General features: G+C 41.9%; 2 protein-coding genes across 5 annotated transcripts; one reads left to right on the top strand and one right to left on the bottom strand.

The window, feature by feature from the left end:
* Window positions 1-5,452: 5,452 nt before the first annotated feature.
* Window positions 5,453-25,292, top strand: tpd52l1 (tpd52 like 1). Of its 4 annotated transcripts, none has more exons than XM_055635673.1 (8): window positions 5,453-5,604; window positions 8,943-9,043; window positions 11,510-11,658; window positions 18,514-18,615; window positions 18,880-18,912; window positions 22,789-22,827; window positions 24,047-24,107; window positions 24,642-25,292. In XM_055635673.1, the coding sequence occupies exons 1-8, from the start codon at window positions 5,547-5,549 to the stop codon at window positions 24,768-24,770; spliced, it is 672 nt and encodes a 223-aa protein (XP_055491648.1). In that variant the 5' UTR covers window positions 5,453-5,546; the 3' UTR covers window positions 24,771-25,292. The 4 variants fall into 4 exon arrangements, with proteins under 4 accessions (XP_055491648.1, XP_055491649.1, XP_055491650.1 ...); XM_055635676.1 differs by lacking the exon at window positions 5,453-5,604 and adding an exon at window positions 5,759-5,777; XM_055635674.1 differs by lacking the exon at window positions 22,789-22,827.
* Window positions 8,793-47,355, bottom strand: hddc2 (HD domain containing 2). The gene is made up of 7 exons (XM_055635677.1): window positions 47,197-47,355; window positions 43,835-43,956; window positions 30,669-30,771; window positions 29,763-29,831; window positions 26,050-26,188; window positions 25,495-25,639; window positions 8,793-9,002 (listed from the first exon to the last, which is right to left on the bottom strand). Exons 1-6 carry the CDS (start codon window positions 47,266-47,268, stop codon window positions 25,527-25,529), a joined length of 618 nt encoding a protein of 205 aa, XP_055491652.1. The 5' UTR covers window positions 47,269-47,355; the 3' UTR covers window positions 8,793-9,002; window positions 25,495-25,526.
* Window positions 47,356-59,671: the final 12,316 nt, after the last annotated feature.

The following is a 59,671-nucleotide window of genomic DNA, read 5'->3' as shown; positions in this document are numbered from 1 at the left end:
TTCATCGTTTGTGTACCATCAGCAAAGTTGGCTGCTGCAGGACACTTGGTTTCTTTGTCTGTCATAACTATAGATTGAAAGAAGCTGAGGCCCCAGCAGTGATCCTGTGGCACCCACAAGTTACCATTGACAACCTAAAAATCACCTATTTGTCCCTTTTCTCCATTTTCTATTAGTTAAACAATCCCCTTTGCGTGCCTGTGGATTTCCCCCAACCATGTGTGCTAATGGAATGCATCTGGAAATCAAAATGAACTCCATCTACTAATCTCCTTTATTCACATTGTTTGTCACAACTTCAAATAACTCTAGCAAATTTATCAAATATGACATCCCTTTCATATAAAACTATTTTGAGTGGCTTATGATGTCCAAAAACTATTTCCACCTTGCTAATGGATTCTGGCATTTTCCCAGTGAGAATTGTTAGGCTAACTAGCCTACAATTTCCTGCTTCTTATCTCCCTCCTTTCTTGAATAGTCGGGTTACATTTTGCAACCTCTCAGACCATCCAGACTCTAAGGAATTTTGGTAGATTCTAATCATTGCATATACTATCAATGCAGCCACTTCTATTAACACTTTGATATTGATCATCAGGTCTGGGAATTTTAGCCTTTACTATTTGTTTTCTCTATACAGAAGCGTTACCTTAAGTTTCTCCCTCCATTATAACTCCTTAATCATCTGTCATCATTGGGATAGTTTCAGCATATCCTACCGTGGTTTCATATCCATGGTTTCAACTGAAAATAAACCACTGGAGGCAGCATTTGTGGAGGAAAATGAACATAACGATTCAATAGTGAAGTAGAGGGGAGATAGCTGGTAGAATGAGGTGAGGGGAAGGGGCACGTGAGGAAGTGACGCGTGGATCCAGGACAGCAGATGTTGATTTATCGGTGAATCAGATGGAATAGTGTTGGGCAGGTGGAAGATGGTTGAAGATAGTCACAAATGCTGGAGGCGATAAGTGGAGAATATAAAAGATGACAGATAGTGGAATTTGATAAGAAAGTAGCTTAATGAGCATATGGAGAAGGGGATAGATGGTGGGAGATTGTGGGGAAACGTGTGTGTGTGTGTGTGTGTAGCGAGGGAGGGTACAATCCCCTCTTTTCTACCCTCTTTCCTCTTTGTACCCTCATTCTCCTCCTCCTGCGCCTTTCAAACTATATCCCTCCTTCCTGTTTTGTCTCTTGCCTTTACAACTCTAGCCTTTGTCACTTTCTCTACCCATCTGGTGATCAGCCTCACCTCACATGTATCAACCTATCTTGCCACATTTCATCCTATCCCAACCTCTCTCTTTTCCAGCTTTTTCCCTCCCTATTGCAATTAATCTGAAGGAGGGTCCATTCCCTGTACAGATGCTGCCTGACCAACTGAATACCTCCAGTACGTTCTTTCTTACTCAAGATTCATACATCAGCAGTTTCTTCTGTCTCCATCTGAGAGAAAAATCAGTGAAAATGGGACGGACAAAGGAAGGAGAATAGAAAAATAGTTATTGGAGGATGCAGGGTGAATAGAGTTGAGGTTGAACTGGGAGTCTGTATGCTTATAATACATTTGTTGTTAATGAATTTCCTGTGATGGAAATAGATAATTACAGAAAGGGAAGATTCAGGATGGACATATGAAGGTTGGAGAAATGTGGAAATTGGCAACAAAAATAACAAAAACATTGAATTCTGTTTGAGTGCAGGGAGTGGCATCCACGCAGTTGCTGAGGGAATGGGCCCAAGTGGGCTCTGTCACATCTTCGCCTCAGATGTGGATTAATAATGATACTGACATGATATTTATAGGTTACATTCCTTTGTCTCCGTGTTTCTTATCTCACTCAGCCATGGCCTCCTGCTGATTGCATGATTGCTATACCTGGTACACCTTGAATAATTCTGTGGATTTCGTACTGATAGATCTCGGGAGCAGCATTGATTCCAAACATCAGTCTTTTGTATCGGTACAATCCGCAGTGGGTGGCGAATGTTGTCACCTCTCTGGACTCAGGATGTAATTCCAATTAATGATATCCCAACTTGAGATCAATTTTATAATACACTTTACTGGTTGATAACTCTTGTAGCACCTCATCAACCGTCGGAATTGGGTGTCTTTCTCTGATTATGGCCTCATTGGCTCTCCTCATGTCAACGCACAGTCTAATGTCATCATTGGGTTTCAGCACAATCACAACTGGACTCACCCATGGTGTCGAACATTCAACTGGTTCAATAATGTCCTGATCAATCAACTCCTTGATTTTAGCTTCTACTTTTCCACAAAGTCCAAATGGCGTTCTCCGAACCGGTTGAGCTATCGGCTTGACATTTTCATCAATGGCTAACTTCACTTGCTGGCCTTTCAATTTTCCAATCCCTTGGAATACTGAATGAAATTCCTGCCTCATATGACTGCGCTGAATTGACATGCACTCCGATGTGAAGCACTCCCAGCTCTCGAGCTGTATTTCGACTCAACAGAGGTTCTCCCTTCTCCTCTATCACCATGAATTCTGCTTCAGTTTCTCCTTCTCCGACTTCTACTTTAGCCGTGAAACATCCAATGGTTTGCAATGGTTTAGTTGCGGTGTATGGCTATAACTTCCTACTACACCTCCTTGACGTGCACTTGATTTTCTGCTGTTTCAAGCATTCCCAAAGTGATCTGTCAATTATGTTGCAGTCACTACCAGAATCTACTGGCACTGTAACACCTCCGATGGTCACTGCAACTTTCTCGTGATGGCTCTCATTCAATGCAAACTGATAATTCCCTTTAACAGCATGCTCACCAGCTTCATCACTATCTTCATCACTTCCGAAATCACCTTCTACATGACATAGAAACATAGAAAATAGGTGCAGGAGTAGGCCATTCGGCCCTTCGAGCCTGCACCGCCATTCAATATGATCATGGCTGATCATCCAACTCAATATCCCATCCCTGCCTTTTCTTCATACCCCCTGATCCCTTTAGCCACAAGGGCCAAGTGATGGACATGACCCTTCTTTTTCTGCCAAGGTCTGTCTTTCTTTTCACTGGACCACCCTTTCTAGTCCCTGGCCTGACTTTTACATTTCTTTGCAAAATGAACTTTATCTCCACAATTCCTACATGTCCTACCTTTTGCTGGACAACATGCATCTTTCCCTATGTGACCCTTGTTGCCACACCTGTAACACTCGATCTCACGTTCAGGCATACTTCTTGGTCTACCGTAGGACAGCTGGTTATCTTGCCCAGTCTTGGAAGCTTTCAATTTAATGCTGTAAAATTGTCCCTCAACAGTTTCCAGTGCTGCTGCAATTGACAAAGCATCATTAAGGTTTAACTCGCCCCCTTTTTCTAGCAGCCTTCTCCTGAGCTTGTCTGACCTGCAATGCTGGATAACCTGATCCAATATCTGGTTTTCCACATCGGCAGCCACATATTTGAATTCTACAGACATCTGTCTGAGTCTCGTCACAAATTGAGCAACAGTCTCGCCCTCTTCCTGCATTGTTTTACGGAATAAATGGCGTTGAAATGCAGCATTTGGCACCACCACATAATCACTGTTCAAAGCATCACCGGCTTTCTTATAGTCTTCCTTCATTCCGGTATCATGGTGTTTTAAACATTTCTCGAACTGCTGGCCCCGCAGTGAAAAGAAGCAATGCTCTCCATTGCGCCTTCCGCCCCGGCATACTCTCATCAAGAAAGAGCCCTCTTGATGAGGTTCGAATTCCTCCAGCCAAGCATTCCACTTCACGCTGACGGTACTTGCATCACCCATCGGATCGAAGTGTGGAACTCCGTGAAGTGCTAAGAAATCAGCTCCAGCGACTGCCATTTAAAATTTTAAAAAAATTTCCAGCTCGACGCCATGGATTCAGAATCCAAAATATCTAAAATATCCAAAATGTCCTCGTCGCCAATTTCACATCTTCGCCTCAGACGAGGAATAATAATGATACTGACACGATATTTATAGGTTACATTCCTTGTTCTCTGTGTTTATTATATCACTCAGTCATGGCCTCCTGCCTAGGCTTACACAGTGCACATGCGATCTGACCTCTCGGTCAGCTGATACCAAGGTACTGATATTTGCATATCATCATCATGACTCATCGTCATGACAGGCTCGACCCGAAACATCACCTCTTCCTTTTCTCCAGGTATGCTGTCTGACCCTGAGTTACTCCAGCTTTTTGTGTCAATCGTTGGAATTGAAACAGATTGTTCCACAAGACAGTTGAAATTTGGACCCATAACTGCATTTTTTTGGGGAGAAAGTAAGTGGATTTCAGGAGGTTGTTATTTATGAGATCGTGTTCAGCTATAATAAAGTATTGCTGGAGAACAAGTTAGTTAAGGGCCTGTTCCACTTTCACGACCTAATTCACGACCTTTTTTACTCGTGGACATTTTTCATCATGCTAGAAAAAACGCCTCGAACTACTTGTTGCCACGACCTACCTACGACCTCCTACAACCTCGTGACGACCATGCTGCGAGTATGAGTCAAGGGCAAACTCGGCAGAGGTCGGGAATTAGGTTGTGAAATAGGTCGTGAAAGTGGGACAGGTCCTTTAGTCGCTGTTCCAGGAATAAGCAGAGGACTATCAGGCCGTCTTGCTGTGGAATGGGAGAGAGGGCTCAATCTGCTGATAGATAATTCCTCTGAATATGGCTCTTTATAACCGTCCCTGGGTTCTAAATATTGCACAACGCACAGAAAACAAAGGCGAGGCTTCTTTTGGATCAGCTTCAGCGATGCTGCTATTCCCCTCAGGCGCAGGTCCATCATCAGAGACCCACACACACCTGGCCACTTTCATTTCACTCCTGCCATCGAGAAGAAGGTAAACTAAGGAGCCTGAAAACCGTACCGTTCAGGTTCAGGAGCAGCTTCTTTGCTACAGCCATCAGGCCATTGCATCCTGCAACCTCCAAATAAGCTCTGATCTGCATTGTAGCTTTGGGGAATATCAATTTTGACTTTGCACCACTTTTGTTTATTTATTGTTCAGTTTTTTACATATACTAAACTTTGTTGTTGTTATGGGTTTTAATGAGTCGTATGTTGTGCTGCAGCAAGTAAGAATTTCATTGTTCCGTTTCTGGACATATGATAATAAAGTACTCTTGACCCTTGACCAATGTGTGAGTCCTGCGGCCGGTGGCGGCGCTGCTGGGCGGTCAGGTGCAAAGATCCTATAGCAGAGCTCCCGCTATAAGATCTTTGGTCAGGTGTGGGTCCTCCGGCCGGTGGCGGCGCTGCTGGGCGGTCAGGTGTGGGTCCTCCGGCCGGCGGCGGCGCTGCTGGGCGGTCAGGTGTGGGTCCTCCGGCCGGTGGCGGCGCTGCTGGGCGGTCAGGTGTGGGTCCTCCGGCCGGTGGCGGCGCTGGCGGGCGGTCAGGTGCGGGTGCTGGTGCAGGTGCGGGTCCAGCTGTTGCGGGGCTTCGGCGAGTGAGTCGAGTCGAGTGAGTCGTTGGGCGCAGAGAGCAGCGACGGGATGGAGAGGAGAGTTTGTGGAAGGGGAACGGGGGCTGATGGAGGTGACGGAGGAAGACGTGGGCAGCCGCCAGGTCCACACCGACTGCCAGCGCGGTGAGTCTCCGTGGACGGACAGACAGACAGAGGAGGGAGGGACCGCTTTGTGTCCGCGGCTCCGGGATCCCGGCGCCGCCCCCTCGGCCCAACGCCTCCCCGACCGACCGACCCGGGGGAAGAGGAGAGCGGCGACCTGGGGCCGGCGGTGGAAACAAGGGAGGAGCAGGGAGGTTGATTAGTCCCGATGTCGGGGGTTATGGGGCGAAGGCAGGAGAATGTGGTTTGGTGGGAGAGATAGACCAGCCATGATTGAATGTACATTTGAAGGGCCGAACGGCCTAATTCTACTCCTATCCCCTATGACCCGGTGTGGGGCGGAGAGGAGGAGGATGTCCGCAGGGGGACGGGAGCCGAGGAGGATGCTGGCGGCGAGGGCCAGGATACTGGAGGGAGACGGGACGGTGCGGAGAGCGGCCGAGGGAGGGGGTTGCGAGGAGGAGGAGTTGTGGTGAGGGGCAGGGAGTTAGTGGGGAGGGTGTTGGAGTAGAAGATAAGGATAAATGGTGGAAGCGAGCGGTGCAGGATGCCGGGGGAGAGAGGAGGAGAGTGAACGGGGCAGCTGGAGAGGAAAGGGTTTACTGGGACGGGGAGGTGTAGTTTGTCGGGGGAAGGGAAGTAGTTGAACTGGATGTGGTTGAAGAGGAGGAGATGGGCAGAGTTGGGTGTAGTTGTCAAACGGAATAAGGTGGGGCAGTTGGATGGAGTTTGACACCATTGATGGGACAAATTATGGATATTGTGATGTTTCCCCATGTCAAGTCGTATGTGGGTTGTGATGGAAATACTGGAAGAAGTTCGGTTGGAGTTTTAGTTTGAGAAAAGCATGGAAACGGGCTTTTCGGAACACCAAGTCCACGTCGCTCATCAATCATCTGTTTACACTAGTTCCATTTTTTTTCTACTCCTTACATATTTGTGGGTAAATGTATAGAAGCCAATTAACCTACAAGCCCACACTTCTTTAGGATGTGGGAGAAAAGACGAGCACCCAACCCCACGGGGTTTCAGAGAACACATAGAAGGCACCCGAGGTCAGGATTGAACTTGGGTCTCTGGCGCTGTGAGACAGCAGGTCTACCAGCTGCACCATTGTGCAACCCATCACCCCCTTCTCATCCCTGGTCCCTTCTCCTGGTGCCCTCCACCTCTCTCTTGAACATCCAACATCCTGCCCATCGCCATACCATTGGTTTGCCGCGGCAGAGAATCTGGTATGCGGAAGAGGTGCTTGGTATTTTATTGCCAGAAGACGGTGTTGGGTACCTCGGCGTGGATGCCTGATGAGGGGCAAGGAGACGTGGCCGGTGAAGCTGTGATGTGCCAACATCCACAACTCTCCAATTTATTGTGCTCTTGCGCAGAACTATTCTCAGACAAAGCTATGATGCAACCCAATAGTGTGTGTCTGTAGAAGTTGGTATGAGTCATTGCAGGCTTGTCGAATCTCCTTAGTCTCCTAAGGGAGTAAACTGTTTAGACCGTAGCTTCAATGTGAATGGACAGATTCTTGGTAATATTGAATGACAGATTCTTGGAAATATGTGCCCATGATCTTGAAGCTCTTGGCCAATTCCACTTCAGCACCATTGACGCTGATTGGGCAGTGTACACCACCACACTTAATGCAGTTGATAACTAACTCCTTTGTCTTGCTGACATTGAGGGAGAGGTTGTTGTCTCAACACCACGTCACCGAGCTCTTTATCTCCTTCCTGCACTCTGTCTTATCGTTATTTGAGCTATGGACCGCCTCAATGGTGTCATATGCATATTTGTAGATGGAGTTAGAACAGAATTTAGCTGCGTAGACATGAATATAAAGGTGATATAGTAGGAGGCTGAGAACACATCTTTGCTGTGGCGAATGTTGACGGTCAAATAGATTACAATTCAAAATTAACAGTTAGTCAAGAGTTGAGTCAAGAGTGTTTTATTGTCATATGTCCCAGATAGGACAATGAAATTATTATTTGCTGCAGTACAACAGAATATGTAAACATAGAATATGACATCAATAAAATGTGAGGTTAAATATCCCATTGGACAGGAAATGCACTCATGCTGTGGCCTACAGTATATTTTTACATATCAGCTTCTTGTGTGTTTGGTTAAGGGGGGTGCAGGAAATGTTTTGTATAAATCATGTTTTAACTAGGGAAATACATTCTTCAGGGTTTGAAAACTGAAAACTAGCAAATGATACAAATAACCATTAAAACATTCAATATTCCTTCTTTACCTTCCCTGTTGTGTTTATCTAACTTTGCTTTAATCACTTGATTTGGAGTCATCGGCCTGTAGTGCGTAAAACAAGCTTTCACCACCATCTTCTGCTTCCTACCTTGGAGCCATTTCAGTATCTATTTGGCTAGTTATCGCTGGATCTCATGCGATCTAACCTTCCAGAGCAGCCTACCATGTAGAACCATGCTGAATTTCATGCAGACTCCATCCGTGTCAACATCAAAGCACTGTATCAAATGTGAGACACTTTCTCTCGCTGACGAAACCATGCAGACTATCTCCAATCAACCCCTGTCTGTCCAATACACACACACACATAATTTATCTTTCAAGATCCTCTCTAGTAACATTCCTACCACAGATGTTAATGTTGCTTGAGGGATAATAATGAACCTAGAAACAAAGATAGTGCAAAGCTTTCTGGATTCTGCACCTAGAAAATATCTGGCCTTATGTTTAAAGCCAAATTTTAAAATTCTACTGCCTGGAATATTCTTTTTAATTTATTTTTTTGTCATTCCATTCCATCACCGCAGAACTTAAAAGGCTAAACGATAATTTGCCCAGTGTGGAGATTCTGGGTCAACCAAGATTCTGATTATAATCTGCAACCTGCTGGGAAAGAACATTTCCATCTGCTCTGAGCATGGTTCTGATATCTGAGCAAGCTGACAAGGGCTTTCACACCCTGGGGTGTCTGGATGCTAGCCTCCCTTCTGGCCAGCATTCAGGATTCTGTCACATATCCGACCGTATCCTGGAAATCATATGAGCAGTAATTTTTGATTTTCTTAGTTTTCTAATTTATCATTATTCAGGGTATTATTTATTAAATACTTCAAGCTTGAACATGGAATAATTTAATCATTCCATGATAAGCTTGGATCAGAGTTCAATATTCAGCCCCATTTAAAACGTATCCGATAATGAGAGACCACCTGTTAGTTTAAAAGATTATTTATTAAGTTGAAGTGCTAACATTTAAATGATTTCTGATTGATTGCAGTCCATATAATGTTGATTGAATTTTGACCCAACTGTAAAAAGAAGCTGATCGATTGGATCTCTAAGATATTCTTGTTTTCTCACAGTTCTTCTTGAAACTGAATGCTTTAGTGAGCCAGGTGCCAATATTGACCTTGGCATGCAACCTGAAATAGAAAAGGAAGAACTTCATGAGGAATTAGCCAAGGTAAGCTCATTACATTGTCAATTCCTTTGGTAAAAAAAACATTGGTATGATTGTGACATAAATCAACCTGGAGACATGAGCCACAGCAAATGCTGGGATCGTAAGTGGAAAAACAGTGCTGGAGGATCTCAGTGGGGAGGGAATGGACAGACATTTTGTATCGCAAGATCCCACACTGATCTCCAGATTCAATATTGATATTTCTTCAAATGATATTCAACGTAATGTGTTTGGTCAAAAACATTTTGCCCCTATATTAAAATTAAGCAGCACACAGAGTCCCTGGCAACCAACATGTACCATTTACGCTAATCCCTTATTCAATTTCCCTTCATTCCCATCAGCTACAGGATTCTACCAAGGGGCAATTTGCTGTGGCCATTTTACCCACTAATCCTGCACATTTTTGGCATGTGCGAGTAACCCACGTGGTTGCAGAGTGAGAGTGCAAATTCCACGCAGAAGCAATGGAAGTCAGGTCCACCAGCTGTACCACCTTGCACATTGAACCAATAGTTATTAAAATACGGCTTTGCTTGTAGGGTCATGTTTGTTAAATATTTGATTGGAATCTTGTGGAACAACTGATAAACTGAAGCTAAATACATATTTGCAACCAAAAAGGGAGGGGGAAAAGTGTTTGGAATCTAATGTAAAAGAAATAATTTTGAGATTAATATGACAGAAACTAAGACTCCAAACAATGAAAACCAACTGAATGCAGGCTGTTAAAGTATGACTAAGGTATGATAGTGTATTTTGTATATTAATATTATGATCTGATATGTTGTTCTGAAGTTAGTCTGAAAAGCTATCCGATAGCTTGTCTTTTTGTTGTGAACCATCTAATTTGCAGGCCATCAAAAATAAATGTAGCTGATTACAGCCTTTGTGGTTGTTAAAAAGGTTCAAATATTGTGAGTAAATGTGATTTAAATTATCCAAAAATTCATGCCCAGTTCAGTATTAGTGTTCCCTTTCCACAAATTCTACAAATAAATGCCTGTTAATTTTTATAATTGTCTGGCATTGAGAGTATATGCACCCAGGTGCACATGATTAGTCTTCTGAGGCCTGTTTTTGTCATTCATACTTGCGTAATTCTTCCCTGCAGATATCCCTTTTTTTTCCCAGAGGAAAATTAGTTCAACAAACTTGCTCTCCTTTCTTTTCTCTCAACTATACATTCTGAGATTCTTCTATCTGTGCAGTTCCTAATTTGCTCTCCTACATCTAGTAAAATCTTGTTTCAAGAAAACCTCTAGCATCTGTTATTCTAATCATTCCCTGAAGATCCTTCATCATCTTCCTTGCCTCGAATCCAAATTGCACAGACATTAATTGACTTGTGCATTGAGAAGATAGTTTAATTTTTTTAAATTATCCAATCAAAGTGTTAGTAAATTTGCAAACTACGTTAAAATTGGTGGTATAGTGGACAGAGAGGAAGGATATCTAAGTCTATAACAGGATCTTGATCATTTGGGAAGGCAGGCCAAGGAATGGTAAGTTAACTCTGTAACAGGTGTGAGGTAATTGCACTTTGGTATGCAAAACAGGGCAGGACTTCTTTAGTAAATGGTTTAGAAAGCATTGTAGAACACAGAGATCAGGGACTACAGGTGCATGGTTCCCTGTGGCAGGTCAGGTGGGCATGCAGATGAAGAAAGTGATGAGACAAGACTGCAGATGTTGGAATCTTGAGCCAAACACAAAGTGCAAGAGAGTAACTCAGCGGGTCAGGCAGTATCTGTGGAGGGAATGGAGAGACAACGTTTCAGGCTAGACCTTACTCAGACACATGGAATAGGAAAGAGAAAGTTGGAAAAAAATTGGTGAAAATAGGGCAAAGCTTGGCAAGTGAGAATTGGATATTGGTGACAGAAGTGATTGGCAGATGGGTGGAGATAATGACAACGGCTTTAGGTGAAAAAGAGACAAAGGATGAGGAAAAGAAGAAAAATAAAATGGAATACCAGAGGGAGGAATATGGGTGGAAGGGGATTGGGGGGAAATGGGGTATGAAAGAACAGATGGGATGGGAGATGAGTATACTTGGGGTTGGGGAGAAAGAGCGGGATGACTGGATGGTGGGAGAAATGGGTGCGCACCAGTGAGGGGTAGCGGGCAAAAGAGAGATGGGAAGGGTCAACAATTGAAATTGAAGACTATTGATGTAGTTAGGTTGTAAGCTACTCGAGTGGAATATGAGGTGCTCTTCTTCCAGTTTGTATGTGGACTCACTCTGGCAATGAAGAGGCCAAGGACAGAAAAGTCTTGTTGAAAACCTTTCTAAGACGCAAATTATGTTTTGGATTGCAAAATGATTGCATTAATTTTATCTAGTGGTCTACTTCTAAGGAAATTGTATTTAAAATGTTGAATGGGTTCGCCAAATGGAAAATAATAGTGTAAACTATTGAGATTTCTGGTTAGCATATATCAATAATTTCTCTTTCATATCAGCTAGAAGAGGAAATTTCTGCATTGCGACAAACCCTGATTGCCAAGGAGAAGCATCTTGTTGAAATAAAGCAGAAGATGGGTATTACCCCACTGAATGAAATAAAACATAACTTAAGCAAAAGTTGGCATGATATGCAGACTTCTGTGATGTAAGTTTTTGAGTAATCGAGTTTGCCATTTGGTTTACCTTAGAGTACATGTTCTACTTAAAAATGCTTAACTTTAATTTTAACAAACAAATATTTCATACTTAATGCAAAATTTATCAGTTGATATACTGATTAAATTCTGAAGGGTGTAGCTTTTTTTTTTAAAGAGATGCTATTAAAGTGCCTTGTTAACATTGCTAAGGTAAATGGTCTCCGGGTGTATAGATGAGAAGTTGGATGCTGTACTTGGGTGAGAATAGTTTGGACTTCGCAACAGTTTTATTTTTACAGATGGTTTTTCTTATAATGGTCAAAGTAGAAGTGTGTTTATAGTACTCGTGATGCTTTATACCAGAATTAGTACTGTACACTGACAAAAAGTGACAGCAAATTTTATTTTGAAGAATATTGAAGCACAGATAACAAATGTGCTCCATAAAAATACTGTAATCTATCTAGCTAAACTTACTTCATTTCAATGTGTGTTTATAAATGATGGGGGAAGAACACATCTTCATAAAAAGCACAGGTACACAAAAATGCTGGAGAAACTCAGCGGGTGCAGCAGCATCTATGGAACGAAGGAGATAGGTAACGTTTCGGGCCGAAACCCTTCTTCAGACTGATAGGGGGTGGCGGGGAGTAGGAAGGAAAAAGGGAGGAGGAGGAGCCCGAGGGCTGGGGGATGGGAGGAGACAGCTCGAGGGCTAAGGAAGGGGAGGAGACATCAAGGGCTAACAAAATTGGGAGAATTCAATGTTCATGCCCACCGGATGCAGGCTCCCCAAACGGAATATGAGGTGCTGTTCCTCCAATTTCCGGTGTTGCTCACTCTGGCAATGGAGGAGACCCAAGACAGAGAGGTCAGATTGGGAATGGGAGGGGGAGTTGAAGTGCTGAGCCACCGGGAGGTCAGGTAGGTTCTTGCGGACCGAGCGGAGGTGTTCGGCGAAACGATCGCCCAACCTCCGCTTAGTCTCACCGATGTAGATCAGCTGACATCTAGAGCAGCGGATGCAGTAGATGAGGTTGGAGGAGATACAGGTGAACCTCTGTCGCACCTGGAACGACTGCTTGGATCCTTGAATGGAGTCGAGAGGGAAGGTAAAGGGACACAGTTGCAACGGAAAGTGCCCGGGGAGGGGGTGGTACGGGCGGGAAGGGAAGAATTGACAAGGGAGTTGCGGAGGAAGCGGTCTTTGCGGAAGGCAGACATTGGGGGAGATGGGAAGATGTGGCGAGCGGTGGGGTCACGTTGGAGGTGACGAAAATGACGTAGGATTATCTGTTGTATGTGACGGCTGGTGGGGTGAAAGGTGAGGACTAGGGGGACTCTGCCCTTGTTACGAGTGTGGGGATGGGGAGAGAGAGCAGTGTTGCGGGGTATGGAAGAGACCCTGGTGCGAGCCTCGTCTATGGTGGAGGAGGGGAATCCCCGTTCCCTGAAGAATGAGGACATATCAGATGTCCTGGTGTGGATTATGGAAGAGACCCTGGTGCGATATAAAAAGCACTGTGTTTTTTAATTAATTCTCATCTCATTTATAAAATGAAACACATTGAGCCTGATTTTTGAACTATGTTTTCTTTACTATGTTTCATCCAAAATGCTGACATGGGTAATAATAGAATAAAAACAAAAGTAGTATTGCAGTTAGACAGATGGTGAAGAAAGCTTTTGACCAGTCAGGCAATTGAGTATAAAAGTTGGGACTATATTATGGTTCTACAAGACATTGGTGAGCATTCACTTGGGGTATTGTGTTCCGTTTTGGTTACCTTGCTATAGGAAAGATGGCATTAAGCTGGAAAGAGTGCAGGGAAAATAACTGAGCATGTTGCCAGGACTCAAGGACCTAAAATTATTTGTTACTATACATGAATACACTCGTATTCAAGACCCGCCACGTTTCTGGCAAGCATAGGTCATAGATTATGAAAGGCAGACTCATAGAGTGCCACAGTGTGGAAACAGACCGTTCGGCCCAACTTGCCCACACCAGCAAGATTTAATATGAACCTGAGGGGATTTTTTCCCCTTCATAGAGTGGTAGGTTTACCATCACATGCCGAGTTTTACCTCATCCCTGTCTCTTTTTTCAGGCTTCCTTGCCCCCACTAAGTCTGAAGAAGAGTCCCGACTCCCAAAGTAATCTGTCCCTCTGCAGATGCTGTGTAATCCGTTGGGATTCTCCAGAATATTTTTTTTTGCTTATAACAAATGCTGTCCTTTTTAGTCGATTCATTCACTAATTTTGCGCTACCAGGTAATATGGGGATCAATATGGATGATCTTCCTTTTCTTATTTCTTCATTTCTAATATGGTGATCATGGTTCAGGGAATGGTGCAGAGGGGAGACACTTTAGCATGCAAATAGAAAGCTTGATCAGTTGTACACCCTGTAACAACTTTCACAGATGACTCTGGACATTATAAGTTGATTTAGGGTTTCCTCGTCAAAACAGACATTTCTGACAGTTTTGCAATTTGTTGAAAGCCTGATAATGAATAATTAGCTTGCAAATATACTATTGCTACTATATACTTATCTATATATTTATTACTAAAATTCTCATCTTGTTTGTTAGTATGCGTGTGTGTCGTGAGTGTGATCCTGAAATTACGCCAAAACGGTACACAATAGCGCTACAATTTTTGGCCCACCTTACTCACCATTGTCCTGTGGTGTGCATTAGCCAAGTATCGTTCAGATTGATGGTACATTTTACAAGTTATTCACATTTTAAACTTTACAAAAAGCACTGACAAAATTCACTTCTATCTGCACTGCCCATTGGCAGCGTATGACGTCACAATGGGATCCCGATACTCATTTACATTTAAAAAATCGCGATTTTCTAAAAAACCTGTTTTAATCAAATTCTTGGGGGGGACGTCTCTTTTACCCCAAAAAAAGCGGTTTTCATTGTGGTGGGGTGGGATAGTGGAGAGGTTTCTATTTACATTTAAAAAATCACGAGGGAAAAAAATCCCTTTTAAAAAAAAACATTGTGATTTTCATTGTGGGGGGGTGGGAAGAGGAGGAAGAAAGAAGAGGGTGGGGGAGGGAGTGCTGAGATGAGGGGGAATGGAGGTGGATAGTGGTAGGAAGAGGGTCCGTGGGGTACTGGAGGAGGGGAAGGGAACGGAGAGAGGAATTAAGGGGTGAGGAGAGGAAGCAGAGGAGGGTTGGTGGAGGTGGGGAGCAGGGAGACAGAGAGTAGGGGGAAGGGAGAGGTGGGGTTTATGGAGAGAGGGAGGGAGTGACTGAGGGTAAGATAAAAGATAGGGGGGAAGGGGAGGAGAAGGGAAAGAAGAGGGAGGGTGAAGAGGAGGGGGAGGGAGTGCTGGGGATGAGGCAGGAATTGAGGATAGGGGTAGGAAGAGGGATGCGAGGCGCAGTTGGGGGAGGGTTGCTGTGACTCGTGTCACAACGAGAATCTCTGGCGTCACAGTGGGAACCCGTCACCCGCGCCTGCGCAGTTGGGGACTATGGGTGAGTGGTGGAATATTGCGTTGGGGAACCAGACCTCCTGTATGACATGGACCAATTGTCATCTTTGTTATTGTGCGTGACTGCGTGCATATCTGTGATGGGTGTGATCCGGAAATTATGCCAAAATGGTACACCTTACTCACCATTGTCCTGTGATGTGTTGTATCGAGTTTTGTTCAGATTGATGGTATATTTTACAAGTTATTCACATTTTAAACTTTACAAAAATCACTTTGCCAAAATTCACTTCCATCTGCACTGCCCTTTAGCAGCGTATGACGTCACAATGGGATCCCGACATTCATTTACATTAAAAAAATCACTATTTTCAAAAAAGCTCAGTTCTAATCAAATTCTCGGGGAGAGGTTTCATCTGCAAAAAAATTGTGTTTTTTTTATTGTGCGGGGGGGGGGGGGGGGGGGGGGGGGGGGGGGGGGGAGAGATAAGTGGGAGGTTTCCATTTACATTAAAAATCGCAGGAAAGAAACTCCTTTTAAAAATGAAACATCGCGGTTTTCATTGTGGGATGGGGGAAGGTGAGAAGTGGGGAAGCAGAGAGGGAGAGGTGTTAAGGAGGGAGGGTAGGGGAAAAGAGAGGGAGGGTGAAGTGGGAGGGGGAGGGAGTGCTGGGGATGAGGGGGAATGGAGGAGGATAGGGGTGGGGAAGGGGATGGCGAGGTAGTGGAGGAGGAGGAGGGGAAGGGGAAGAGAGGAGGGGAGGGAGGGGTGACGGGAGGAAGCAGAGGAGGGTGGGGAGAAGGAGGATAATGCAGGAGGTGAATAGGGAACTCAAGTTGGAGAGTGAGATTGATCACATTGATCTTATTTTTTTACATTATTGCCACGTCAGCGCAGTTGGGGGCAATGGGTGAGTGGTGGAATATTGCATTGGGGGACCAGGCCTCCCATGTGACAGGGATCCGACGGGTCTCACCTGGCCCTCACATCACTAAAATTGTCATCTTGTTTGTGTGTGTGTTAGTGTGATCCCGAAGCTACTCCAATAGTGCTAAAACTAAATCTCGGATTTTTGTTATATTTTTATCATGCACACTTTAAACTTTAAATAATCCACTTTTCCACTTGCCCTGCCTGTTACAATGTTAACAAATGACAGAACTCCCAGTGCAGTGGGGGAGGGGAGGAGGAGAAGGCAAGGATTGTTGTTTAATGTTATTTAAACATTGTGTTTAGTGGGGGAGTGGGGTGGAGGTGAGGGGGGGCAGTGAGGGGAGAGGGGTTATGTAAGAATGGAGGGAATGACAGGGTAGGCGAAAGGAGAGGTGAGGGAGGGGAGGAGGAGAGGGAAAAGAAGAGGGAGGGAGAGGGAGTGCTGGGGGATGAGGGGGAATGAGCCGCGCCTGCGCAGTTAGGGGCTATGGTGAGTGGTGGCATATTGCGTTGGGGGAATGGGACCCAAGGGGCTGCACTTGATCTAGTATATTGTAAGAATAACACAAACGTTAAATGAATTTTTGATACTATTTTACAGCCAGTTAAAACTAAAATGGGCATGACATGCTCAATATTCCATATAATTTTTTCTTTATGTTTGAGTCTAGCTGTCAATGTAGACTATTCTTCCCTAATGGGTTATTTGGCAAGTGACACTCTTTTCCATTTGTGCCATTTTCTAGTTTTCAACAAATGAACACAATCCTCCATGTCATTCCAAACGTTGCCCATCCACTCTAGGAAGCGTGAGCCAGATAATCTCAAGAGTTGATGGCATGAGTGCTCTTTACAAGGAAGACTTTGATAACATTCTTGGATCTTTATCTCTGTCCACTGTGGTTGTGAGACAATTCAGAATTGTTTGTCTGTTTTGGGAGTCTAGTGCGGAACATGTGATTGCTCTGGCTGTGTGTCACCTGAGTGTAATTCAGCCCTCAATGCTGGACCCATTGACATGGGAGAGGACACTCACTTTGATATGTTTATTCTGCCAGTGCATTTGGAGGGGGGGGAGGCATCATGATTGCTTTGTGGTACCTGCTAGATGTGATCTGTCTAAGAAGCAGGAAAGCTGTCCGGGATCATTGCTACTGAGTAGACCAACATCTTTTTGATGTCTTTATCTTCTCACATAGATGGTTCAGACATCCACATAGTACTGACTTTGGCCACTTTGAAGCCAATAATGAATTTCATCATTTTTGGCGGTCTTGAGGGAGAGGCAGCTCGTAAGATACGTGAAGCAGTCCACACTTTCCATGGTCTTACCATGTAGTTAATTGTTGGTGTTATGTTAGAACACAGATATAGTGAAACACCTCTGCTTGTGAATAGATGTTTTATCCAATCTTTTGTGATTTCGGTTGGTTTGCTTGGCCATGCATCTTGCCTCCTGAAATAGGCTCAATTGCTTTTTACCAAATTTCACATGTCAAAGTAATGAAAATCCCAAAACAACAATGATAAAGTAGAACGTCAGATCATAATTTATGTATGTTTCAATATAGAAACTAGAACATACTGCTTCACCAGTCCAGTTCATACATTGATTCGTTTCCCTGGCTGGTCACACTGTGGCTATTTGTTGATTCGGCACTAGCTGACATAATGCAGACTTAACATTGTTTAATATTCAATCAAACAATGTTCACCCTTAGTACAAACTTCTACTGCAGATAGAGAAGGCAGGCAGATCGAGTTTAATAACTCGCACTGCTGCTCCCTAATTATGAATGGAATTTGCTTTATGTTATTGCTTTGGGTGCTTGCTTGATCTTCTCAAGGAGATCAAAATGGATAGGGATTTTTGTTATTTCTTTGCACATTTGTTGCAAAATGTGTAGGTACACACATGCATGCATACATACTGGAGTCAGAAATCTCTTTCAAGTCATGGACTTGGAATCAGTGTCTGACTCATCTAACAAGCAGATGCACAGAAAGCATTCAAATGGGGACTGTCTTATTTCATGCCATTGTAAAAGATAAATTAGATAGAAACATAGAAATTAGGTGCAGGAGTAGGCCATTCGGCCCTTCGAGCCTGCACCGCCATTCAATATGATCATGGCTGATATTAGGTGTTGCGTTACTGTTATGTCCTGAAAACACTTGAGTGTTTCCTCAAATTCTTTGCTCTTTCCCCCCCACCTCCCTCTAACCTTGAGATGGTTTCGAATTTATTTACTTTGAAACAATATTTTGCTTTTCCCAAGCTGCAGGAGAGTATGGAACTTTACTTCGGTCCAAGTTGATTGAATGGGACAAATTAAATAGACCAACTGCTGTTTTTCTTTACATTCCAATATGTGATGCTGAAGTTATACTCTTCATTTGATTAAAATAGAAACTAATATTTCTGTAACAAGTTGTGTCATGTCTTCATTTTTTTCCCCCAAAAGATACAAAAAAACACAAGAGACTTTCAATAACACAGGACAGAAGGCATCAGCAGCTATAAATAATGTAAGCTCAACGCTTACTAAGAAACTAGGAGATATGAAGTAAGTTAAAGAGAAAATAATTTTGATTTAATTATTTCTTACGCAGCAATTTTATATATAGAACATACATTGACGTTTATTCTACACAAGCCATGTAAAAATTACCAATTGTATTATGTGGTTTCTCTATCTTTCAAATCTAAGTGTAAGAAAATGTCTGTAGTATCTGTAACTATATTTTCATGCTATAATTATTTTGAGAATATTTTTAGTGTACTGTCTGTGCTGCATAATATTTATAACTAATTAACTGTTTTGCTATAGCTTGCATTACTTCAGTCTACTGCTCCCAAGCAGGTGAGATTAAAATAGCTCAAACATTTTCATTTATCCTTTAAAATAGAATTGTAATTTAACAATTCTATTCTCATTTTGGTTAATTTATTAGTGCATGATCGACTGCAAATATTTCTGAGTGGGCATTTTCTTGATCAATAATTCTTCCTGATATTTTTTCAAGAGTATTATATATCATGTTATAACCAAGCGTGTTCTTATTAACATAAACATTAATTCCACCATTTTGCAATTCTCATTTGCTGAAGAGGCTGCCCTTCGGTACCAAGGACGACTTGCTTCCACTCTGATTATTTGGATTTTGGGGTGCAAAGTCCATGTGGGAACTGCAGACTCTTCTACAGATAGTGTGGATGGCTGGTGGTCAGTTTTGTTCTGTGTGTCCCCAATTAGTAGCTTTGAATTTTTCAAAATCACCGCAGATGCTCATTTTCCATTTTCTGCACTCTGATTATTCTAGACACTGTGCAAATCTTGCAATTTTCAAGGGGGATCTGAGAACATCCTTGCATCTTGTCCTCTGTTCATCTGGGATTATTTTCCAATGACAGTGCGCAGGATGGCGTGTCTTGTTTCAGCAGTTTAGTGTTAGACCTGCCAACAACATGGTCTGCCCAACAGAACCGACAGAGTAATTAGAGGTGGGGAAAGAATGCTGACAACGATTTGCTTACCTTTCAATTAAAGCACATTGTTGGAGGTATTTTTCCTGTGCCTTGAAATGCTTGCTATATATAATCACATTTTCAGAAGCATTTAGGAGGGGCAAGTTTTATGCCAGGTCTGAGATCTTGATCTTCAAATATATTTTTCCTCAGTTGAACAAAGAGTCTGCTGGCACTTTTAAGGTGTTGGTGCATTTCAACATCAGTTTCTATTTTTGCTGAGAAGAAGCTGCTCAGATATGAGAGGTGGACCATGTTTTCCGTGGTCTCAAGGTGAATCTTTGTGTCAAAGGGCAATGTGGTACAATAGGACAGATTTTATTTTGCATATTTTGATGAATGAGTTGACTTTGAAATTTGACTTCTAAGCATATGGAAATGCAAGCATAGTTTTTATACTGCAGCTTGAGTACTGGTCCCATCAAGCACTTTCTTGCCCAACTGTAGAAGCATCTGTGGTTCTCATTTGTGCTCATCTTTTTCTTGCCCAACACAAACCTTCTCTGTTAGATAATTAATGCAATTGTGTTAGCCTTGATTTTTGAAACTCTTATCCTGTCCATTGGGAAGCCAACGTTCAAACCTGGGGCCGGATTGCCGACTGGAAGGTACACAAAAAGCTGGAATAACTCAGCGGGTCAGGCAGTATCTCTGGAGCAAAAGAATGGGTGACATTCTTCAATTTAAACCATCATCTGCAGTTCGTTCCAATGCTATTAACAAGAATCTGTCCTTTACCCAAATAATTTAGCGTAGTAAAATATTGTTATCAATTTATTCTTTCAAGGAAATAACTTGCATTTTACTCCTATTTTGTCCCTTCATGATAGAATTTGTAGTGTTTTGAAATGTGATGTCATTTTTGTAAAATAATGGTTTCCTGATTTGTAATTGTAATTAATTTTATTAGCCAAGTATGTAAACATACAAGGAATTTGACTTGCCAACAGTCATACAAAAAAGCAACAAGATACATAACCACACAAAAATCAAACAGCCACCACAACGGTGTGTGAGAATTCCCAGGTCACACAGCATAAGCAAAGACCCACAGCCATCAATTCAATGGCCGGGCCACACATACGCTCTTTCACAGTGCTGTGACCAGAGTTATACCGATTGCTATCACTTTCTCTGCAGTCCCTGGCCGCCCCAACAGACGGAAAGCCGTCCACACTCACACTGGACTCCGGGATGTCCTCATGGAGCCATGTCCTCGCAAAACACCAAGATCACTGCACTCATGGCACTCCCTCCGAGTCCTCACCAGTGCAGGCAGCACGTCCATCTTGTTTTTTCGGCGACCTCACATTCCCCACTGATGGAAGGCAAATAGCTTATACTTTCTTTCCTCCTTTTCTCCTGCGGTCGGGGCGATCGAAGCTCCCGCATTCAGGGCATCGAATCTCCTGCGGTTGTGGCTCCCGCAGTCGATCCCTAACAAAGGGACCGCCAGTTTCACAATATTAAAGCCGCAGTGCCGACGGAGATACGATGAAACAGTCGCATCTCCTTCGAGGAAAGAGATAAAAATGATTTCTCCCAACCCCCATAATACAAAAACTAACGGTGCACTAAAAACATACAAGTAAATAGACCAAAACAGCAAATGAAGAAAATGACGAGACAGGCTGTCAACGCTGAACTAAAGTTTAGCAAACTTTTTTGGAGATTTAATTATCAATTTATAATGTTCACTATGATGGAGCTATGTGCTTTAAGTTGTCGATGTGTAGAATACGACTCGAAACATTACAAGTAATTAGTAATTGGTATTACGGTAACAAGTATGAGGAGGGGCTTGAGGATCAAAAGTTTACATGTAATATTTCCATTTCCCAGTCAACGATAGATTCTGTTTCCATGATGTAAATAAGTAAACCAATGCAGTTTTGCATTTCCTTAACATTCCTGACTAAAGAGTGTTTAATCATATTTTTTTATGTTTAGAGCAAACAATTTGATTTTGTTGAAAGGAACTATTGAATGTAAAACAATTTCTTTGAAGTGTTTTTCAAGCTTAATGGGGCCTTAATTAAGGTAATCTAAGTAAATTGTACAAACAAGTAAAAATAACTTCATCGCATAAGTTACTCCTGTTTTATGAACGCTAGCATTTTAAAGGAATCCGGGATAACCCAGCAACTTTAATAAGTGTCCTGTGATAGCATCAGGTGTTTATAGAGGATACCAACCTTACTGACTGCAACATATGGGACTCTATTTCAGAAAGGCTGAGAATCACAAATCTGTTTGACTATTTTACATTTAATGTGTTCCAATCTTTAGAATCTTTGAAGCACAATTTTGAAATTAGGTGATGAGACAAACTGGGTATTAGTGAGGTGAGCTGTGAAAAAACTTCTAGAAATATGTAAATTAGTGGAGAGGACAGACAAACGCGTGTAGTATGTGAATTCAATTAACGTGAATTCATTGGTTTGTGTCCTTCACATAGCCTCCACAGTACCCCAGTACATGTGACAATTATAAACCAAAACCATACATGCTTAAGCTTGGAGTGCACGGCTTAGATATTAAATGTTGTGGCCAGGGCTTCTACAGGCCCTACCACATTATGTAATTCACAACTCAAGGACTTTATCGTAGCCAGGCTTTTGTCAAGAGTATGGGAATGAACTTTGTCTGTTACTGCATGGAAGATCCATTTTGACAATTGCTGATTGGTATATAGGAAGGCGAAGGCGGCAACCAGGGAAATCTAGGGTTGTTTATTAATGTTTAAATGTCAGTGAAAGATTGGGCTAGTTTTTACCTCTCTTATTATCTGTACTCGTCCTTCAATGTGATTGGCTACTCAGCCAGCTTGAAGACATTAATTGTGGCTGGATATCCTCTAGAAATGAAGCCTCACAGTATACAATGTAAAACAGGGGGAAGTCCATGCATCTTTCAAGTCAGCTCAGCCATTGGTGATCTGTATATCTGGTATCCTACCTCTAGTAATTCAGTGATGATTGATTAACAATTTGAGTGTATAAGAAACATGGCTTTAGAGAAAATCTAGGGCAGCTAAATTAGTTTTCTCAGTTAGATAACTCCAACAAAGACCAGGTGTGGATTATTGATGTGTACCACTTCATTTAATTTGTTGTTAAGTGGCATTTTTCAATGAATGTTTTAATGGTGGCTTATTTTTTCACTTGACTAAAGTACATTTGTTTTGTTTTTCTTAATGCTTCCATGCCAGTTACCTTAACCTGCATTCAATTAGCATGCCTGCTGTGAGGTAATGTGTGTTGTGTTGGTAGAACAGAGGCATAGCTAAGTTTGAAAACTGTTAGTACCATCTTAACTTTTGGATAAATGTACTTGTAATTTTAAAAAGAACTTAGATGTTACAACATTTTCTGCAAAAGTGTTAACATTTTTCTTTTAAACTATTTAAAGTAGTGAACTGATGACAAGTAGTATTTATTTCTGGTCAATTGTATTCCGATTAAGTGTGGGTGAGTGCTTGTCAGTTAAAATGATAAAGCCAGAATCAAACTAGTTTCAAAGTAAATACATGGGGATTTGTACAGTTGTAACCTTAATTACTATACCCCACATATTGAACAAAACAAATTTGAGACATCCACCTGTACCCCGTTTATGGTACTGCAATTATTGATACAATTAGTCCATAAACTCTGAGGAGTTACTGGGCATAATAATAGAGAGTGAATTAGTAGCTGCAGATATTAAGCAACTATTTTTACATTCATGTTGTAAATTGTCACGGTGCAAAGATACAAGCTTAAAAACCAACTTTCAGGGTGATTTATTTAGTAAAGACAATAGAAGCAGAAACAAGGAGCTGCATTACTGATTTACAGAACAGGACCCATACTGACCTTCCAATCTGTTTGTCGCACTATTGTAATCAGGACAATTGATTTATGATTCCACTAAAATATACAGTCATGTAAATGATCATTCATTAATATGGCAATGATCATTTGTTAATTACATCTACTGAATATTATTAGTTTAGCATATTTAGGTTATATGTTCTAAAACTTATTTAATCGCAAAATAGTATTAGCATTTGATTTGGTAGCTGCTCTGACCCATCACTAGTCTCATTGGTGAACCTATGCTACATTATAAATAGGATAATGTGTTTACTGTTCTGTGTTATATAGTACAATACCATTTAACATGCATGTTGACGGATAGATTTACAATATGATATTTGAAAGGTTTTCACTTTGTTTTTAAATGTTACTATTTACGCCTATATTTGAAGAACACTATAGGTCTGTCAATTACTACTATAATTATGAGTCATTGGATGTGGAATGACTCACAGATAGTCGTAGGGTGGAATTCTGCTAAGTGAATTCCGTTTTATATGAATGAACAAGTGAATGTGGCAGAAGAATTTATAAAATAATGATTCTTGAAAGCTGTTTAGTTGGCCCATGCATTCATTAAACACAAATCATTGTTTTCTATTACCGCAGAAATTCAACTACTTTCAAATCCTTTGAAGAGCGGATGGAAACTACTGTCAGCAGTCTGAAGGTAATGATTTTACTGGCAATGTGGTGGTAGCATTGGCACACCTCTCAAACCTACCCAATGGCATTGATTCGACCTAGGTATTGCTGTGCTATATATAAATAAAAAATAGCTTTACCTTCATTTGTATATATGACATTGTGATGTTAATACTTTAAAATTTAATTTGGTAAATATTGCATAAAATCTTGACTAAGAATTATTTTAAAAGATTGTCAAAAATCGAATTACTAAGCTAATTTTACATTCAATTAATTGGAAATGAATGTTGGAAAGAACAAGTATAGTGGAGACGGAAAATAGCTGAACTGAGTCCTAATCGGAGGAAGTATGGGGGGTTTGTGCTGGGCGCTAACCAAGCCCATGAAATATAGAAAGGGGGAGAGTCAAAAGTGCAATACCCAATTGTGACAGTAAGGTGGCAAGGAGCCCTTTCCTGCTCTGTACATCAAATCGTTCCCGATCTTAACTAAACTGTTTCTGTCTCTTGATAAATGAAAAAAGATTGTAAATAATATTGGCTTTTTATTAATGTAGTGTAAAGTTGGTGGTGTACCTGCCAATAGCGGTGGAAGTTTTGAAGATGTGTTGAATTCTGCTGCAAACGCCAGTGTTCAGGAATCGAGCTTGGGGTATCGGCATACTGAAGACTTCGGACCTTTTTAAATGTCTACTTTTTGGTATTACAAGATTTTGTTTAAAATAGTCTCGTCGTTCTATTCTGAACAATTTCAGGAAGAGACACTCGACGACACAGTAAATTATTCAACAAAACAGCAGGGTTCTACATTTTATTTATTAAGCATTCAGTCTATGTTTTATAGTTACTTTACAACAGAATGTTTCACACCAGCTTCTTTGACCAAAGCCTGTTTTGTGAACTTAATGTCTCATTACCCAGTCTTGACTTCATGAACAATATATTGTTAAATGGATACAAATGTAAGCAAGAACCTGTTTTATTGCAAATATATCACATTCCATTGAAATCCACCATGTGCAATAATTCTGTGTTAATGTAAAATTGGTGCTTGCTCAGTCAGCACATTCCTTTCCAAGATTAATGTTAAAAACATTGTGTATGCGTAAGTACAGATTATTTGGAAACACTACTTTGTGGTCTGTATATCATTTGGCAAGCTAAATGATCAAGACAATTTGGTGCCTTAAATAAAAAGATCAAATGAATTAATTGCAGATATTGTCTCAATTACTTTACAGCTAGTACCACTATTTCTAAATATACTATCAAAATATTAAACTGCACATAAATTATTACAAAATTCCTCCAGTTTTGTTAGGACAGGAGGAAATGGAGTTGATGCCTTCCCCCCGCCATTTTTGTTGTTGAAACACGTACTCTAAATGATAAAATTACAAAAACATTGACCTGAGTACTGAATGAAGTCTGCGATTTTTGAGTTAGGTAGGTTGTTCCCCTGAAAGATCTTTGTCGCAGGCTTTTTTCTTCCCAAAATCCCTTACTTTGTTCAATGTCGCCACCAGCTGAAGGATTTCAGGATGATTAAACTTTCCTGTAAATCAGAATAAGGTAAATATCAGATAAAAACTCTGAAATCAACTTAAACTTCCTCCAGTGCAGTTTTAAAACAATGTACCAACTGAGTAAAGGTATACTTTTCACTGTAACCTTAATTTGAATATGCTTTGGAGGAGGACCAGCAATTTACGAACATCTATGCCACCCAACACAAAATGCTGAAAATACCGCAGGTCAAAAACCATTTGCCTGCATTAAAGATTGCATGCCAAGTCAAGGTAGTGTTGGAAGAATCTTGAACAAGATATGCAATCTCAAGATGAAATGCCTATTTAAGACGACCAGGTGGGAAAGTGGAGTTGAAGGTAATGATCTAATCTACCAGGCTCGGGGACATACGCCTTAGTCTTATTTCTTATGTCGCTAAATTGTATGACTAAATACCTTTTGTTGAATCATAAAATTCCTGTAAGTGGCCAGGCTTTTCTTCCATCTCTTCATATTCAAAAGCTTGTACAATCATTTCAAGTCGATCTAGATCTTTCACATATTTGGCTTCATTACTTGATTGGTTTTCATATTCCTGTAAAAAGATAATTCAAAAATATACTTTTCACTGTCTTCATTTGCTGTTTAAAAAAAAGCACATGAATGAAATTACCTGCAGTCCTGTTACACTTGCTCTGTGCATAACATTAAAGCTAGAGGCTGCAACTATGATGTACAATTGAACTACTTAGCTTTCATCATATTTGGCATTTCTGTTCTGCAAAACCTCACTATCAGCATAAAGGGCCTGTCCCACTTGGCGATATTTTTCGGTCAATGATACGTCAGTCAATGGTGCCAGCAGTCGCTGAAAAAATCGCCAAGTGGGACAGGCCCATAAAACCTACTGCAAGTCACGATCATTTGAATGGCTTTCTCTGGGTTCCTTTAAACCATCCCCTAAAACCTTTTCCTTCATCTTCTCCAAGGTTCAAGAACTGCTCATGGTGTTAAGTCAAAACCATTTGCACATTTTCAAGCTTTGCAATAATCCATCCCTAAATTTCTCAAAAATAATTAATTTCCATACAATAACCCTATGTTCAAACACTCTTTCTTGGCTCCCACGACAGGCATCACAACATCTATACTAACATTTTTCTTCAAGGCAGCTGAGATAATTCAATCCACTCACTATTAAAAAAAATCCATCTTTAACCTTCCTTCAACTGTTAAGAACCCAAGCTTAACCACAAACTTCAACGGCATGTCAATCTTGCCTTTAATAATCAAACAGTCAAAGCAGTCTTGCATATGGCTGTGAAGATGATGATCAATTCTTTAGTGCTTTCATCTCACTCCTTCAATTCCACTATGTTTAGCATTGGCAGCCAAGAACATGACACAAAATGTGACCTTTTTCTTGGCCTTGTGTTTTCTACATACTCCAGAATTTCTTACATTTGCACAGACAAGGGGATTAAGTAGAATGGAAGAAATTTGAGGAAGGACATTCTTGCAGTGCAGCGTAGGTTTATAAGGTTAATTCCCGGGATGGCGGGACTGTTATATGCTGAGAGAATGGACCAGCTGGGCTTGTACACTCTGTAGTTTAGAAGGATGAGAGGAAATCTCATTGAAACATATAAGATTGTTAAGGGCTTGGACACGCTAGAGGCAGGAAACATGTTACCGATGTTGGGGGAGTCCAGAACCAGGGGCCACAGTTTAAGAATAAGGAGTAAGCCATTTAGAACGGAGACGAGGAAACACTTTTTCTCACAGAGAGTGGTGAGTCTGTGGAATTCCCTGCCAGGGCGGTGGAGGCAGGTTCTCTGGATGCTTTCAAGAGAGAGCTAGATAGGGCACAAAGGGCCAAATGTCCTACTCCTGCACCTATTGCCTATTGAAATTGTAGGTGTAAGCCACACAAATCCTCCATTCTACTCCACCATTGAATAATACTCCACCATTGAATAAGATCACAACAGCCTTAAGTGGACAGCCTCAAGCTCTTTGCCCCATTTTGAGATTTCCACACCAAATGAAACATCCTCAAAGCTGAATGGAGTGATCTAGCCCCAAACTTAAAGCACACAAAGGTTTGTAGGAAACATATGATCTATTTATGAATGAGGTTAATGATACTGAATCCAAGCAATATACAGTGCATTCAGACACCTTCACTTTGTCCACATTTTGTTGTTACAGGCCAATTTAAAATGGATTAAATTTTTTTTTTTTATCATCAATACCCCAGGTGTTTAGAAATGTTTGCAAAGTAATTAAAAATAAATAACTGAAATATCACATTTACATAAGTAGTCAGACCCTTTGCTATGACATTCAAAATTGAGCTTAGGCTCATCCTGTTTCCATTGATTATCCTTGAGATGTTTCTACAACTTGATTGGAGTCCACCAGTGGTAAATTAAATTGATTGGACGTGATTTGGAATGGCACACACCTGTCTAAAAAAGGCCCCACAGTCGACAGTGCATGTCAGAGCAAAAACCAAGCCATGAAGACGAAGGAATTGTCCATAAACCTCCGAGACAGGATTATGTCGAGACACAGATCTGGGGAAGGGTATAAAACAATTTCTGCAGCATTGCAGGTCCCGAAGAGCACAGTGGCTTCCGTCATTATTAAATGGAAGAACTTTGGAGCCACCAGGACTCTTCATAAAGCTGGCTGCCAGGCCAAACTGAGCAAACGGGGGAGAAGGACCTTGGTTAGGGAGGTGACCAAGAACCTGATGGTCACTCTGACAGAGCTCCAGAGTTCCTCTGTGGAGATGGGAGAACCTTCCAGAAGGACAACTATATTTCCAGCAATCGGGCCTTTATGGTAGAGTGGCCAAACGGAAGCCACTCCTCAGTAAAAGGCACATGACAGCCCGCTTGGAGTTAGCCAAAAGGCACCTAAAAGACCAAGATTGAAATCTGGCCTGAATGCCAAGCGTCACGTCTGGAGGAAACCAGGCACCGCTCATCATCTGGCCAATAGCATACCTACGGTGAAGCATGGTGGTGGCAGCATCATGCTGTGGGGATGTTTTTCAGTGGCAGGAACTGGGAGACTAGTCAGGATCGAGGCAAAGATGAACGGAGCAAAGTACAGAGATCCTTGATGAAAACCTGCTCCAGAGCATTCTGGACCTCAGACTGAAGGTTATGCACACAGTCAAGACAATGCAGGAGTGTCTTTGTGCCAAGTCTGTGAATGTCCTTGAGTGGCCCAGCTAGAGCCTGGACTTGAACCCGATCGAACATCTCTAGAGGGATCTGAAAATAGCTGTGCATCAATGCTCCCCATCCAACCTTGAGCTTGAGAGGATCTTCAGCAAAGAATGGGAGAAATTACCCAAATACAGGTGTGCCAAGCTTATAGCATCATACCCAAGAAGACTTGAGGCTGTAATCGCTGCCAAAGGTGCCCCAACAAAGTACTGAGTAAAGGGTCTGAATATTTACGTAAAGGTGATATTTTAGTTATTTCCTTTTAATTGCTTTGCAAAACTGTTTTCACTTTTTTATTATGGGGTATTGTGTGGAGATTGATGATAAAAACAATTAATTTAATCAATTTTAGAATAAGGCTGTAACGTAACAAAATGTGGAAAAGTGAAGAGGTCTGAATACTTTCTGAATGTACTGTACATCACACAAATGTCAAAAATGAGAGAAATCAGTTAAAGGAAGTGGTGCAAAAGGTCTTACCAATTAACCTATTGGAAATATGCACTACAACAGACTGGTCAGTTTTTTTTTCTACATAATGATGTAGACCAAAGAATCAATTTCCTTATTTAAAAAAGAACCTCTCCCATTGTGAGTTATAAACTGCAAGAATGAGAGAGAAATTCTTGTCACTCTTGACACAACTTTGCTCCATGCCACCAATTTTAATACACCTATTGCCGTGTCAGTAACATTGCTGACCTGAGGCCTTCTTTGCATTATCCAGAATTGTGAAATTCAATGAGGGATTATAGTTATTGCTTTTTATAAGCATCTTTGAAAAATGTCTATGCTTTCTGCAGTATGTTATTTTTAAACATAACTTGATAAGGATAGTAATAATGCACAACGTTTATGGGGGGAATTAGCTCATTGTGCTGGACATTTACAAATTCAAAAACAGAAATAATTCAACCTGTAGCTCACCTGCCAAAGTTCCAGAATCTCTCTTCCCGCCTCATTGCTTAAGAGTCCTGTTAAATATTTCATAGCCTCCTAAGGGAAAACATGAACAATTCTGCATCAATGCATATAATCTAAAATAAACAATAATTGATATACAGCGGCTTTTAAAGTGCACTACAGAGTAAACACACGGTCTAAGCATTTCCCTATGGAAATGGCAGGCTCAGAATACTGCTAACACTTTTTCCATGTTAACGCATTACTGTTTTCCTCATTTCCACACCTGGTGTGTTTCTGCAAATCTAATGTTGTTTATACTCCAATATGGAGACATTACTTTGATCTCTTATTGTCCCCATTGCCTTTACCCGATTACCTTTTGAGCTCGGTTTTCCAGAAAGGTGGCAAAATCACTCTCTTTTGATCACTGGTGTGTGTAATGCTCTATGCTTTACCTTTCAGTTTTCAAACTTTGTTCCAAAATTATGACTATTTATATTTTACCTTTATAAATTAAATTATTTTTAAAATTTAGTATACAAGGTATGCAGCAGCAAGACCGTACTCGAGGGCAAAAATGCACACAATAATCTTCCATGTTCTTTCAACTGTATCAGTAAAATGCAAGTATTTCATAAACAGAGCTCCCTTTTTGATCTCCCCAATAGAAATCCTTTTCAAATAGGTTTCACAATCGCTCCAATAGACTTCATTCTATTCAGAGAGAAGAACAGAAAAAATATGGGATCATTTCTGGATAGATTTTGAAAGTTGTCCCAACATTCGTGGCTCCTCTCTGTTGATATTTTATTTGAACTGGAGAAACACCCTGCATTAAAAACATGTGCCCGAAAATAAGTAATCTTAGTAGTATCCGGAAGCACCCACTTAGGAATTTCAACCAGGGAAGACTCCATTGGAACCTACTTCTTCTCTTCTATGTTTTTCCTCTTTACTAATGTTGTCCTTTGGTGCTATGTCCCCCACAATGCACTCTGCCATGTCATGAACCAGGGCTAATTTAATGCATCTGCAAAGAAATGGATAAAAAATGTAAGGAAAAAAAGCTGAAGGCAGCAGTTGGCCCCTAACGATTATCCCACCATTCAATGCTATTTTGGCTGATCCAATCCTGACCTCAATGCCACCTTCCCATTCTTTCCTACACCACAGAAAGTAAAACATAGAGCAGTACTGCTCAGGGACAGGCCCTTTGGACAAAATGTTTGTGCCAAACACAATTACCTCTACCTGCACTTGACCAATATCCATCTTAATGCTTCACTGAATATCTATATGCTCATCTAAAAGCCTCTTAAATGCCACTACCACTATCTGCCTCCATCACCACTCCTGGCAGCGGATTCCGAGCTATGGTCTGTGTAAATAAAATCCTTGCCCTTCCCATTTCTTTTAAACCTTCCCCCTCTAACTTAAAAGCGATGCCCTCTAGTCTTTGAAATGTACTCCTCGGGAAAAAATTACTGACCACCTTATGAATGCCTCTCATAAATTTATATACCTATCAGATCACCCCTCAACCTCTGATGCTCCAGAGAAAATTATTCAAGTTTGTCCAACCTCTACGAGCTAATACAGTCTAATCCAGGCAGCATCCTGCTAAACCACTTCTGGCTCCTTTCCAAAGCCTCCATATCCTTCCTGTAATTAGGCAACCAGAACTGTACACAAACTCCAAATGTGACCGTATAAATTTGCAACATAACTTCACGATTTTTATATTCAAAGATCTGACTGATTCAACCTTTTACATTCATTTCACATAAAGTGCAAGTGAAATGAATTTACGTTGAAAAAGAACACACAAAAACCACAATAAAAATGTAACACAAACATCTGCCTTCTGTGGCAGATAATTCCAGATTCACAACTATCTGGGTGAAAAATGTTTTTCCTCATCTCAGTCCTAAATGGCCAACCCCTTATTCTTAAACTGTGACCCCTGGTTCTGGACTCTCCCAACATCAGGAACATTTTTTTCTGTACCTAGCCTGTCCAATCCTTTAAGAATTGTATATGTTTCTATAAGATCTCCTCTCATCCTTCTAAATTCCAGTAAATACAAGCCCATACCTCACATTTATCCACATTATACTGCATCTGCCCACTCACCCAACCTATCCAAGTCACCCTGCAGCCTCATCGCAGCTCACACTACCACCCAGCTTTGTGTCATCTGCAAATCTGGAGATGTCACCTTTAATTCCTTCGTCTAAATCGTTAATATATATTATAAATACCTGGGGTCCCGGCACCGACCTTTGAGGCACCCCACTAGTCACTGCCTGCCATTCTGAAAAGGATTCTTAGAGCAGCTTGTATTGGAGCCTACCAGGGAGAAAGCAATTCTGGATTTTATGTAATGAACCCAATTTGATAAAGGAACTTGAGGTTAATGAGCCATTAGGATATAGTGACCATAATATGGTCAGGTTTAATCTACAAATGGAGAGGGAGAAGGGCAGATCAGAGGTGTCAGTGTTACAGTTGAATAAAGTTGACTATGGGGCCATGAGGGAGCTGGCGAAAGTTGACTGGAAAGATATCCTAGCGGGAATGACTGTGGAACAACAATGGCAGGTTTTTCTAGGAATAATACAGAAGGTGCAGGATCAGTTCATTCCTAGAAGGAAGAAAGATTCCAAGGGGAGTAAGGGGCGACCGTGGCTGATGAGCGGGAAGCAAGAGGATTGGTTAACGTTTAAAGAGCAACAGAAGATAACTAAAAAGGCAATACGGAGAGAAAAGATGAGGTACGAAGGTAAGCTAGCCAAGAATATAATGGAGGATAGCAAAAGCTTCTTTAGGTATGTGAAGAGGAAAAAATTAGTTAAGACCAAAGTTGGACCCTTGAAGACCGAAAAAGGTGAATTTATTATGGGGAACAGGTACTTTGGATCCGTCTTCACTAAGGAGGACACAAACAATCTTCCTGATATAGTAGTGGCCAGAGGATCTGGGGTGACGGAGGAACTGAAGGAAATCCACATTAGGCAGGAAATGGTGTTAGGTAGACTGATGGGAATGAAGGCTGATAAATCCTCAGGGCCTGATGGTCTGCATCCCAGGGTACTTATGGAAGTGGCTCTAGAAATCATGGATTCATTGGTGATAATTTTCCAATGTTCTATAGACTCAGGATCAGTTCCTGTGGATTGGAGGGTAGCTAATGTTATCCCACTTTTTAAGAAAGGCAGGAGAGAGAAAACAGGAATTATAGACCAGTTAGCCTGACATCGGTGGTGGGGAAGATGCTGGAGTCAATAATAAAAGATGAAATAGCCGCATATTTGGATAGCAGTAACTGGATCGGTCTGAGTCAGCATGGATTTACGATGGGGAAATCATGCTTGACTAATCTTCTGGAATTCTTTGAGGATGTAACTAGGAAAATGGACAAGGGAGAGTCAGTGGATGTCGTGCACCTGGACTTTCAGAAAGCATTTGATAAAGTCCCACATAAGTGGTTAGTGGGCAAAATTAGGGCACATGGTATTGGGGGTAGAGCACTGACATGGATAGAAAATTGGTTGGCAGACAGGAAACAAAGAGTAGGGATTAACGGGTCCCTTTCAGAATGGCAGGTAGTGACTAGTGGGGTACCGCAAGTCTCAGTGCTGGGACCGCAGCTATTTACAATATACATCAATGATTTGGATGAAAGGATTCAAAGTAACATTAGAAAATTTGCAGATGACACAAAACTTTGTGGTAGTGTGAACTGTGAGGAGGATGCTATGAGAATGCAGGGTGAATGGACAGGTTGTGTGAGTGGGCAGATGCATGGCAGATTAAGTTTAATGAGGATAAATGTGAGGTTGTCCACTTTGGTAGCAAAAACAGGAAGGCAGATTGCTATCTAAATGGCGTCAAGTTGGGAAAAGGGGAAGTACAACGGGATCTGGGGGTTCTTGTTCATCAGTCTATGAAAGTAAGCATGCAGGTACAGCAGGCAGTGAAGAAAGCGAATGGCATGTTGGCCTTTATAACAAGAGGAATCAAATATAGGAGCAAAGAGGTCCTTCTGCAGCTGTACAGAGCCGTAGTGAGACCACACCTGGAGTATTGTGTACAGTTTTGGTCCCCTAATTGGAGGAAGGACATTCTTGCTTTTGAGGGAGTGCAGCGTAGGTTTACAAGGTTAATTCCCAGGATGGCGGGACTGTCATATGCTGAGAGAATGGAGCGACTGGGCTTGTACACTCTGGAGTTTAGAAGGATGAGAGGGTATCTTATTGAAACATATAAGATTGTTAAGGGTTTGGACACACTAGAGGCAGGAAACATGTTCCTGATGTTGGGGGAGTCCAGAACCAGGGGCCACAGTTTAAGAATAAGGGGTAAGCCAATTAGAACGGAGATGAGGAAACACTTTTTCTCACAGAGAGTTGTGAGTCTGGAATTCTCTGCCTTAGAGGGCCGTGGAGGCCGGTTCTCTGGATACTTTCAAGAGCTAGATAGGGCTCTTAAAAATCGCAGAGTCAGGGAATATGGGGAGAAGGCAGGAACGGGGTACTGATTGGGGATGATCAGCCATGATCGCAGTAAATGGCGGTGCTGGATCGAAGGGCCGAATGGCCTACTCCTGCACCTATTGTCTATTGTCTATTGAGAGAAACAAATTATAGAAACAGATTACCAGATTAATTGAGAAACAGAAGAAACGAATGGAATCAGTACAGAACGCGAGCAAAGTGAAATCTAATATGAACCAACTATGAAACCTGTACCAAGAGGTTGGAAAGAAACAAAATGTGCTGCTGTGTTCACAGCCGTCTCGGGGAGAACGCAGAAGACACATCCAGTGGTGGGAAGACAAGGTGAAGATATTCAATGGTTTCATGGATAAGGCAAAGGAGTGGTTATCTGAAATTATACCACAACTTACGTGCTTAGTACCTGGAAGTGTGATGCAACAAGGTGCCAGAATGGAAGATGAAATTACACTACAAGATAATATCTCGAAAGTATCTAATAATAATAATTTAATAATAATAATAATAATTTTATTTATAGAGCACTTTAAAAACAAACATAGCTGCAACAAAGTGCTGTACATCACTAATCATTGACAAAAAAGTTAATACACACCAAAAATAACAATCAAAAGAAATAGTAGGAAAAGACAAGTAAAATAAAGAAACATCAAAAACACCACAAACAGAAGTAAAGCCTCAGGCATGGTCAAAAGTCAGGGAGTACAAATGTGTTTTAACACTTGATTTGAAGATGGACAGAGAAGGGGCCTGTCTGATGTGCAACGGCAGGGTGTTCCAGAGTGCCGGAGCAGCAACAGAGAAAGCTCTATCCCCTCTGAGCCTCCGACTAGACCTCGGTACCTCCAGGAGCAGCTGACCAGCTGACCTGAGGGACCGGGCAGGAGCGTATGGGTGGAGCAGCTCAGAGAGGTAAGGCGGGGCGAGCCCATTCAGAGATTTAAAAACAAATAACAGTATCTTAAAATGAACTCGAAAGTGCACCGGGAGCCAGTGGAGAGAGGCCAGAATTGGCGACATGTGCTCCCTCTTTCGAGTCCCTGTTAAAAGGCGAGCAGCAGCATTTTGAACCAACTGGAGACGAGCCAGTGAAGAACGAGCAACACCAAAATAGAGCGCGTCACAGTAATCCAGCCTAGATGTAATAAAGGCATGGATTACTGTCTCAAAATGCTCCGCTCGAGAATGGGCTTCACCTTCGCCAGCTTCCTTAGGTGAAAGAAGCTGGACTTAACCACCGCGCATATTTGGCGATCTAATTTAAAGTCACTGTCCATCCTAAAACCCAGGTTCACAACTGTTGGCTTCACGTACCTTGACAATGGACCTAAATCAACAAATGGAGGTTCACGGCAGCCATTGGGATCAAATAAAATCACCTCTGTCTTCTTTTCATTAAATCCAAGAAAGTTTAGGGCCAACCAGGACTTAATGTCATCAAGACAAGACAGAAGCGATTTTACAGAAAAGGCATCTTCCCCCCTCAGCGGCAAATAAAGCTGGGTATCATCTGCATAACAGTGGAAAGAGATGCCATGCTTTCTAAGGATGGAACCCAGAGGAAGTATGTACAGCGAGAAAAGCAGGGGCCCCAGAATCGAACCCTGTGGAACCCCATATGACAGGGGATCGGAAGAGGATTCAAACCCAGCAAGGCTAACACACATGGTTCTGCCCGCCAGATAGGACCTGAACCATCCCAGGGCACTGCCGCAGATGCCCACTAACTGCTGTAGCCGAGATAACAAGATATTATGGTCCACCGTATCAAAGGCGGCAGACAAGTCCAGCAGGACAAGAACCACACAATCCCCAGAATCATTAGCCAGGAGGATGTCGTTAAAAACCCTTAGCAATGCTGACTCCGTGCTGTGCATGGTTTTAAATCCAGACTGGAAGATCTCCCGAATATCATGCTCCTCCAGGAATAGTTTCAGCTGAGCATAAACAACTCTTTCCAGTAATTTAGAAATAAAAGGCAATTTCGAGATGGGGGTCAAATGGGACAGTCGAGGATGGAGTTAAAGGGATAGGAGAGTATGGCCAAGTGTAATAGGGATCGATGTGAAAGGTGAGATGCGTAAGGAATTAAAAGTATTGTATATGAATGCGCGAAGTATAAGAAGTAAAGTCTAAAATTGGCCAGAACAGATTGATCCAGGCCAGGTTTCTTAAGTAGTGGTTGCACTACCGCATGTTTAAAACTCACGGGCACAACCCCAGAACACAAGCTGCTGTTAATAATGGTAAGAACCGACTGCCCAATACTAGGGAAAACCACCTTGAAAAAGATGTGGAGGGACCGCATCACAAGGAGAACCCGATGGCTTAATATGGGAAACCACATCCTTTAAATACGATATAGTCACAGGCTCAAACTCGTCGAATACCACCAGACAAGGGACCGTAACAGAAGGGTCAGTGGCAGGTGCTGAAATGTGAGCCCTTAAGGAAACAACCTTATCAACAAAAAAGTGCAGGAAGTCATTACACATTTCAGGTGAAGCTTCCAGACAGACAGGCTGCGGGGCATTTAGAACAGAGTCAATGATTTCAAATAGCACACGAGGGTTGTTACACTTTGACACAATAATTTTAGACAGGTACTCTCTCTTGGCCTTTTTAACACTGTTTTGGTAGTGACGCCAACAGTCCCTGAGAATTTGAAGTGAAACCTGTAGCCTGTCCTTCCTCCACTTTCGCTCAGCTCTACGACACTCCCGTCGTGCTGCACGAGTCACTGCACTGAACCAGGGTTCAGGTTTAGCCCTCGGCTTCAACGATCTTAACGGAGCCACAGAGTCCAGTATAGTCCTGCATGAAGAATGAAACCACGAACTAATCTCCTCCGTACCAAGAGGAGTGGACACAGAGGGGGCGCAGAGCTGATCGAAAGCAGCAGAGAACTTGCCAGCAATAAAAGGGTTAAAAGACCGACAGCGCCGAGCAGACACCACAGGCAAAATTACTTCACAGGAGAAATTGACATCAAACAATACAGGCATATGATCTGAAAATGCACAATCAGAGATTTCCAAATTCAACACAGACAAGCCATGAGAGAGAACAAGGTCCAGTGTATGTCCATGTTTGTGTGTGGGACCAGACACACACTGGACAAAATCAAAAGAGTCAACAAGGCTGAAAAAGTCCTTCACTAACGGCTTATCAGGACAGCACACATGGATGTTAAAGTCCCCAACCAAAAGGACACGATCATAGTTGGGCATGATCCCAGCCAGAAAATCAGAGAATTCATTTACAAAGTCCTTATTATACTTGGGCGGTCGGTAGATGACTGCACAAAGCACCGGTTTGGACCGGCCCACTTCAAATAAAGTTGCTTCGAAACTGGAGAAAGAAGATGATAGAGGGCATTGCCTGCACTTAAAGTTATTTTTATAAACAGCCACTGTTCCTCCTTCACAGCTCGAAATCCGAGGTGAGTTGAAATAAGAGCAGCAAATCTACACAAAGATCAGGTCATAAATCTGGTTCTACAGCCAGTAGAGGGTTCTATCAAGGGTTTCTGCTTGATTGGGATTTGAAGCTGATCTCGCCGCTCTCTCAATAGAAGCGGATGCCTTGAAGATGAAACATGAGATTGAGCAAAAGGAAGAAGAGATGAGGCGAGAAGAAGAAGAGATGACACGACAAAAAGAAGAGATGACGCATCAGCAGGAGCAGCTGGGGCGACGAAAGGAACAACTGGAACTAGACACAAAGATGTGGTGGCCAAATCAAAGAAGGAGATATTGGAAAAAAAATGTCAATCTGCAGCTCTAGATCATCGAAGACGATGAGCTCTGGACCAAGAGAGAAAACGACTCCAATTAAATCAACAGTTAGATCAATTCCACAATTGAGAACCACCAGATCACATTGACACAATATACAGCCGGTAAAACTTAATCTCAGCAAATGGGTGCTAGACGAAAACAAGCTACTTATGGGGTCATTGGAGAGGCCCGGGACAAAATAAGATCAGAATACACTTTTCCAAGGCCTGATGCACATGCTCGAGCAGGCCAATTTTAGTCACCAACCTCTATCTAAGCCTCAAGCTCATCGACTTTACTTCTTATACTTCGCGCATTCATATACAATACTTTTAATTCCTTACGCATCTCACCTTTCATATCGATCCCTATTACACTTGGCCATACTCTCCTATCCCTGTACTCTCTTTCCCTTTAACTCCATCCTCGACTGTCCCATTTGACCCCCTACCCCACTTATTCAGTTTAAAACCACCCATGTAGCAGTGGCAAACCTGCCTGGCAGAATGCTGGTCCTCCATCTGTTAAGATGTAATCCGTCCCTTTTGTATAGTTCCCCCTTACTCCAAAACAGATCCCAGTGATCTAAGAATCCAAATCCCTGCCCCGTGCACCAGTTCCTCAGCCACACATTCAGGTCCCATATCTCCCTGTTCCTGCTCTCGGCAGCACGAGGAACTGGAAGCAAACTGGAGATAACCACCCTGGAGGACCTGCTTTTCAGCATTTTTCCGTGCTCTCTAAAGTCACACTGCGGAATATTCATCCCCTTCTTTCTGACATCGTTTGTGCCGACATGCACTACCACTTCCGGCTGTTCACGTTCGCCCTTGAGGATTTTCTGCACTCTGTCCGTGACATCCTGGCACCAGGAAGGCAGCACACCATCCTCGAATCCCGTCTGTTCCTGCAGAAACCCCTGTCCGTAACTCTCACAATGGAGTCTCCAACTACAAAGGCGTTGCTTGACGTTGGCCTCTTTGGTTTTGGCTCAACAGCCCTTTTTGCTTCGCAAGCCAGTCTGCCGCTCAGCGTGATAACGTCTTCTGTCCCGACGGCTTCTAAGTGGGTGAACCTGTTCACAAGAGGTACAACACCCGGGGACGTTTGCATTCCATGTTTCCCTCCCTTTCTCACCGTCACCCACCTTCTCTCTTCCAGTACCTTAGATGTGACAATCTTACTGTAGGTGTAACAATCTTCCTGTAGGAATGAGAGAGGTATTCTACCTCTCTCATTCTACCACCAGCAGAAATTCCTACATATGATGGAGATCTTTTGCTTTTGTATGAAGCTTTTGTAAAGGCATTAGAAATTAGAATTATTAGAAATTAGAATTACGGATGAAAATGAACGCTTATGATTTCTGGTGAAGTACACAAGTGGAAGTGTTAAGGTACTTGCAGAAAGTTGTCAAAATTAGCCAGACAGCCATGGCTATAAAAAGGCGAGATTACTAAAAGAACATTATGTTAATGAACAGATAACACATACATGGAGAAGGACCATGCTTGGAAAGAAATCAAGGCGGAAAATGGGGAGGCATTGAATGATTATGCAATATTTCTGAGAGGTTGTTGCAGCTCGATGAAAATTTTCGGCCACATAGAGGAAATTAATCATGCAAGTGATACTAGAATCATCATTAGCAAGTTGCCCAGAAGAATGAGAGAAAAGTGGAGAGATGAAGCAGGCGGATTAATGGATGAAAGGAAGCAAGTAGCCAGGCTACCAGTGGATTTCTTGGACAAGGAAGCACGGTACATGTTAGAGCCACACTACAGGAATATTAAAAATCATAAACCGATTGCAACTAACAAAGGTTCTACCTATACCAAAACTGAAGAAATATCAGAACCTATGAGAAGTAGTTTTGCTATCACAACCAGACCTGTGGAAAAGACAGATAGAATGAAAAGAAATGTATCTACTAGCAAGCAAATAGTATTTTGTTTGTCATGTGATGAAGTTGGTCACACCATAAGATAGTGTCGAAGATTCAAGATGAAAGAATATGAAGAATAGATGGATTTCTTGAAAGAGAAGGAAATCTGTTTTGGAAGTTTGAAAAAAGGACATATGGTGAGAGCCTGTAAGAGTTGTCTACTTTGTTATAAGTGCAGGCAATATCATCCTGAAGCACTTCACACTGATAAGAAGCTACCAGAGCATTGTGAAGAGGAAGAGCTGGAACAAATAGATGAAGAACTACCAGAGCAAATAGAAGAACATGAACCAGAGCAAACGGAACAGAAGAAGCCAAATACTAGTGATGCTATCACCTCGCCTCAAGTAACTGCTCATATTGTGGCTGGGGTTGAAGCTTATAATTTTTCTATCTTACCAATACAGGTGAGAAATAGTAAGACAAATACAATGTTACAAACATTTGCTTTTCTGGATCACGGAAGTTCGACTACCTTTTGCACCGAAAACCTGACGAGAAGGCTGAATATCAGAAGAAACTAAGATTCGATTACATACCATGACTAAAGATGAGGAGAGGAGTCATTACATTACAAGTATAGATATATCCAGTCTGGATGAAGATCATTTTATACCAATATCTGAAGTGTTTACACATGGAACCATGCCTGTTGGTAGTCAAAATATACCAAGACATGAAGACTTGAAACAATGGACTTACCTGAAGGATGTCAAGATATCTGAAATAAATTCTCTTGTTGATCTACTTATCGGAACGAATGTTTCGACGGCATTGGAACCTATACATATTGTTAGGAGCCAAGGTGATGGGCCGTATGCTACAAAAACCCGACTTGGATGGTTATCTATGGCTCCTTGAAAAGGAACGAAAGCGAGAATCAGAAGAACTATCCTACCATTGCTGTTATTCAAATATCTAATGATAAATTAGAAAAGCCGGTGATGAAGCAATACCTTCATGACTTCAATGAAAGTACCAATAAAGAATCTGAATAGATGTCGAATGAAGAGTTGAAGTTCATGGATATTATGAACTACTCTAAAGATTGACTATTGTCTGTCAACTTACCTTTCAAACAAGAAATGTTAATCTGCCGAATAATCGTCATATGGCAGAGCAACGCAACCAGAATTTGAAACGCAAGTTTGACGAGAATACTACATTTCATGAAGAATCTCTTTGAAGAATAATTTCAACAAGGATGATTGCTTAAAATCCATGTCTACTGAGCAGGAATCAATTCAACCAGCAGAATATCTGACTTCCCTTTGCAATAAGGGAGGATTCACACTTTCCAAGTGGATCAGCGACAATTGTGAAAGTATTCCACTAGATGATAGAGCCAAAGAAACCAGAGAGTTGGATTTGGACAAAGACAATCTGCCAATGGAAAGAGCATTGGGAGTTACTAATGTTGTACAACTGCAATATGTTAACACAGAAGAAAATCCTGCAGATGAAGTTTCCAGAGAACTGACTGCTTCTTAAGCGATAAGAGATGGATCAATGAACTAACGTCTCTCTGTAAGCCTGACGGAGAATGGCCAAAGCTTGAGCTGGGATTTGAAATCTCTGCTAATGATCTGGAAATTAAATCAAACCTAACGGTGAACTTTATTGCTAAAAATCATGTTATTCTTGTGAAGGATTTTCACACTTCAACATTGTTGTTCCAACACATCCATGAGTTGATCGGACATGGAGGAAGACGTTTCATGCTATCAAAGCTTTGGACTGTTATGTTTTGGCCTATATACCGGGTATCATGCCTGATTTTAAGGGTTTGGTGGTGCGCACAGTATGCTTGCTTCTACAAGACGAAAGTGAAGATGGAAGAGTCGATGAAGAATTCTGATTGCGGATATATAGTGCTTGCTATTTTTCCTCGTTAGTATAGTGGTTAATATCCCCGCCTTTCACGCGGGAGACCGGGGTTCAATTCGCCGACGGGAAGCCACGGGTTCAATTCCCTGATTTTTTAACTTTTGATATATGTTAAGCCTTCATGGCTACTTTTTTTGATGTTTATTAATAATTGCCTCGTTATATACTCGGAACAATAAGGGGCCGGTATGTAGTGGCCAATTGGCTTGTTTTGTGTGTTATTAATGATGGCATGTGTCTTTAAATGTTTGACTGCCCGTTATATTGTGGGCGGGATTTATGCGCAGAAACTTAGTGTTTAGTTTAGTTTTGGATCAGCATGGGGAAGGTATACCCTTAGACCATGTGGAGTGTAACGGAGAAACGAGGAGTTTTCTAACCTTTAAAGCGATATGCTGGAGTTCGATGAAGATTATAGTGTATGAGTCGGAAGAAGTTTGGATGACCTTATTGTTTTTAATTAACAATAAAGAATATATTAATCAATAGACTGTATTATGAAGATTTATCTGTGAAGAAGCTCTGAAGGTCTCTGACGGAGAGCTCACATGCGTATAACGACATTCTCCTTAATCATGCAGTCCACTTAGCGGCTAGAGGGCGTAATCCCTTGAACGATATAAAAATCTGCCGCAATACCTGCACCTGCATGCTAACGTCTTGTGTTTTATGTACTAAGGTCCCCAGATTTCTTTGGATTGCAACATTTTATAGTCTCTCTCTATTTAAATAATAATTTGCTTTTTTCATCCTTCCAATGATTACCTCACATTTTCCCATATTATACTCCATTTTGCCTACTTGCTGCACATATGTACATTTAATTACAGGCTTCTTGTCCTTGCTAACACACCTGTGTAATAGCATTGGCTAGTGTACCATAAGCAAATTTGGCTATATTATACATGTTTCCTTCATACAAGGCGTTAAAATAGATTAATAGTTGTGGCCCACAAGCTCACCACAAGTTACTGAGCTGCCAGAAGAAGTGGCGGAGGCAGGTACAATAACAACATTTAAAAGACATTTGGGCAGGTACATAGATAGGAGAAGTTAAGAGGAATAAGGACCAAACATTGGGCAATTGAAACCAGCTTAGATGGGCAGTTTAGTCGAAATAGACTTGTGCTGAAAGGCTGGTTTCTGTGCTGTATGACTGACTTTAAACCTCATGATTGACCCCCCCTAAGCTTGGAGCCCTCACATTCTACCCTGCACTATGGACCCCTCAAGCTGTATTCCTCATGTATATTAAATGAGCTGCCAGAGGCTGATACAATCTCTATACTTATAAAACTCTGATCTTGATTCTTGTTTCTTTATTTGTGTGTGTGTGTGTGTGTGTGTGTGTGTGTGTGTGTGTGTGTGTGTTCACCATCCGCGAAAAAACGACGCGCGGATGATAAATTTTTTACATATTCTGGTAGAGATTTTATTTCTTGAGTTATTAATGAAAATGTTCAAAAATCTGAAAAAACTTTGACAAAAAAGTCTGTCTTTCGTTGATGACGTCACAATGGATCTGCGCGCTGTGTTCCAAGTGCTGTGTTGCACGCGCTGCGAGTGAAGAATGAGCTCTCGGATCAGGTCACTCTCCACCTCCACCTCCTCCTCCTCCTCCCCCCCCCCCCCCCCCCCCCCCCCCCTCCCAGGAATTAAATAAAATGTCTGTTAAATCTTTGCTGTTGAAATAAACAAAGCCTCTTGAAGAGAAGAACAGAATTCAAGAGTCTTCAATATACAATTACTTTTACAAAGATTTAGTGTACTAAACAGAATTATCAAATAAATTAGTGAAACAGAACAATCATAAGATGGTTTCACAGCAGAGTATCATTGCTTGAAACAAATCCAGCGGATTCATTTCCAAATAGACCAATCGTACCAAATATGTACCAATTCCAATTACAGTATTATACTTTTAAATAAAATTATGCTTCAAAAAGCTCATTTGAGGTACTATACCTTTCTTTGCTGAGTTGTTGATCTTCAATTAAGAATGCCATAATAGCCATCCGATACATATGGTCTGACACACTCTCTGGCTTTTTCACATTTCTATATACCCAACCTGTTCGGGGTACTCTCTACAGAAACAAACAGATTTATACACATTTTCAGAATAATTTCAATGTATTCAATCTGTACAGTTGCATCTATATTTACTCAAAATGCTGGTGATATCTACTGTGGACAAAGTAACAGCCTCCACAGGGATTTCCTCTTCACCAACATAAATTCAGCAAGCGAGCCGTGGACACTCTGGGACTGTGGTGTCCACATCACTTTCGTATGCTATAGATTTCTGAGGGACAGCATTGCCCTCGTCTCATCAATTAAAAAAGTCAAAATTCCTATTTCAATTGTGTAACAGCACAGGAGAGGACATGGAGGAAGTAATTTGGAAGCAAAGAGGGTAAAATGACAGGTAACAAATGGGAGTCTTTTAAAGAATAGTTAGCAAGAGTTCTAGACCACCATATTCAGATGAGGGTGAAAGGCAAAGATGGCAAGCTTGGGGAACCTTGGATGACAAGAGATGTTGTAGATTTGATAAGGAAAACATAAGGACATTTATTGCACATATACACAACTGGATATCACTATTTTTAGATTCCTTTCAATATATTATATTCAAACGTGTACACTTTACAGGGCTCGAAATTAGCGGTTGCCCGGGTGCCAATGGCAATCTACAGTCCGGCTCCGACATTTTGCCCGGCTTGGCAAGCACCCAGGACACCTATCATTTAATCCTGAGCGGGCCCCCTCTCTATATCTCACTCTCTCTGTCACTCTCCGTCTCCGCCCGCTATCCGTGTCCGGCTCTCGGGTCTCCGATCGGCACGGCAGGCCGCCTTACACATACACACTGCCACGGCCTGCACATCTTCCCCCTGCACATGCGCATAACCACAGCCAGCACATCATCGGCCGTGGTTGTGCGCATGTGCCGCCCTGCACATGCGCAATGCCATGGCAACTGGTTGGTGCCGGCCACTTTCTCCCTCCCTTTACATTGTGGGAGATCTGGCCGCCATTGCTGTCCAGTTGCCGCCTCACCGCGACCGCTGAAAACCAACGCAGAATCACTGCCTGGAGCTGGAGTAACTCCCTGGAGTAACTCTTGCTTCTTGGATTCCTGGCCCTCCAAAAATATTCCAAATAGAATTTAAACTGGTGGACCCACCACCACCAAACTCCAAACTCTGAAAAATAACAGCCTGTTGCATTGTATCTGTTTCTTTATTGTGTATATATATGGTCTATATGGTATATAGACACACTGAACTTTTATCTCCTGTTCTGTATCATGTTTACATATTCTGTTGTGCTGCAGCAAGCAAGAATTTCATTGCCCTATCTGGGACACATGACAATAAAACTCTCTTGACTTGGACCTAAGCAAAAAAGGGTTCTTGGGACAAAAGAGCCACCTTAAATTTAGTTGCATCTGGTTGGGTACCTATGGTAGGGTGAAGACTATTCCATGCTTGTGTGGGGGAACTCCGTGAAGCAGCCAGCATCTCTGGATAGAAGAAATTGGGTGACGTTTCGGGTAGAGACCCTTCTTTAGATTTCCTCTGGTTTTAGTGTTTTTAGTTTAATTTAATGATACAGCGTGGAAACAGGGTCTTCAGCCCACACCGATCAACCGTGCACAAGTTCTATCCCACACATTAGCAACGTAAGTAAGAGTGTGTTATTCCCTCATGTCCCAGTTAGATCAATGAAATCCTTACTTGCAGCAGCACAACAGAATATGTAAACATAGTACTCTGTAAACAATGTTATAAACGAGAAAATAAAACTCCATACAGACAGCACCCATATTCAGGATTAATTCCAGGTCTCTGGCAATTTTAGGCCGCAACTTCATGGCCAATGTACTGCCCCATAGTCTGGAACTGAATTAAAACATACGGTAGCTGTAAAGGGGGACATAGCGTCACTTAGAGATTTAAGACTGAAAATGGATAGTTTCTTTTTTATAGTTTTTTAGCAGGCGGGTTGGCTAGCGGCCGCTAGTTGGGGCAGGGGGTGAGGCTGGCGGTCCCCAGTCCGTCGGGAAGTGAGTTCCTCGGGGGTTAGGCTGGAATTGACTCTTACGCTGGCTGTTGGCCTGGGGTCGCCGCTGCTCCGGGCCAGAGTCCCGTCGGTCTGGGGCTATCGTTTGGCCCTGCAGGGCAGGCGGAGTTGAGCTGGGGTTGGCATTTCTTCTCCAGGCTGGCTGTGGGCCTATGGGCCGCTGCTCCAGACCAGTGTCCCATTGGTCCAGGATCCCCACGAACGTCTCCGCCTCCCCCGGGCGGGGATGGGACACTCGGGGGGAACGGGGACAGTGGGGACGGTCCAGTGCCAGTTTGGCAGCGCTTGCTGCACCGGGGACCCGGGTCCGATCCTGGCCACGGATGAGGCGCGGGTCTGTGTGCGCGCAGCAGCAGTGTCTCTCCCTGTCTCCCACTCACATCTGCCCCCCCCCCTCTCTCGCTGTTATACCCGTTCTCCTGCTACCTGGCACCCCGTTCCTCATATTAAATATATTCTTACACAAGTTATGAATAAAGATAAGAATTTAGACACAGTTTATACAGCCAGCGCTTTGTTTGCTTTTTCTTTATAGCGAATGACCTTTGGAAAATCCCATGATTCCTTGCGTTTTTCGGAATACCGAACTGTGTTAATTTATTAACATGGAATTTTACCAACAGGGCACAGACTTGCAAAACGGTGAGAGTTACTGGCGCAGAGGTGTATGAAACGTATTGGCCGAGCCAAGTCGCCCTTTCCCTTCCTCCCTCGACATATTTTGCAACTCTTTGCAGAGGAAACATTCAACCCAAAGCCTTGCAACGGAGATCCCGAGTGTTGCGACGCGCGGTGCCTTGGAACCCCGCGTGGACGGGTAACAATGCTTTGGAACCCCGCGTGGACGGGTAACAATGCTTTGGAACCCCGCGTGGACGGGTAACAATGCTTTGGAACCCCGCGTGGACCCGCGTGGACGGGTAACAATGCTTTGGAACCCCGCGTGGACGGGAACTATGGTCGGGCCGGGCGCCAGGGTGAGGTGCAGATGCCTATGCAGAATGTGTAGTAAGGAACTGCAGATGCTGGCTTACACCAAAGATAGACACCAAAGATCTAGCATCTTTGATAGACACTAAATGCTGCAGTAACTCAGCGGGACAGGCAGCATCTCTGGAGCGAATGAATGGGTGACTCTCCCATATCTTCTATCCAGAGATGTTGCATGTCCCGCTGAGTTACTCCAGCATTTTGTGTCTATCTTCTGCAAATGCAGAAGATTATCAGTAACCCCTCACCTTCAGCTGCCCGATAAACCTGATGAACTGCAACAACTTCGCAGCATTCATGGAGCTCGCGCACGCAGCCATTGCTTCTGACCCGGAACTAGCGTCACAGCACGGCGTGCCGACCGGTTCGTTACCGAATCAATGAGCGAGAACGATGCACGCTGCAGGTTATTGAGTCAAAAGCAAAGCTGTATATTCATGGAAATGCGAAACAATGCATATGCTGGAAATATAAAAGAACATAAGCTGCCCAGTGTTTCAAATGGAAAATTTGCTGCCATCGCAGCATCAACGCTGAACAAAATTTCGCACATTATTTTCCAGACCTACAAGCGGACAGATTATCTCCTTCTCAAACTTATTGTTTACAATTTCACGCTCAGTCCCCAGCTCTGAACAGAATTATTTGTCTCCTCGCTCCAAACTCAAGTACACTGTATTTCCAGAACGAAAGTCCTGGACCTTGGTCGCTTTGAACATCAGCAGTTTCGGACTTGTCACCATTTAAAAAAAATGTTTTGCCCAGTGCATCAAAATTGGATGGGGAACATTTGCTCATCCATTGTCAATGCATATGTCACTTATACTGTGTATATCCGCATGAAGCCGCGTTGCATCCTTTCCACAAACCCACCTATTTCTTGTATCAGCAACCATGAAAATATTACATTTGGCCTCCCTCAATCAAATCATTGATCTAAATTGTGAATTCCTGGAACATTGAATTAGCGAATAATGAAAGCCTAGAAAGAGTGGACGTGGAGAGCATGTTTCCAGTAGGGGGGAGTCTAGGCTCAGAGGGTAGAGCCCCTGAATAAAAGGACATACTTTTAGAATAGGGATGAAGAGGATCGTCAGTGTGTGGAATTCACTGCCACGGACGGCTGTCATTGGGTATTTTTAAAGCAGAGATTAATAGGTTCTTGATTAGTAAGGGTGTCAAAGGTTACAGAGAGAAAGCAGGAGAATAGGGTTGAGAGGAAAATATAGATCAGCCATGAGTTGTAGTTAAGGAAATAGGTTTTTCAAGTTCAAATTCTAAGTGCTGCTTCGTAATAGGAACCTAGGTACACTATGTGTGGGAAGGAACTGCAGTTGCTGGTTTAAATCGAAGATAGACACAAAATACACTCTATATGCCCCTGCTGGCCAGTGTCATAGCATCAGGCAAAAATTCAGGCAAGTCTTGGTATTTTTTTGAGGTTTTAGTTAATTTAATTTATTATGATTATTTACCGAGCCAAAAAATTATTTCCATGAAACAGGGTGGCACAGTGGCGCAGAGGTAGAGTTGCTGCCTTAGCGCTCCAGAGGCCTTGGTTTGATCCTGGCGTTTCAATTTCGGTATGTGGAGATGTCGGCATGTGGAAAAGCCCAGCCTGTGAATGCGGAGCAGAACAACAGACAGCCAACCATGTCATCCCTGGGTGCCCGCTCTACCACTCACCAAATGGAACTCAGGGCCTGGCAGACATTGACGCAGAGACAACAACCTGGCTACTCAACCCCCGGCTTGAGATCTAACTATTCCTTTGGTTTATGTTTCATTCGCAAGTAAAAGAAGAAGATCCTGACTACGGGTGCTGTCAGTACGGAGTTTGTATGATATCCCTGTGACCCCGTCGGTTTTCTACAGGTCCTCCTCCCACATCCCAAAGCTGTGCAGGTTTGTAGGTTAATTCGTTTCTGTAAATTATCCCTAGTGTGTAGGGTAGAAATAGTGTACGGGTGATTACGAGTCTGTGCGAACTCAATGGGCTGAAGGGCCTGCTTCCATGCTGTATCTTTAAACTAAACTAAACTAAACAAATCAAATAATTCAGTTGATTAATCTCAAAGGTAATAGCAGAGAAAAATTAAAGACATTAATTTCTCAATAACTAGTTTACCATCTACCAGGGAATAATGTTTTGACCAAATGACTCTGATTCAATAAGATGATTTTTTTAAATTAATTTATGAATAGAGTGATAGACAAATCTGAAGTGTTCTCATTAGGCAATGGTTTAATGATTTGCCACAATTTGGCTGAGCTGCCACAATCATTTTCAGAAACAGATGAACTTCCTCAATGTAGCCAAGCATATCATCTGGACTACTTTGTTTCCAGCCTGATTGCATCTCGTTCTGTCTCCAGGGAGGGGGATGTTGAGAAACGGCCTTAGTAATTTGCTCTGTGCATTCATTTAGTGCCTAGCCAGTGAATAAAGTTTAATGGGAAACATTAAACCTTGGATTACAAACCACAATAAATTTCTTATTGACAATAGTTATAATTAAGACAAAAACGTACCTTTATGTGAGGTTGATTTACGATGTCAATCTAATACAAGTGTGAGGTGGTGCACTTTGGGAGGTCGAATGTAAGGGGGAAGTATACAGTCATAAAGTGGACAAGACAGCATTATTAAACAAAGGCATCTTGGGATCCAAATTCATTGCTCCCTGCAAGCGGCAACACAACTAGATAGAGCAGTAAAGATATGGTATGCTTGTCTTCATTGGTCAAGGCATAGATTATAAGAGTCGGGAAGTCATGTTTAATTTTATTGGACTTTGGTTCGGTCACATTTAGATACTGTGCTGTACCTTTCTAGATTATATGTTCCAATTTTGACTACCATTCTTTTTTTAAGATAAACCTTAACACTTGCACTATCTGGTGATGTGTTGCAAGCTATCATATAGGTATTGACATGCAATATGCTGACAGATATCTGAGAATCACCAGCTGGCAGCCATTATTGTCCCAGACCTCAAATACCCATGTGTGCATCGAAAGGCAGAGGTCTAAGGGAACTCAGTAGCAAGTACCAGCACAGTCGTTCCTAATCTCACCTTCTTGACATGCAATAAGCCTGCTGCATCACTGATATCAGTATTCCTAGATTATTTTATAGTTCAATCCTTTATTTGTATATACATATGTGTGTGTGTGACTGCATACACACACACACATATATATATACATATATATACATATACATACATACATATACATATACACATATACATATATATATATATATATAGAGAGAGAGAGATATAGAGAGATTATATATATATATATACATACATATATATACATATATGTATATATATGTATAGCTGGAGTAACTCAGTGGGACAGGCAGCATCTCTAGAGAAGAGGAATGGGTGATGTTTCATGTCGAGACCCTTCATCAGACTGAAAGTCACGGGAAAGGGAAAAGAGAGATATAGACAATGATGTAGAGAGATATAGACCAATGAATGAAAGATATGCAAATAAGTAAGGATAAGTAAGTAAGTAAGTAAGTAAGTTTATTGGCCAAGTATTCACATACATGGAATTTGCCTTGGTGCTCTGCCCACAAGTAACAACATAACATAGTGACAGTTACGAATGACTGAAAACACTAAACATTAATAATAATAAAACATTAATGATAAAACCAACAAAATACCAGATCAAAGGGAGGCTACAGATTTTTGGCTGTTGAGTAGCAACTACTCGTGGATAAAAACTGTTTTTATGTCTGGCTGTGGCAGCTTTGACAATCCAGAGTTGCCTTCCAGAGGGAAGTGATTCAAAGAGTTTGTGGCCAGGGTGAGAGGGGTCAGAGATGATCTTGCCCGCTCGCTTCCTGGCCCTTGCAGTGTACAGTTCATTAATGATGGGAAGGTTGCAGCCAATAAACTTCTCTGCTGATTGGACGATTCACTGCAGCCTCCAGGTGTCGTGCTTGGTGGCTGAACCAAACCAGACCATGATGAAGAAGGTGAGAACAGACTCTACGATGGCCATGTAGAATTGGACCATCATTGCCTGTGGCAGATTGTGCTTCCTCAGCTGCTGTAGGAAGTACATCCCCTGTTGTGCCTTTTGATGATAAGGAAACATGGATGATAAGGAAACAAGGATGATAAAGGAAACAGACCTTTGTTAGCTGTTTGTTGGGTTAGAACGAAAAGTTGGTGTGACTTGGGTAGGGGAGGGATGGAGAGAGAGGGAGAGCAGGAGAAATCAGATTCAGATTCAGATTCAGATTCAACTTTCATTGTCATTGTCAGTGTACAGTACAGAGACAACGAAATGCATTTAGCATATCCCTGGAAGAGCGACATAGCATATGATTTGAATAAATATTTACATTAGCATATATACAGACATGGGGGGGGGGGGTGATCGGCAGTCACCGAGGTACGTTGTTGAGTAGAATGACAGCTGCCGGGAAGAAGCTGTTCCTCGACCTGCTGGTCCGGCAACGGAGAGACCTGTAGCGCCTCCCGGATGGTAGGAAGGTAAACAGTCCATGGTTGGGGTGAGAGCAGTCCTTGGCGACGCTGAGCGCCCTCCGCAGACAACGCTTGCTTTGGACAGACTCAATGGAGGGGAGCGAGGAACCGGTGATGCGTTGGGCAATTTTCACCACCCTCTGCAAGGCCTTCCGGTCGGAGACAGAGCAGTTGCCATACCATACTGTGATACAGTTGGTAAGGATGCTTTCGATGGTGCAGCGGTAGAAGTTCACCAGGATCTCAGGAGACAGATGGACCTTCTTCAGTCTCCTCAGGAAGAAGAGACGCTGGTGAGCCTTCTTGATCAGAGTTGAGGTATTGTGGGTCCAAGAGAGGTCATCGGAGATGTTAACACCCAGGAACCTGAAGCTAGAAACACGTTCCACCTCCGTCCCGTTAATGTGGATGGGGGTGTGCGTGCTGCCCCTGGACTTCCTGAAGTCTACAATGAGCTCCTTGGTCTTCTTGGAGTTAAGGGCCAGGTTGTTGTCAGCGCACCATGCTGCTAAGTGCTGGACCTCCTCCCTGTAGGCCGACTCATCGTTGTTGCTGATGAGGCCAATCACCGTTGTATCATCTGCATACTTGATGATGGTGTTAGTACCATGTACAGGTGTGCAGTCATAGGTGAAGAGGGAGTAGAGGAGGGGGCTCAGCACACAGCCCTGTGGAACGCCGGTGTTCAGGGTGAGGGTTGAAGAGGTGTGCTTGTCTAACCTAACAGACTGTGGTCTGTTGGTTAGAAAGTCCAGTATCCAGTTGCAGAGGGAGGGATCGATGCCCAGGTTACCGAGTTTGGTGATCAGTTTAGATGGTATAATGGTGTTGAATCAATATGGATACCACTGGGTTGTAAGATATATTTACCTGCTAAATTTTTGTAAGGTGTCCTTGAGACTCTTGAAAGGCGCCCATAAATAAAATTTATTATTATTATTATTATTATTAAGATGCCAAAGTGAAATATGAGATGCTGTTTCTCCAATTTGCGTTTAGTCTCACTCTGAACAATGGAGGAGGCCTAGGACAGAAAGGTCAGTGTGGGAATGGGAAGGAGAGTTAAGGGGTTTTGCAACCGGGAGATCAGGTAGATCGAGGCAAATTGAATGAAGGTGTTCAGCAAAAACAATCGCCCAGTATATGTTTGAATTCCAGGTGGACAAGACCAAACATACTAGTAACTTACAAAACTTTAACAACGGCACGATATCTGTTAGCAATATAATTTAACAGATTGCTCTTGGATTAGTAAATAAATTCTTGAAAAATTCTTTCATTTACATAAAATAACAAGAGTATGGTGAGGAATCCAATTGGCAATAATTCCGAGTGAAACATTGGGAGAGTCAGCTTCTGCTTTCTTTGATGTGGATCAAAAGGTATTGGTGCAGACTGGGTATGAACAATAGGTGGTAGTATACACCACCAGGATGTGAGTTTGTAGCAATACGATTTGAGCGTTGTTGGCTGTAAATTAGATTTACTATAGTGGGTTCAGCTCAGAATGTAATGTTCATGGCAGTACAGCGCAAAAACATTGTTTATGTACTGAGTGCTGTGGTGTTGTGGTTATATCACTGGCTTAATTACCCTGTGGTCAAATCTCACCAAGCCAGTTTGAGATTTTGAAGTATATTTAAAGAGGTCTGTAAATAAAAAGCAGATATTATTAAATTGTTGGATGCCTGTACAAAACCAACTAGACCACTAACGTATTTGCAGGAAGGAAATCCGCCATTCTCACCCAGTCCGGTCAATACGGGATGTTTGTCCTGCACAATTTCGTTTAACTCTTTGTTTCCCCAGAGAATGGCTTTTAGCATTGAGTTTGGGCTTTTAGCATTGAGTTTGTAACCATAATTTCACGTCAATCTGTGTTTATTACTGGTATATAATGGTATTTTGATCAAATTATTTTATATGTGGGCCTGAAAATATCTGCACATGTGAAGAACCTCACAAGCGAAGTAGCTCAATTATTGTATGTTATAGATATTAATGCATGTAGATATATTTGTTTAATTTAGTATTGACAATATAGAGGTGAATCCAGCAAGGGAAGCCAAGAAGCTGTTAAAAAATATCAAAAGGATCCTGAGCTTAAAAACAAAACATGTCAAACAATAGTGAGGAGATTGTGCCACCCTTTGTAAAACTGGAATATTATGTTAATTTCTGGCCTTCACATTTTTGGAAATATGTCGGGCCTTATTGATTATGCATTAAGAATTATTGGTATCAGAAATGAAAGATTATAATTTTGTGGTGAGACGAAAGAGGGTGTAATTGCTTCTTTTGGACCAATGAATATTAAGGGATATATATTTATTTTTATAGTCAAATTCATGAATGTTTTGAAGAGTCTTAAATGAAGATAAAACTGTGTCCATTGGGAGTAGAGACAGTAACCTATGGTACAGATTTAAAGTGATTGGCACCACAACTAGAAACAATATTAGGAAAACATTTCTACTTGGTGAGTTCTTCTGATCTGGAATGCGCTGTTTGTAAAGATGGCCTGGGATATGTTGAAAAGGATGTCTGAAAGGCAATCCCAAAGGTACAATCAACATGGAAGGCTTTCTTTCAGTTATGGCTTTAAGACTCCTTAAAACCTACCTCTTTGTCGAGATGTTTAGTCTTTTGTTCCAATATTTCTAATGTGCACTTCCTTGATGGGATATTACAATGTGCAAAGACACCAGACATATGTAACATTGTTGGCTTTGGGTAGCAATCGGGGGTAGAGTACCAGCTTTTATTAAAACTAAAAGTCTGAAAAGGCGGATAAAATACTGTTCAACAGTGTGTTTAAGCCAAATTTCACTTTCAAAGTGAATTAGTCATGTGAGGAAATGAACATTTTGCTTGCCACATTTGATATTTGATGTCTGGAAATCTAGAAATGCAAGTTCAAATCCCATCCTGGTAGCCAGTGAATTTACATTGTAGTACATCTGGAATTAAAAGATGGTATTAGCACGGTTAATGAGATTCACAAGGAAGCAAGTCAGCCTGGATTGACCTATAGGTCACTTCAAACCAACAAAATAGTTGATTCTGGTAGCCAAGAATATAACTCGATTTTGGGGAATTTTCAATAGGCAATATTTACCGATGATGATCCCATCCATAAAAAAAGAACACAAAGTGGCCACTATTTGTTTGGGATCGCACAGTGCACAGCAGATAATGTTCCAGGTTTGATCCTGACATCAGATGCTGTCTGTGTGAAGTTTGTATGTTCTCTTTGTGACTGCATATGATTCTCCTGAGAGCTTCAGTTTCTCTACACACCCCAGATATAATGGTATGTTAACATTCTATTGTTTCAAAGCAAAAACTTCATTGTCCATTCTGGAACATGACAATAAACTCTCTTGAATCTTGAATCTTAAATTATTCCTGGGTGGCTGAGTTATTAGTTGGTGGCAGGTGAATTAAAGCTTGGTGGGGAGGGGGGGGGGGGGGGCGTGATGGAAATGTGAGGGACTGCAGGCTACAGGGAAATTACGTAAGAATGCTGTGAGAGCTGGAACAGACTTACTTGATAGACCATATAACCTCCTACATCATAAGAAATAAGAGATGTGAATCGATTATCTCTGTACATTGCTAATATTACATCTATAGAATAATATATAAATGGACCACATTGAAAATGTCCTCTTTTACATCACTAATATTCTCACCTCCAAAGCACTCCTGATACTGGTGACAATATCATCCCAATGTTTACAAGAGGCAATAAATCATTCTTAGAATAATCTAACCTTACGTCATTCAAGTCAGCTCCAACCATCACTTTCACCCTCCTGCAAAGTTGACCAACCAAGAATTGAACTTGAGTCCTTCAGTTCTTTGGAGGTCAGCTGTTCATTGGATGGTCTCACTGGGGAATTAGAGGAGGATACGTTGCAAACTTAATAGTAACATTTTGAAGATCAAACTATAAAAAGGCAAGCCAATATCTTTGCATGAAGATATTCTGTACAATGAGCCTGCATTAACTAAGTCAGCTTGTCACGGGAGATGGTAATTGATGTGTTATGCAAAGTGCTGTATTAATTTTTATCTGCCACAGTAGTTTTCTGTGCAAAAACTAAACACCATGACATTGCAATTTGATTGCAACTGACGATGTAGGAACAGAATACACTTTCAGTCTGAAGAAGGGTCCTGACACAAAACGTTACCAATCCTTTTTCTCCAGAGATGCTGCCTGACCCGTTGAGTTACTCCAACACTGGTATAAAGTGACATCTGCAGTTCTTTGTTTCTACATAGGAACAGAGGCTGTGTGCGCATTGACCTGCCTGTTAACGTGGTCTCTGCGACCAAAAGTAATTGGTGCTGGGACCACATTATAATAATGCAGCCAGCACTGCCTGGGCTGCATGCCAGCCTTTTCTTGGTGGGGAGGAGGTTTTAAAGGAGAATTTAGAACATGGTAGAATCATGTCCCAAGGCTATCAATATTCTTAAATCACTCTAACTACTGAAAGCAGAAAACTTCTGCAGAGAAAATTAGCAGCCAGAGATTCAGGTAAGGTACCTATTTTCTTCTTGTGGGATAAAATCTGGTGATAGTCCCCATTTATTCTTATTCAATTGATGCTCAGATACTCAGTATTGACAGTGATGTTCTTCAAAAACAATTTGTAGTGGTTCTCCTGATAATTGCACAAAAAGCAGTGCAGATGTTAAGTCACATAAATTGGAACAGTCCCAGGCACGATCTTTGTTCACTAATTGCTGCTAGGGCGGGGAAGCACAAGTGCCTCCAACACAAACAGTAGGAAAGCTGAACAAGGTTCTGCTTCTCAGAAGGCAGCTGCCACTTTGTGTTAGCACTCAACAGTACGTCAGAAAGTCATGGTTTCAATTCCTACTCCAATGATCACAGCATTTTAGTGCAGTTCTGAGGGAGTGCTGCAATTCCTTTAGGCACGCTGCCCAATTTTTACCCTTCAACCACAATAATTCAAATCAAATAATTACACATTGGTATTGGTGTATTATTGTCATGTGTACCATGATATAGTGATGAACTTGGATTTGAGTGCATCTGTCCATAACTACATCAGGTAGTGCAGAAGAGAAAATAAACAGAGTGTAGAATATATCATTACAGCTACGGACCTGTGGTGCTGCAGCAAGTAAGAATTTCATTGTTGTATCTGGGACATATGACAATAAAAGCACTCTTGACTCTTGACTTGACAAAGTACAGATAAAATAAAGAACATGAGCTGCAATGAGTAGAATGGAGGATCTGGAACTCACCCCTAGCACATGAGAGGTGCATTCAAGATTCTGCTAACAGTGGGAAAGAATCTATTCTCCAATCTAGTTGTATCTGCTTTCAAGCTTGTGTGTCTGCTACCTGCTGGAAGAGGGGAGAAGAGAGAATAACTAGGATGAGCATGGTCCTTGATTATGTTGGCAACGTGAGGGTAAGATGGAATCGAGGAGGGGACACTGGTATGGACTGAAGTAAAGAACAATGGGGAGGGAGGGAGGGGTGAAGTGCAAAAGGATGACCCAGCGTACTATGTAACTTTGTCAGCAACGTAGGTGGCCACTATTTGTACACATTGGGTATGTAAGCAAAGAATTTCACTGTGCCCTGTCACGTGTGACTATAAAGTATTCCATTACAAGTTCACAATTTTTATTATTCATCATTAGATATGCTTTTTTGGAAATTTTCTGTGCTCACAAAGCTTGTTTTTCATTGTCTTTCAATTGTTTTATGATGACTTTTGAGTGAAAGTCAAAATAGATGTTCTTTCCTTATTCTGTACCATGTGAAGGCCATGTGAAGGCCATTGACTGAAGCAGCAAATTCCAATAACTGCTGATCACTGCCATGGATTCAACCATGGGGTTCCATGTTATACGCAGCAGGCATGCGCTGGAATTCAGAGCCTTAGTTTGTGGCATGCAAATGATCATATTGAATGGCGGTGCTGGCTCGAAGGGCCGAATGGCCTATTCCTGCACCTGTTTTCTATGTTTCTATGTAACTTGCTCATGCTCGAGTATATGGCAATAAATCTCGTCCACCTGATTTTGAAGCATTCAAGCATGGTGGAGGTATGATGTAGTCATAGAGTGATATAGCGTGAAAACAGGCCATTCAGCCCAATTTGCCCACACCCGCCAACATGTCCCAGCTACGCTACCTGCTTCTGGTCCATATCCCTCCAAAGATAGAAACATAGAAAATAGGTGCAGGAGTAGGCCATTCGGCCCTTCGAGCCTGCACCGCCATTCAATATGATCATGGCTGATCATCCAACTCAGTATCCTGTACCTGCCTTCTCTCCATACCCCCTGATCCCTTTAGCCACAAGGGCCACATCTAACTCCCTCTTAAATATAGCCAATGAACTGGCCTCAACTACCTTCTGTGGCAGAGAATTCCACAGATTCACCACTCTCTGTGTGAAAAATGTTTGTCCTAAAAGACTTCCCCTTTACCCTTAAACTGTGACCCTTTGTTCTGGACTTCCCCAACATCGGGAACAATCTTCCTGCATCTAGCCTGTCCAACCGCTTAAGAATTTTGTAAGTTTCTATAAGATCCCCCCTCAATCTTCTAAATTCCAGCGAGTACAAGCCGAGTCTATCCGGTCTTTCTTCATATGAAAGTCCTGCCATCCCAGGAATCAGTCTCATGAACCTTTTCTGTACTCCCTCTACAAACCGGTCCTATCCATGTAACAGTCTAACTGTTTCTTAAATGTTGGATAGTCCCTGCCTCAACTCCCTCCTCTGGCAGCTTGTTCCATACACCCACAATCCTTTGTGTGGAAAAAGTCACCCCTCAGATTTCTATGAAATCTCTTGCCATTCACCTTAAATCTGTCCTCTGGTCCTCGATTCACCTACTCTGGGCAAGAGACTGAGTGCATTGAAATGGATATTTTTAATGCATTTAAGATACCTCGAAAGTCTTATTTTAAAAAAAGTAACGTCTCCATAAACATATACCCCCTTTATTAATGTCATGGTTTGATTATTCTAAATTCAAATCAAAATGAAATATACGTCAAAAGAAGTCCGCATATTTTCAAAATACTCAGATTTTATTTCCCTGAGTAAAACATAATTTGCATGCCTTTGCAAAATCAGGAAATGTAATGATTATTTCTTGTCCATTTTTCCAACTACAAACAAACACATTTAAACGGTTTTTTGTCAAATTTTCTGTACCATGGGGGAACTATCCCCCCACTTTTTTAGGTGGAGGATGGCCTATATTATTATCCCCAAGTTTCTGGAGGACAAGCAATAACAAAAATAATAATGACCTCATGTAGTCTCTACACTATCTTAAAAATACTTCAAACAAAACACATTGAAATCATACTTCAACTATGCACTAGAACATGATTTTAATACATCAAATTTCAAAAAGTTCCTACCCTCTCCCACACCCTCCTCCCGCTTGGTTAGTCCGCACCCTTGCCGGGTACCCCCAAGGCCGGTAATCAGTGATCGTTCACTTTCAAAAACGCTCCGCGGCCCCTGGTAATCACGTATTATCTTTCTACCGACTGGTTAGCACGCAACAAAAGCTTTTCATTGTTCCTTGGGACACATGACAATAAACTAAACTCAACTTAGACTCAACTAAACTCAACTAAGATAATGCAGGACATTCAGAAGAACACATTACATTTCCAGATGCTCCTATTATCACACCATATTGCTCTTATTAGAATTTACAGCATGATTACATTAACTAGGGTCATACAATTCCCTCATTTCTGTGAGCCTAGTACAAACATGGAGAACATTTTTCCCAGAGCGCAATGAATATGTAAAACAGACTCCCTGAAAACGCAATTAATTTTTCTGCCATTAACTCCTTCAAAGAAAAACAGCTGGGTAAATATTTGCTGAGTTGCAGGATTGAAAGCTGCAGGGAAAGATATAAACTGAAATTATCGAATAATCCTCAGAACATAAAGGTTGCTGTGATTTGACGCCAGAGTGAGAACATCCTATGTGGGAGGTGTCCATCGTAACGAAGCACTCCAAAATGGAAGAAAATGTTGAAGTTGTGCTTAATTGTACATATCGTACAATATACTTTTATAGTCCCCTTATAAAAAAACATATTCAAATAAAAAGCCAAAACCTAATAAGTACACAAATATAGAAAATGCCAATTTATCGGGCTGGGTGTTGA

The sequence above is a fragment of the Leucoraja erinacea genome, chromosome 5 (assembly GCF_028641065.1).
Source record: "Leucoraja erinacea ecotype New England chromosome 5, Leri_hhj_1, whole genome shotgun sequence".
Classification (NCBI taxonomy): domain Eukaryota; kingdom Metazoa; phylum Chordata; class Chondrichthyes; order Rajiformes; family Rajidae; genus Leucoraja; species Leucoraja erinaceus.
The sequence above is the reverse complement of the archived record's forward strand: the minus strand, read 5'-3'. Positions and strand labels throughout refer to the sequence as shown.

Coding starts and splice junctions, on each gene's coding strand:
- tpd52l1 (XM_055635673.1), top strand. CDS start 5,547: ATGGAGGTGACGGAGGAAGACGTGGGCAGCCGCCAGGTCCACACCGAC. Junction 5,605..8,942: donor CCACACCGACTGCCAGCGCG/GTGAGTCTCCGT, acceptor GTTTTCTCACAG/TTCTTCTTGAAACTGAATGC. Junction 11,659..18,513: donor GATATGCAGACTTCTGTGAT/GTAAGTTTTTGA, acceptor TTCCCCCAAAAG/ATACAAAAAAACACAAGAGA.
- hddc2 (XM_055635677.1), bottom strand. CDS start 47,268: ATGGCTGCGTGCGCGAGCTCCATGAATGCTGCGAAGTTGTTGCAGTTC. Junction 43,957..47,196: donor GGTTTATCGGGCAGCTGAAG/GTGAGGGGTTAC, acceptor TTGTTTCTGTAG/AGAGTACCCCGAACAGGTTG. Junction 26,189..29,762: donor AGATTCTGGAACTTTGGCAG/GTGAGCTACAGG, acceptor ATCTTTTTACAG/GAATATGAAAACCAATCAAG.